The sequence below is a fragment of the Medicago sativa genome, chromosome 6, assembly GCF_051527215.1.
Source record: "Medicago sativa cultivar Bolivia chromosome 6, Bolivia_mono, whole genome shotgun sequence".
Lineage (NCBI taxonomy): Eukaryota > Viridiplantae > Streptophyta > Magnoliopsida > Fabales > Fabaceae > Medicago > Medicago sativa.
The window spans coordinates 98585157-98657245 of record NC_140754.1 but is presented as its reverse complement, the minus strand read 5'-3'; the positions used below and the strand labels follow the sequence as shown (position 1 = coordinate 98657245).

General features: G+C 37.1%; 1 long non-coding RNA gene across 1 annotated transcript; it reads right to left on the bottom strand.

The window, feature by feature from the left end:
• Window positions 1–28827: 28827 nt before the first annotated feature.
• Window positions 28828–30994, bottom strand: LOC146918771 (uncharacterized). The gene is made up of 2 exons (XR_015016371.1): window positions 30871–30994; window positions 28828–29025 (listed from the first exon to the last, which is right to left on the bottom strand). It is a non-coding gene; the product is annotated as an uncharacterized LOC146918771 (long non-coding RNA).
• Between the last annotated feature and the right edge of the window lie 41095 nt (window positions 30995–72089).

Sequence of the window (72089 nt, the reverse complement as noted above, 5' to 3'; positions counted from 1 at the left end):
ATTCTCTAAAAATTTAGCCAAAATGGAGGTTAAGAAAATCCCCTCGTTAATTTAGGACATTACTCGTTTTCGACCCTTTTTTATAAGGAAGGCCATAATGTGGCCGGTTTGTATTGAATCTTAGCATGGGACAATTCGTTGGATAGGTAAACAACATAGCTACGACTTCCATGGGATATTTTTGCATTTTTTAAAAATTCAGCCAAAATGGAGGTTATGAAAATCTCCTTGTTAATTTGGAACATTACTCGTTTTAGATCCTTTTTTACCAGGAAGGCCATAATGTGGCCGATTTGCATTGAATCTTAGCGTGTGACAATTCGTTTGATAGGTAAACAACATAACTACGACTTCCATGGGATATTTTTGCATTCTCTAAAAATTTGGGCAAAATGGAGGTTAAGAAAATCTCCTCGTTAATTTAGGACATTACTCGTTTTCGACCCATTTTTACTAGGAAGGCCTTAAAGTGGCCGATTTGTATTGAATCTTAGCATGTGACAATTCGTTGGATAGGTAAACAACATAACTACGACTTCCATGGGATATTTTTGCATTCTCTAAAAATTCAGCCAAAATGGAGGTTAAGAAAATCTCCTCGTTAATTTGGGACATTACTCGTTTTGGACCCTTTTTACTAAGGAAGGCCATAAAGTGGCCGGTTTGTATTGAATCTTAGCATGGGACAATTCGTTGGATAGGTAAACAACATAGCTACGACTTCCATGGGATATTTTGTATTTTTTAAAAATTCAGCCAAAATGGAGGTTAAGAAAATCTCCTTGTTAATTTGGGACATTACTCGTTTTCGACCCTTTTTTACTAGGAAGGCCATAATGTGGCCGATTTGCATTGAATCTTAGCGTGTGACAATTCGTTGGATAGGTAAACAACATAACTACGACTTTCATGGGATATTTCTGCATTCTCTAAAAATTTGGGCAAAATGGAGGTTAAGAAAATCTCCTCGTTAATTTAGGACATTACTCGTTTTCGACCCATATTTACTAGGAAGGCCTTAAAGTGGCCGATTTGTATTGAATCTTAGCATGTGACAATTCGTTGGATAGATAAACAACATAACTACGACTTCCATGGGATATTTTTGCATTCTCTAAAAATTCAGCCAAAATGGAGGTTAAGAAAATTTCCTCCATTTTGGCTGAATTTTTAAAAAATACAAAATATCCCATGGAAGTCGTAGCTATGTTGTTTACCTATCCAACGAATTGTCCCATGCTAAGATTCAATACAAACCGGCCACTTTATGGCCTTCCTTATTAAAAAGGGTCGAAAACGAGTAATGTCCTAAATTAACGAGGGGATTTTCTTAACCTCCATTTTGGCTAAATTTTTAGAGAATGCAAAAATATCCCATGGAAGTCGTAGTTATGTTGTTTACCTATCCAACGAATTGTCACACGCCAAGATTCAATGCAAATCGGCCACATTATGGCCTTCCTACTAAAAAAGGGTCCAAAACGAGTAATGTCCCAAATTAACGAGGAGATTTTCTTAACCTCCATTTTGGCTGAATTTTTAGAGAATGCAAAAATATCCCATGGAAGTCGTAGTTATGTTGTTTACCTATCCAACGAATTGTCACATGCTAAGATTCAATACAAATCGGCCACTTTAAGGCCTTCCTAGTAAAAATGGGTCGAAAACGAGTAATGTCCTAAATTAACGAGGAGATTTTCTTAACCTCCATTTTGCCCAAATTTTTAGAGAATGCAGAAATATCCCATGAAAGTCGTAGCTATGTTGTTTACCTATCCAACGAATTGTCACACGCTAAGATTCAATGCAAATCGGCCACATTATGGCCTTCCTAGTAAAAAAGGGTCGAAAACGAGTAATGTCCCAAATTAACAAGGAGATTTTCTTAACCTCCATTTTGGCTGAATTTTTAAAAAATACAAAATATCCCATGGAAGTCGTAGCTATGTTGTTTACCTATCCAACGAATTGTCCCATGCTAAGATTCAATACAAACCGGCCACTTTATGGCCTTCCTTATAAAAAAGGGTCGAAAACGAGTAATGTCCTAAATTAACGAGGGGATTTTCTTAACCTCCATTTTGGCTAAATTTTTAGAGAATGCAAAAATATCCCATGGAAGTCGTAGTTATGTTGTTTACCTATCCAACAAATTGTCACACGCCAAGATTCAATGCAAATCGGCCACATTATGGCCTTCTTACTAAAAAAGGGTCCAAAACGAGTAATGTCCCAAATTAACGAGGAGATTTTCTTAACCTCCATTTTGGCTGAATTTTTAGAGAATGCAAAAATATCCCATGGAAGTCGTAGTTATGTTGTTTACCTATCCAACGAATTGTCACAGGCTAAGATTCAATATAAATCGGCCACTTTAAGGCCTTCCTAGTAAAAATGGGTCGAAAACGAGTAATGTCCTAAATTAACGAGGAGATTTTCTTAACCTCCATTTTGCCCAAATTTTTAGAGAATGCAGAAATATCCCATGGAAGTCGTAGTTATGTTGTTTACCTATCCAACGAATTGTCACACGCTAAGATTCAATGCAAATCGGCCACATTAAGGCCTTCCTAGTAAAAAAGGGTCGAAAACGAGTAATGTCCCAAATTAACAAGGAGATTTTCTTAACCTCCATTTTGGCTGAATTTTTAAAAAATGCAAAAATATCCCATGGAAGTCGTAGCTATGTTGTTTACCTATCCAACGAATTGTCCCATGCTAAGATTCAATACAAACCGGCCACTTTATGGCCTTCCTTATAAAAAAAGGGTCGAAAACGAGTAATGTCCTAAATTAACGAGGGGATTTTCATAACCTCCATTTTGGCTGAATTTTTAGAGAATGCAAAAATATCCCATGGAAGTCGTTGTTATGTTGTTTACCTATCCAACGAATTGTCCCATGCTAAGATTCAATACAAACCGGCCACTTTATGGCCTTCCTAGTAAAAATGGGTCGAAAACGAGTAATGTCCTAAATTAACGAGGATATTTTCTTAACCCCCATTTTGGCTAAATTTTTAGAGAATGCAAAAATGTCCCATGGAAGTCGTAGTTATGTTGTTTACCTATCCAACGAAATGTCACACGCTAAGATTCAATGCAAATCGGCTACATTATGGCCTTCCTACTAAAAAAGGGTCGAAAACGAGTAATGTCCCAAATTAACGAGGAGATTTTCTTAGCCTCCATTTTGGCTGAATTTCTAAAAAATGCAAAAATATCCCATGGAAGTCATAGCTATGTTGTTTACCTATCCAACGAATTGTCCCATGCTAAGATTCAATACAAACCGGCCACATTATGGCCTTCCTTATAAAAAAGGGTCGAAAACGAGTAATGTCCTAAATTAACGAGGGGATTTTCTTAACCTCCATTTTGGCTAAATTTTTAGAGAATGCAAAAATATCACATGGAAGTCGTAGTTATATTGTTTACCTATCAAACGAATTGTCACACGCTAAGATTCAATGCAAATCGGCCACATTATGGCCTTCCTGGTAAAAAAGGGTCTAAAACGAGTAATGTTCCAAATTAACAAGGAGATTTTCTTAACCTCCATTTTGGCTGAATTTTTAAAAAATGCAAAAATATCCCATGGAAGTCGTAGCTATGTTGTTTACCTATCCAACGAATTGTCCCATGCTAAGATTCAATACAAACCGGCCACATTATGGCCTTCCTTATAAAAAAGGGTCGAAAACGAGTAATGTCCTAAATTAACGAGGGGATTTTCTTAACCTCCATTTTGGCTAAATTTTTAGAGAATGCAAAAATATCCCATGGAAGTCGTAGTTATGTTGTTTACCTATCCAACGAATTGTCACACGCCAAGATTCAATGCAAATCGGCCACATTATGGCCTTCCTACTAAAAAAGGGTCCAAAACGAGTAATGTCCCAAATTAACGAGGAGATTTTCTTAACCTCCATTTTGGCCGAATTTTTAGAGAATGCAAAAATATCCCATGGAAGTCGTAGTTATGTTGTTTACCTATCCAACGAATTGTCACATGCTAAGATTCAATACAAATCGGCCACTTTAAGGCCTTCCTAGTAAATATGGGTCGAAAACGAGTAATGTCCCAAATTAACAAGGAGATTTTCTTAACCTCCATTTTGGCTGAATTTTTAAAAAATACAAAATATCCCATGGAAGTCGTAGCTATGTTGTTTACCTATCCAACGAATTGTCACACGCTAAGATTCAATGCAAATCGGCCACATTATGGCCTTCCTAGTAAAAAAGGGTCGAAAACGAGTAATGTCCCAAATTAACAAGGAGATTTTCTTAACCTCCATTTTGGCTGAATTTTTAAAAAATACAAAATATCCCATGGAAGTCGTAGCTATGTTGTTTACCTATCCAACGAATTGTCCCATGCTAAGATTCAATACAAACCGGCCACATTATGGCCTTCCTTATAAAAAAGGGTCGAAAACGAGTAATGTCCTAAATTAACGAGGGGATTTTCTTAACCTCCATTTTGGCTAAATTTTTAGAGAATGCAAAAATATCCCATGGAAGTCGTAGTTATGTTGTTTACCTATCCAACGAATTGTCACACGCCAAGATTCAATGCAAATCGGCCACATTATGGCCTTCCTACTAAAAAAGGGTCCAAAACGAGTAATGTCCCAAACTAACGAGGAGATTTTCTTAACCTCCATTTTGGCTGAATTTTTAGAGAATGCAAAAATATCCCATGGAAGTCGTAGTTATGCTGTTTACCTATCCAACGAATCGTCACACGCTAAGATTCAATGCAAATCGGCCACATTATGGCCTTCCTACTAAAAAAGGGTCGAAAACGAGTAATGTCCCAAATTAACGAGGATATTTTCTTAACCCCCATTTTGGCTGAATTTTTAGAGAATGCAAAAATATCCCATGGAAGTCATAGTTATGTTGTTTACATATCCAACGAATTGTCACACGCTAAGATTCAATGCAAATCGGCCACATTATGGCCTTCCTAGTAAAAAAGGGTCGAAAACGAGTAATGTCCCAAATTAACGAGGAGATTTTCTTAACCTCCATTTTGGCTGAATTTTTAAAAGATGCAAAAATATCCCATGGAAGTCGCAGCTATGTTGTTTACCTATCCAACAAATTGTCCCATGCTAAGATTCAATACAAACCGCCCACTTTATGGTCTTACTTATAAAAAAGGGTCGAAAATGAGTAATGTCCTAAATTAACGAGGGGATTTTCTTAACCTCCATTTTGGCTGAATTTTTAGAGAATGTAAAAATATCCCATGGAAGTCGTAGTTATGTTGTTTACCTATCCAACGAATTGTCACACGCTAAGATTCAATGCAAATCGGCCACATTATGGCCTTCCTACTAAAAAAGGGTCGAAAACGAGTAATGTCCCAAATTAACAAGGATATTTTCTTAACCCCCATTTTGGCTGAATTTTTAGAGAATGCAAAAATATCCCATAGAAGTCATAGTTATGTTGTTTACCTATCCAACGAATTGTCCCATGCTAAGATTCAATACAAACCGGCCACTTTATGGCCTTCCTTATAAAAAAGGGTCGAAAACGAGTAATGTCCTAAATTAACGAGGGGATTTTCTTAACCTCCATTTTGGCTGAATTTTTAGAGAATGCAAAAATATCCCATGGAAGTCGTAGTTATGTTGTTTACCTATCCAACGAATTGTCACACGCTAAGATTCAATGCAAATCGGCCACATTATGGCCTTCCTACTAAAAAAGGGTCGAAAACGAGTAATGTCCCAAATTAACGAGGATATTTTCTTAACCCCCATTTTGGCTGAATTTTTAGAGAATGCAAAAATATCCCATGGAAGTCGTAGTTATGTTGTTTACCTATCCAACGAATTGTCACACGCTAAGATTCAATGCAAATCGGCCACATTATGGCCTTCCTACTAAAAAAGGGTCGAAAACGAGTAATGTCCCAAATTAACGAGGATATTTTCTTAACCCCCATTTTGGCTGAATTTTTAGAGAATGCAAAAATATCCCATGGAAGTCGTAGTTATGTTGTTTACCTATCCAACGAATTGTCACACGCTAAGATTCAATGCAAATCGGCCACATTATGGCCTTCCTAGTAAAAAAGGGTCGAAAACGAGTAATGTCCCAAATTAACGAGGAGATTTTCTTAACCTCCATTTTGGCTGAATTTTTAAAAAATGCAAAAATATCCCATGGAAGTCGTAGCTATGTTGTTTACCTATCCAACAAATTGTCCCATGCTAAGATTCAATACAAACCGCCCACTTTATGGCCTTCCTTATAAAAAAGGGTCGAAAACGAGTAATGTCCTAAATTAACGAGGGGATTTTCTTAACCTCCATTTTGGCTGAATTTTTAGAGAATGCAAAAATATCCCATGGAAGTCGTAGTTATGTTGTTTACCTATCCAACGAATTGTCACACGCTAAGATTCAATGCAAATCGGCCACATTATGGCCTTCCTACTAAAAAAGGGTCGAAAACGAGTAATGTCCCAAATTAACAAGGATATTTTCTTAACCCCCATTTTGGCTGAATTTTTAGAGAATGCAAAAATATCCCATGGAAGTCATAGTTATGTTGTTTACCTATCCAACGAATAGTCACACGCTAAGATTCAATGCAAATCGGCCACATTATGGCCTTCCTAGTAAAAATGGGTCGAAAACGAGTAATGTCCCAAATTAACGAGGAGATTTTCTTAACCTCCATTTTGGCTGAATTTTTAAAAAATGCAAAAATATCCCATGGAAGTCGTAGCTATGTTGTTTACCTATCCAACGAATTGTCCCATGCTAAGATTCAATGCAAATCGGCCACATTATGGCCTTCCTACTAAAAAAGGGTCGAAAACGAGTAATGTCCCAAATTAACGAGGATATTTTCTTAACCCCCATTTTGGCTGAATTTTTAGAGAATGCAAAAATATCCCATGGAAGTCGTAGTTATGTTGTTTACCTATCCAACGAATTGTCACACGCTAAGATTCAATGCAAATCGGCCACATTATGGCCTTCCTACTAAAAAAGGGTCGAAAACGAGTAATGTCCCAAATTAACGAGGATATTTTCTTAACCCCCATTTTGGCTGAATTTTTAGAGAATGCAAAAATATCCCATGGAAGTCATAGTTATGTTGTTTACCTATCCAACGAATTGTCACACGCTAAGATTCAATGCAAATCGGCCACATTATGGCCTTCCTACTAAAAAAGGGTCGAAAACGAGTAATGTCAAAAATTAACGAGGATATTTTCTTAACCCCCATTTTGGCTGAATTTTTAGAGAATGCAAAAATATCCCATGGAAGTCGTAGTTATGCTGTTTACCTATCCAACGAATTGTCACACGCTAAGATTCAATGCAAATCGGCCACATTATGGCCTTCCTACTAAAAAAGGGTCGAAAACGAGTAATGTCCCAAATTAACGAGGATATTTTCTTAACCCCCATTTTGGCTGAATTTTTAGAGAATGCAAAAATATCCCATGGAAGTCATAGTTATGTTGTTTACATATCCAACGAATTGTCACACGCTAAGATTCAATGCAAATCGGCCACATTATGGCCTTCCTAGTAAAAAAGGGTCGAAAACGAGTAATGTCCCAAATTAACGAGGAGATTTTCTTAACCTCCATTTTGGCTGAATTTTTAAAAGATGCAAAAATATCCCATGGAAGTCGCAGCTATGTTGTTTACCTATCCAACAAATTGTCCCATGCTAAGATTCAATACAAACCGCCCACTTTATGGTCTTCCTTATAAAAAAGGGTCGAAAATGAGTAATGTCCTAAATTAACGAGGGGATTTTCTTAACCTCCATTTTGGCTGAATTTTTAGAGAATGTAAAAATATCCCATGGAAGTCGTAGTTATGTTGTTTACCTATCCAACGAATTGTCACACGCTAAGATTCAATGCAAATCGGCCACATTATGGCCTTCCTACTAAAAAAGGGTCGAAAACGAGTAATGTCCCAAATTAACAAGGATATTTTCTTAACCCCCATTTTGGCTGAATTTTTAGAGAATGCAAAAATATCCCATGGAAGTCATAGTTATGTTGTTTACCTATCCAACGAATTGTCCCATGCTAAGATTCAATACAAACCGGCCACTTTATGGCCTTCCTTATAAAAAAGGGTCGAAAACGAGTAATGTCCTAAATTAACGAGGGGATTTTCTTAACCTCCATTTTGGCTGAATTTTTAGAGAATGCAAAAATATCCCATGGAAGTCGTAGTTATGTTGTTTACCTATCCAACGAATTGTCACACGCTAAGATTCAATGCAAATCGGCCACATTATGGCCTTCCTAGTAAAAAAGGGTCGAAAACGAGTAATGTCCCAAATTAACGAGGAGATTTTCTTAACCTCCATTTTGGCTGAATTTTTAAAAGATGCAAAAATATCCCATGGAAGTCGCAGCTATGTTGTTTACCTATCCAACAAATTGTCCCATGCTAAGATTCAATACAAACCGCCCACTTTATGGTCTTCCTTATAAAAAAGGGTCGAAAATGAGTAATGTCCTAAATTAACGAGGGGATTTTCTTAACCTCCATTTTGGCTGAATTTTTAGAGAATGTAAAAATATCCCATGGAAGTCGTAGTTATGTTGTTTACCTATCCAACGAATTGTCACACGCTAAGATTCAATGCAAATCGGCCACATTATGGCCTTCCTACTAAAAAAGGGTCGAAAACGAGTAATGTCCCAAATTAACAAGGATATTTTCTTAACCCCCATTTTGGCTGAATTTTTAGAGAATGCAAAAATATCCCATGGAAGTCATAGTTATGTTGTTTACCTATCCAACGAATTGTCCCATGCTAAGATTCAATACAAACCGGCCACTTTATGGCCTTCCTTATAAAAAAGGGTCGAAAACGAGTAATGTCCTAAATTAACGAGGGGATTTTCTTAACCTCCATTTTGGCTGAATTTTTAGAGAATGCAAAAATATCCCATGGAAGTCGTAGTTATGTTGTTTACCTATCCAACGAATTGTCACACGCTAAGATTCAATGCAAATCGGCCACATTATGGCCTTCCTACTAAAAAAGGGTCGAAAACGAGTAATGTCCCAAATTAACGAGGATATTTTCTTAACCCCCATTTTGGCTGAATTGTTAGAGAATGCAAAAATATCCCATGGAAGTCGTAGTTATGTTGTTTACCTATCCAACGAATTGTCACACGCTAAGATTCAATGCAAATCGGCCACATTATGGCCTTCCTACTAAAAAAGGGTCGAAAACGAGTAATGTCCCAAATTAACGAGGATATTTTCTTAACCCCCATTTTGGCTGAATTTTTAGAGAATGCAAAAATATCCCATGGAAGTCATAGTTATGTTGTTTACATATCCAACGAATTGTCACACGCTAAGATTCAATGCAAATCGGCCACATTATGGCCTTCCTAGTAAAAAAGGGTCGAAAACGAGTAATGTCCCAAATTAACGAGGAGATTTTCTTAACCTCCATTTTGGCTGAATTTTTAAAAGATGCAAAAATATCCCATGGAAGTCGCAGCTATGTTGTTTACCTATCCAACAAATTGTCCCATGCTAAGATTCAATACAAACCGCCCACTTTATGGTCTTCCTTATAAAAAAGGGTCGAAAATGAGTAATGTCCTAAATTAACGAGGGGATTTTCTTAACCTCCATTTTGGCTGAATTTTTAGAGAATGTAAAAATATCCCATGGAAGTCGTAGTTATGTTGTTTACCTATCCAACGAATTGTCACACGCTAAGATTCAATGCAAATCGGCCACATTATGGCCTTCCTACTAAAAAAGGGTCGAAAACGAGTAATGTCCCAAATTAACAAGGATATTTTCTTAACCCCCATTTTGGCTGAATTTTTAGAGAATGCAAAAATATCCCATGGAAGTCATAGTTATGTTGTTTACCTATCCAACGAATTGTCCCATGCTAAGATTCAATACAAACCGGCCACTTTATGGCCTTCCTTATAAAAAAGGGTCGAAAACGAGTAATGTCCTAAATTAACGAGGGGATTTTCTTAACCTCCATTTTGGCTGAATTTTTAGAGAATGCAAAAATATCCCATGGAAGTCGTAGTTATGTTGTTTACCTATCCAACGAATTGTCACACGCTAAGATTCAATGCAAATCGGCCACATTATGGCCTTCCTACTAAAAAAGGGTCGAAAACGAGTAATGTCCCAAATTAACGAGGATATTTTCTTAACCCCCATTTTGGCTGAATTGTTAGAGAATGCAAAAATATCCCATGGAAGTCGTAGTTATGTTGTTTACCTATCCAACGAATTGTCACACGCTAAGATTCAATGCAAATCGGCCACATTATGGCCTTCCTACTAAAAAAGGGTCGAAAACGAGTAATGTCCCAAATTAACGAGGATATTTTCTTAACCCCCATTTTGGCTGAATTTTTAGAGAATGCAAAAATATCCCATGGAAGTCGTAGTTATGTTGTTTACCTATCCAACGAATTGTCACACGCTAAGATTCAATGCAAATCGGCCACATTATGGCCTTCCTACCAAAAAAGGGTCAAAAACGAGTAATGTCCCAAATTAACGAGGATATTTTCTTAACCCCCATTTTGGCTGAATTTTTAGAGAATGCAAAAATATCCCATGGAAGTCATAGTTATGTTGTTTACCTATCCAACGAATTGTCACACGCTAAGATTCAATGCAAATCGGCCACATTATGGCCTTCCTAGTAAAAAAGGGTCGAAAACGAGTAATGTCCCAAATTAACGAGGAGATTTTCTTAACCTCCATTTTGGCTGAATTTTTAAAAGATGCAAAAATATCCCATGGAAGTCGCAGCTATGTTGTTTACCTATCCAACAAATTGTCCCATGCTAAGATTCAATACAAACCGCCCACTTTATGGTCTTCCTTATAAAAAAGGGTCGAAAATGAGTAATGTCCTAAATTAACGAGGGGATTTTCTTAACTTCCATTTTGGCTGAATTTTTAGAGAATGTAAAAATATCCTATGGAAGTCGTAGTTATGTTGTTTACCTATCCAACGAATTGTCACACGCTAAGATTCAATGCAAATCGGCCACATTATGGCCTTCCTACTAAAAAAGGGTCGAAAACGAGTAATGTCCCAAATTAACAAGGATATTTTCTTAACCCCCATTTTGGCTGAATTTTTAGAGAATGCAAAAATATCCCATGGAAGTCATAGTTATGTTGTTTACCTATCCAACGAATTGTCCCATGCTAAGATTCAATACAAACCGGCCACTTTATGGCCTTCCTTATAAAAAAGGGTCGAAAACGAGTAATGTCCTAAATTAACGAGGGGATTTTCTTAACCTCCATTTTGGCTGAATTTTTAGAGAATGCAAAAATATCCCATGGAAGTCGTAGTTATGTTGTTTACCTATCCAACGAATTGTCACACGCTAAGATTCAATGCAAATCGGCCACATTATGGCCTTCCTACTAAAAAAGAGTCGAAAACGAGTAATGTCCCAAATTAACGAGGATATTTTCTTAACCCCCATTTTGGCTGAATTTTTAGAGAATGCAAAAATATCCCATGGAAGTCGTAGTTATGTTGTTTACCTATCCAACAAATTGTCACACGCTAAGATTCAATGCAAATCGGCCACATTATGGCCTTCCTACTAAAAAAGGGTCGAAAACGAGTAATGTCCCAAATTAACGAGGTATTTTCTTAACCCCCATTTTGGCTGAATTTTTAGAGAATGCAAAAATATCCCATGGAAGTCATAGTTATGTTGTTTATCTATCCAACGAATTGTCACACGCTAAGATTCAATGCAAATCGGCCACATTATGGCCTTCCTACTAAAAAAGGGTCGAAAACGAGTAATGTCAAAAATTAACGAGGATATTTTCTTAACCCCCATTTTGGCTGAATTTTTAGAGAATGCAAAAATATCCCATGGAAGTCGTAGTTATGTTGTTTACCTATCCAACGAATTGTCACACGCTAAGATTCAATGCAAATCGGCCACATTATGGCCTTCCTACTAAAAAAGGGTCGAAAACGAGTAATGTCCCAAATTAACGAAGATATTTTCTTAACCCCCATTTTGGCTGAATTGTTAGAGAATGCAAAAATATCCCATGGAAGTCGTAGTTATGTTGTTTACCTATCCAACGAATTGTCACACGCTAAGATTCAATGCAAATCGGCCACATTATGGCCTTCCTACTAAAAAAGGGTCGAAAACGAGTAATGTCCCAAATTAACGAGGATATTTTCTTAACCCCCATTTTGGCTGAATTGTTAGAGAATGCAAAAATATCCCATGGAAGTCGTAGTTATGTTGTTTACCTATCCAACGAATTGTCACACGCTAAGATTCAATGCAAATCGGCCACATTATGGCCTTCCTACTAAAAAAGGGTCGAAAACGAGTAATGTCCCAAATTAACGAGGATATTTTCTTAACCCCCATTTTGGCTGAATTTTTAGAGAATGCAAAAATATCCCATGGAAGTCGTAGTTATGTTGTTTACCTATCCAACGAATTGTCACACGCTAAGATTCAATGCAAATCGGCCACATTATGGCCTTCCTACTAAAAAAGGGTCGAAAACGAGTAATGTCCCAAATTAACGAGGATATTTTCTTAACCCCCATTTTGGCTGAATTGTTAGAGAATGCAAAAATATCCCATGGAAGTCGTAGTTATGTTGTTTACCTATCCAACGAATTGTCACACGCTAAGATTCAATGCAAATCGGCCACATTATGGCCTTCCTACTAAAAAAGGGTCGAAAACGAGTAATGTCCCAAATTAACGAGGATATTTTCTTAACCCCCATTTTGGCTGAATTTTTAGAGAATGCAAAAATATCCCATGGAAGTCGTAGTTATGTTGTTTACCTATCCAACGAATTGTCACACGCTAAGATTCAATGCAAATCGGCCACATTATGGCCTTCCTACCAAAAAAGGGTCAAAAACGAGTAATGTCCCAAATTAACGAGGATATTTTCTTAACCCCCATTTTGGCTGAATTTTTAGAGAATGCAAAAATATCCCATGGAAGTCATAGTTATGTTGTTTACCTATCCAACGAATTGTCACACGCTAAGATTCAATGCAAATCGGCCACATTATGGCCTTCCTAGTAAAAAAGGGTCGAAAACGAGTAATGTCCCAAATTAACGAGGAGATTTTCTTAACCTCCATTTTGGCTGAATTTTTAATAGATGCAAAAATATCCCATGGAAGTCGCAGCTATGTTGTTTACCTATCCAACAAATTGTCCCATGCTAAGATTCAATACAAACCGCCCACTTTATGGTCTTCCTTATAAAAAAGGGTCGAAAATGAGTAATGTCCTAAATTAACGAGGGGATTTTCTTAACTTCCATTTTGGCTGAATTTTTAGAGAATGTAAAAATATCCTATGGAAGTCGTAGTTATGTTGTTTACCTATCCAACGAATTGTCACACGCTAAGATTCAATGCAAATCGGCCACATTATGGCCTTCCTACTAAAAAAGGGTCGAAAACGAGTAATGTCCCAAATTAACAAGGATATTTTCTTAACCCCCATTTTGGCTGAATTTTTAGAGAATGCAAAAATATCCCATGGAAGTCATAGTTATGTTGTTTACCTATCCAACGAATTGTCCCATGCTAAGATTCAATACAAACCGGCCACTTTATGGCCTTCCTTATAAAAAAGGGTCGAAAACGAGTAATGTCCTAAATTAACGAGGGGATTTTCTTAACCTCCATTTTGGCTGAATTTTTAGAGAATGCAAAAATATCCCATGGAAGTCGTAGTTATGTTGTTTACCTATCCAACGAATTGTCACACGCTAAGATTCAATGCAAATCGGCCACATTATGGCCTTCCTACTAAAAAAGAGTCGAAAACGAGTAATGTCCCAAATTAACGAGGATATTTTCTTAACCCCCATTTTGGCTGAATTTTTAGAGAATGCAAAAATATCCCATGGAAGTCGTAGTTATGTTGTTTACCTATCCAACAAATTGTCACACGCTAAGATTCAATGCAAATCGGCCACATTATGGCCTTCCTACTAAAAAAGGGTCGAAAACGAGTAATGTCCCAAATTAACGAGGTATTTTCTTAACCCCCATTTTGGCTGAATTTTTAGAGAATGCAAAAATATCCCATGGAAGTCATAGTTATGTTGTTTATCTATCCAACGAATTGTCACACGCTAAGATTCAATGCAAATCGGCCACATTATGGCCTTCCTACTAAAAAAGGGTCGAAAACGAGTAATGTCAAAAATTAACGAGGATATTTTCTTAACCCCCATTTTGGCTGAATTTTTAGAGAATGCAAAAATATCCCATGGAAGTCGTAGTTATGTTGTTTACCTATCCAACGAATTGTCACACGCTAAGATTCAATGCAAATCGGCCACATTATGGCCTTCCTACTAAAAAAGGGTCGAAAACGAGTAATGTCCCAAATTAACGAGGATATTTTCTTAACCCCCATTTTGGCTGAATTGTTAGAGAATGCAAAAATATCCCATGGAAGTCGTAGTTATGTTGTTTACCTATCCAACGAATTGTCACACGCTAAGATTCAATGCAAATCGGCCACATTATGGCCTTCCTACTAAAAAAGGGTCGAAAACGAGTAATGTCCCAAATTAACGAGGATATTTTCTTAACCCCCATTTTGGCTGAATTGTTAGAGAATGCAAAAATATCCCATGGAAGTCGTAGTTATGTTGTTTACCTATCCAACGAATTGTCACACGCTAAGATTCAATGCAAATCGGCCACATTATGGCCTTCCTACTAAAAAAGGGTCGAAAACGAGTAATGTCCCAAATTAACGAGGATATTTTCTTAACCCCCATTTTGGCTGAATTTTTAGAGAATGCAAAAATATCCCATGGAAGTCGTAGTTATGTTGTTTACCTATCCAACGAATTGTCACACGCTAAGATTCAATGCAAATCGGCCACATTATGGCCTTCCTACTAAAAAAGGGTCGAAAACGAGTAATGTCCCAAATTAACGAGGATATTTTCTTAACCCCCATTTTGGCTGAATTGTTAGAGAATGCAAAAATATCCCATGGAAGTCGTAGTTATGTTGTTTACCTATCCAACGAATTGTCACACGCTAAGATTCAATGCAAATCGGCCACATTATGGCCTTCCTACTAAAAAAGGGTCGAAAACGAGTAATGTCCCAAATTAACAAGGATATTTTCTTAACCCCCATTTTGGCTGAATTTTTAGAGAATGCAAAAATATCCCATGGAAGTCATAGTTATGTTGTTTACCTATCCAACGAATTGTCCCATGCTAAGATTCAATACAAACCGGCCACTTTATGGCCTTCCTTATAAAAAAGGGTCGAAAACGAGTAATGTCCTAAATTAACGAGGGGATTTTCTTAACCTCCATTTTGGCTGAATTTTTAGAGAATGCAAAAATATCCCATGGAAGTCGTAGTTATGTTGTTTACCTATCCAACGAATTGTCACACGCTAAGATTCAATGCAAATCGGCCACATTATGGCCTTCCTACTAAAAAAGAGTCGAAAACGAGTAATGTCCCAAATTAACGAGGATATTTTCTTAACCCCCATTTTGGCTGAATTTTTAGAGAATGCAAAAATATCCCATGGAAGTCGTAGTTATGTTGTTTACCTATCCAACAAATTGTCACACGCTAAGATTCAATGCAAATCGGCCACATTATGGCCTTCCTACTAAAAAAGGGTCGAAAACGAGTAATGTCCCAAATTAACGAGGTATTTTCTTAACCCCCATTTTGGCTGAATTTTTAGAGAATGCAAAAATATCCCATGGAAGTCATAGTTATGTTGTTTATCTATCCAACGAATTGTCACACGCTAAGATTCAATGCAAATCGGCCACATTATGGCCTTCCTACTAAAAAAGGGTCGAAAACGAGTAATGTCAAAAATTAACGAGGATATTTTCTTAACCCCCATTTTGGCTGAATTTTTAGAGAATGCAAAAATATCCCATGGAAGTCGTAGTTATGTTGTTTACCTATCCAACGAATTGTCACACGCTAAGATTCAATGCAAATCGGCCACATTATGGCCTTCCTACTAAAAAAGGGTCGAAAACGAGTAATGTCCCAAATTAACGAGGATATTTTCTTAACCCCCATTTTGGCTGAATTGTTAGAGAATGCAAAAATATCCCATGGAAGTCGTAGTTATGTTGTTTACCTATCCAACGAATTGTCACACGCTAAGATTCAATGCAAATCGGCCACATTATGGCCTTCCTACTAAAAAAGGGTCGAAAACGAGTAATGTCCCAAATTAACGAGGATATTTTCTTAACCCCCATTTTGGCTGAATTGTTAGAGAATGCAAAAATATCCCATGGAAGTCGTAGTTATGTTGTTTACCTATCCAACGAATTGTCACACGCTAAGATTCAATGCAAATCGGCCACATTATGGCCTTCCTACTAAAAAAGGGTCGAAAACGAGTAATGTCCCAAATTAACGAGGATATTTTCTTAACCCCCATTTTGGCTGAATTTTTAGAGAATGCAAAAATATCCCATGGAAGTCGTAGTTATGTTGTTTACCTATCCAACGAATTGTCACACGCTAAGATTCAATGCAAATCGGCCACATTATGGCCTTCCTACTAAAAAAGGGTCGAAAACGAGTAATGTCCCAAATTAACGAGGATATTTTCTTAACCCCCATTTTGGCTGAATTGTTAGAGAATGCAAAAATATCCCATGGAAGTCGTAGTTATGTTGTTTACCTATCCAACGAATTGTCACACGCTAAGATTCAATGCAAATCGGCCACATTATGGCCTTCCTACTAAAAAAGGGTCGAAAACGAGTAATGTCCCAAATTAACGAGGATATTTTCTTAACCCCCATTTTGGCTGAATTTTTAGAGAATGCAAAAATATCCCATGGAAGTCGTAGTTATGTTGTTTACCTATCCAACGAATTGTCACACGCTAAGATTCAATGCAAATCGGCCACATTATGGCCTTCCTACCAAAAAAGGGTCAAAAACGAGTAATGTCCCAAATTAACGAGGATATTTTCTTAACCCCCATTTTGGCTGAATTTTTAGAGAATGCAAAAATATCCCATGGAAGTCATAGTTATGTTGTTTACCTATCCAACGAATTGTCACACGCTAAGATTCAATGCAAATCGGCCACATTATGGCCTTCCTAGTAAAAAAGGGTCAAAAACGAGTAATGTCCCAAATTAACGAGGAGATTTTCTTAACCTCCATTTTGGCTGAATTTTTAAAAGATGCAAAAATATCCCATGGAAGTCGCAGCTATGTTGTTTACCTATCCAACAAATTGTCCCATGCTAAGATTCAATACAAACCGCCCACTTTATGGTCTTCCTTATAAAAAAGGGTCGAAAATGAGTAATGTCCTAAATTAACGAGGGGATTTTCTTAACTTCCATTTTGGCTGAATTTTTAGAGAATGTAAAAATATCCTATGGAAGTCGTAGTTATGTTGTTTACCTATCCAACGAATTGTCACACGCTAAGATTCAATGCAAATCGGCCACATTATGGCCTTCCTACTAAAAAAGGGTCGAAAACGAGTAATGTCCCAAATTAACAAGGATATTTTCTTAACCCCCATTTTGGCTGAATTTTTAGAGAATGCAAAAATATCCCATGGAAGTCATAGTTATGTTGTTTACCTATCCAACGAATTGTCCCATGCTAAGATTCAATACAAACCGGCCACTTTATGGCCTTCCTTATAAAAAAGGGTCGAAAACGAGTAATGTCCTAAATTAACGAGGGGATTTTCTTAACCTCCATTTTGGCTGAATTTTTAGAGAATGCAAAAATATCCCATGGAAGTCGTAGTTATGTTGTTTACCTATCCAACGAATTGTCACACGCTAAGATTCAATGCAAATCGGCCACATTATGGCCTTCCTACTAAAAAAGAGTCGAAAACGAGTAATGTCCCAAATTAACGAGGATATTTTCTTAACCCCCATTTTGGCTGAATTTTTAGAGAATGCAAAAATATCCCATGGAAGTCGTAGTTATGTTGTTTACCTATCCAACAAATTGTCACACGCTAAGATTCAATGCAAATCGGCCACATTATGGCCTTCCTACTAAAAAAGGGTCGAAAACGAGTAATGTCCCAAATTAACGAGGTATTTTCTTAACCCCCATTTTGGCTGAATTTTTAGAGAATGCAAAAATATCCCATGGAAGTCATAGTTATGTTGTTTATCTATCCAACGAATTGTCACACGCTAAGATTCAATGCAAATCGGCCACATTATGGCCTTCCTACTAAAAAAGGGTCGAAAACGAGTAATGTCAAAAATTAACGAGGATATTTTCTTAACCCCCATTTTGGCTGAATTTTTAGAGAATGCAAAAATATCCCATGGAAGTCGTAGTTATGTTGTTTACCTATCCAACGAATTGTCACACGCTAAGATTCAATGCAAATCGGCCACATTATGGCCTTCCTACCAAAAAAGGGTCGAAAACGAGTAATGTCCCAAATTAACGAGGATATTTTCTTAACCCCCATTTTGGCTGAATTTTTAGAGAATGCAAAAATATCCCATGGAAGTCATAGTTATGTTGTTTACATATCCAACGAATTGTCACACGCTAAGATTCAATGCAAATCGGCCACATTATGGCCTTCCTAGTAAAAAAGGGTCGAAAACGAGTAATGTCCCAAATTAACGAGGAGATTTTCTTAACCTCCATTTTGGCTGAATTTTTAAAAGATGCAAAAATATCCCATGGAAGTCGCAGCTATGTTGTTTACCTATCCAACAAATTGTCCCATGCTAAGATTCAATACAAACCGCCCACTTTATGGTCTTCCTTATAAAAAAGGGTCGAAAATGAGTAATGTCCTAAATTAACGAGGGGATTTTCTTAACCTCCATTTTGGCTGAATTTTTAGAGAATGTAAAAATATCCTATGGAAGTCGTAGTTATGTTGTTTACCTATCCAACGAATTGTCACACGCTAAGATTCAATGCAAATCGGCCACATTATGGCCTTCCTACTAAAAAAGGGTCGAAAACGAGTAATGTCCCAAATTAACAAGGATATTTTCTTAACCCCCATTTTGGCTGAATTTTTAGAGAATGCAAAAATATCCCATGGAAGTCATAGTTATGTTGTTTACCTATCCAACGAATTGTCCCATGCTAAGATTCAATACAAACCGGCCACTTTATGGCCTTCCTTATAAAAAAGGGTCGAAAACGAGTAATGTCCTAAATTAACGAGGGGATTTTCTTAACCTCCATTTTGGCTGAATTTTTAGAGAATGCAAAAATATCCCATGGAAGTCGTAGTTATGTTGTTTACCTATCCAACGAATTGTCACATGCTAAGATTCAATGCAAATCGGCCACATTATGGCCTTCCTACTAAAAAAGGGTCGAAAACGAGTAATGTCCCAAATTAACGAGGATATTTTCTTAACCCCCATTTTGGCTGAATTTTTAGAGAATGCAAAAATATCCCATGGAAGTCGTAGTTATGTTGTTTACCTATCCAACGAATTGTCACACGCTAAGATTCAATGCAAATCGGCCACATTATGGCCTTCCTACTAAAAAAGGGTCGAAAACGAGTAATGTCCCAAATTAACGAGGATATTTTCTTAACCCCCATTTTGGCTGAATTTTTTGAGAATGCAAAAATATCCCATGGAAGTCATAGTTATGTTGTTTATCTATCCAACGAATTGTCACACGCTAAGATTCAATGCAAATCGGCCACATTATGGCCTTCCTACTAAAAAAGGGTCGAAAACGAGTAATGTCAAAAATTAACGAGGATATTTTCTTAACCCCCATTTTGGCTGAATTTTTAGAGAATGCAAAAATATCCCATGGAAGTCGTAGTTATGCTGTTTACCTATCCAACGAATTGTCACACGCTAAGATTCAATGCAAATCGGCCACATTATGGCCTTCCTACTAAAAAAGGGTCGAAAACGAGTAATGTCCCAAATTAACGAGGATATTTTCTTAACCCCCATTTTGGCTGAATTTTTAGAGAATGCAAAAATATCCCATGGAAGTCATAGTTATGTTGTTTACATATCCAACGAATTGTCACACGCTAAGATTCAATGCAAATCGGCCACATTATGGCCTTCCTAGTAAAAAAGGGTCGAAAACGAGTAATGTCCCAAATTAACGAGGAGATTTTCTTAACCTCCATTTTGGCTGAATTTTTAAAAAATGCAAAAATATCCCATGGAAGTCGTAGCTATGTTGTTTACCTATCCAACAAATTGTCCCATGCTAAGATTCAATACAAACCGCCCACTTTATGGCCTTCCTTATAAAAAAGGGTCGAAAACGAGTAATGTCCTAAATTAACGAGGGGATTTTCTTAACCTCCATTTTGGCTGAATTTTTAGAGAATGCAAAAATATCCCATGGAAGTCGTAGTTATGTTGTTTACCTATCCAACGAATTGTCACACGCTAAGATTCAATGCAAATCGGCCACATTATGGCCTTCCTACTAAAAAAGGGTCGAAAACGAGTAATGTCCCAAATTAACAAGGATATTTTCTTAACCCCCATTTTGGCTGAATTTTTAGAGAATGCAAAAATATCCCATGGAAGTCATAGTTATGTTGTTTACCTATCCAACGAATAGTCACACGCTAAGATTCAATGCAAATCGGCCACATTATGGCCTTCCTAGTAAAAATGGGTCGAAAACGAGTAATGTCCCAAATTAACGAGGAGATTTTCTTAACCTCCATTTTGGCTGAATTTTTAAAAAATGCAAAAATATCCCATGGAAGTCGTAGCTATGTTGTTTACCTATCCAACGAATTGTCCCATGCTAAGATTCAATGCAAATCGGCCACATTATGGCCTTCCTACTAAAAAAGGGTCGAAAACGAGTAATGTCCCAAATTAACGAGGATATTTTCTTAACCCCCATTTTGGCTGAATTTTTAGAGAATGCAAAAATATCCCATGGAAGTCGTAGTTATGTTGTTTACCTATCCAACGAATTGTCACACGCTAAGATTCAATGCAAATCGGCCACATTATGGCCTTCCTACTAAAAAAGGGTCGAAAACGAGTAATGTCCCAAATTAACGAGGATATTTTCTTAACCCCCATTTTGGCTGAATTTTTAGAGAATGCAAAAATATCCCATGGAAGTCATAGTTATGTTGTTTACCTATCCAACGAATTGTCACACGCTAAGATTCAATGCAAATCGGCCACATTATGGCCTTCCTACTAAAAAAGGGTCGAAAACGAGTAATGTCAAAAATTAACGAGGATATTTTCTTAACCCCCATTTTGGCTGAATTTTTAGAGAATGCAAAAATATCCCATGGAAGTCGTAGTTATGCTGTTTACCTATCCAACGAATTGTCACACGCTAAGATTCAATGCAAATCGGCCACATTATGGCCTTCCTACTAAAAAAGGGTCGAAAACGAGTAATGTCCCAAATTAACGAGGATATTTTCTTAACCCCCATTTTGGCTGAATTTTTAGAGAATGCAAAAATATCCCATGGAAGTCATAGTTATGTTGTTTACATATCCAACAAATTGTCACACGCTAAGATTCAATGCAAATCGGCCACATTATGGCCTTCCTAGTAAAAAAGGGTCGAAAACGAGTAATGTCCCAAATTAACGAGGAGATTTTCTTAACCTCCATTTTGGCTGAATTTTTAAAAAATGCAAAAATATCCCATGGAAGTCGTAGCTATGTTGTTTACCTATCCAACAAATTGTCCCATGCTAAGATTCAATACAAACCGCCCACTTTATGGCCTTCCTTATAAAAAAGGGTCGAAAACGAGTAATGTCCTAAATTAACGAGGGGATTTTCTTAACCTCCATTTTGGCTGAATTTTTAGAGAATGCAAAAATATCCCATGGAAGTCGTAGTTATGTTGTTTACCTATCCAACGAATTGTCACACGCTAAGATTCAATGCAAATCGGCCACATTATGGCCTTCCTACTAAAAAAGGGTCGAAAACGAGTAATGTCCCAAATTAACAAGGATATTTTCTTAACCCCCATTTTGGCTGAATTTTTAGAGAATGCAAAAATATCCCATGGAAGTCATAGTTATGTTGTTTACCTATCCAACGAATAGTCACACGCTAAGATTCAATGCAAATCGGCCACATTATGGCCTTCCTAGTAAAAATGGGTCGAAAACGAGTAATGTCCCAAATTAACGAGGAGATTTTCTTAACCTCCATTTTGGCTGAATTTTTAAAAAATGCAAAAATATCCCATGGAAGTCGTAGCTATGTTGTTTACCTATCCAACGAATTGTCCCATGCTAAGATTCAATGCAAATCGGCCACATTATGGCCTTCCTACTAAAAAAGGGTCGAAAACGAGTAATGTCCCAAATTAACGAGGATATTTTCTTAACCCCCATTTTGGCTGAATTTTTAGAGAATGCAAAAATATCCCATGGAAGTCGTAGTTATGTTGTTTACCTATCCAACGAATTGTCACACGCTAAGATTCAATGCAAATCGGCCACATTATGGCCTTCCTACTAAAAAAGGGTCGAAAACGAGTAATGTCCCAAATTAACGAGGATATTTTCTTAACCCCCATTTTGGCTGAATTTTTAGAGAATGCAAAAATATCCCATGGAAGTCATAGTTATGTTGTTTACCTATCCAACGAATTGTCACACGCTAAGATTCAATGCAAATCGGCCACATTATGGCCTTCCTACTAAAAAAGGGTCGAAAACGAGTAATGTCCCAAATTAACGAGGATATTTTCTTAACCCCCATTTTGGCTGAATTTTTAGAGAATGCAAAAATATCCCATGGAAGTCATAGTTATGTTGTTTACCTATCCAACGAATTGTCACACGCTAAGATTCAATGCAAATCGGCCACATTATGGCCTTCCTACTAAAAAAGGGTCGAAAACGAGTAATGTCAAAAATTAACGAGGATATTTTCTTAACCCCCATTTTGGCTGAATTTTTAGAGAATGCAAAAATATCCCATGGAAGTCGTAGTTATGCTGTTTACCTATCCAACGAATTGTCACACGCTAAGATTCAATGCAAATCGGCCACATTATGGCCTTCCTACTAAAAAAGGGTCGAAAACGAGTAATGTCCCAAATTAACGAGGATATTTTCTTAACCCCCATTTTGGCTGAATTTTTAGAGAATGCAAAAATATCCCATGGAAGTCATAGTTATGTTGTTTACATATCCAACAAATTGTCACACGCTAAGATTCAATGCAAATCGGCCACATAATGGCCTTCCTAGTAAAAAAGGGTCGAAAACGAGTAATGTCCCAAATTAACGAGGAGATTTTCTTAACCTCCATTTTGGCTGAATTTTTAAAAAATGCAAAAATATCCCATGGAAGTCGTAGCTATGTTGTTTACCTATCCAACAAATTGTCCCATGCTAAGATTCAATACAAACCGCCCACTTTATGGCCTTCCTTATAAAAAAGGGTCGAAAACGAGTAATGTCCTAAATTAACGAGGGGATTTTCTTAACCTCCATTTTGGCTGAATTTTTAGAGAATGCAAAAATATCCCATGGAAGTCGTAGTTATGTTGTTTACCTATCCAACGAATTGTCACACGCTAAGATTCAATGCAAATCGGCCACATTATGGCCTTCCTACTAAAAAAGGGTCGAAAACGAGTAATGTCCCAAATTAACAAGGATATTTTCTTAACCCCCATTTTGGCTGAATTTTTAGAGAATGCAAAAATATCCCATGGAAGTCATAGTTATGTTGTTTACCTATCCAACGAATAGTCACACGCTAAGATTCAATGCAAATCGGCCACATTATGGCCTTCCTAGTAAAAATGGGTCGAAAACGAGTAATGTCCCAAATTAACGAGGAGATTTTCTTAACCTCCATTTTGGCTGAATTTTTAAAAAATGCAAAAATATCCCATGGAAGTCGTAGCTATGTTGTTTACCTATCCAACGAATTGTCCCATGCTAAGATTCAATGCAAATCGGCCACATTATGGCCTTCCTACTAAAAAAGGGTCGAAAACGAGTAATGTCCCAAATTAACGAGAATATTTTCTTAACCCCCATTTTGGCTGAATTTTTAGAGAATGCAAAAATATCCCATGGAAGTCGTAGTTATGTTGTTTACCTATCCAACGAATTGTCACACGCTAAGATTCAATGCAAATCGGCCACATTATGGCCTTCCTACTAAAAAAGGGTCGAAAACGAGTAATGTCCCAAATTAACGAGGATATTTTCTTAACCCCCATTTTGGCTGAATTTTTAGAGAATGCAAAAATATCCCATGGAAGTCATAGTTATGTTGTTTACCTATCCAACGAATTGTCACACGCTAAGATTCAATGCAAATCGGCCACATTATGGCCTTCCTACTAAAAAAGGGTCGAAAACGAGTAATGTCCCAAATTAACGAGGATATTTTCTTAACCCCCATTTTGGCTGAATTTTTAGAGAATGCAAAAATATCCCATGGAAGTCATAGTTATGTTGTTTACCTATCCAACGAATTGTCACACGCTAAGATTCAATGCAAATCGGCCACATTATGGCCTTCCTACTAAAAAAGGGTCGAAAACGAGTAATGTCAAAAATTAACGAGGATATTTTCTTAACCCCCATTTTGGCTGAATTTTTAGAGAATGCAAAAATATCCCATGGAAGTCGTAGTTATGCTGTTTACCTATCCAACGAATTGTCACACGCTAAGATTCAATGCAAATCGGCCACATTATGGCCTTCCTACTAAAAAAGGGTCGAAAACGAGTAATGTCCCAAATTAACAAGGATATTTTCTTAACCCCCATTTTGGCTGAATTTTTAGAGAATGCAAAAATATCCCATGGAAGTCATAGTTATGTTGTTTACCTATCCAACGAATAGTCACACGCTAAGATTCAATGCAAATCGGCCACATTATGGCCTTCCTAGTAAAAATGGGTCGAAAACGAGTAATGTCCCAAATTAACGAGGAGATTTTCTTAACCTCCATTTTGGCTGAATTTTTAAAAAATGCAAAAATATCCCATGGAAGTCGTAGCTATGTTGTTTACCTATCCAACGAATTGTCCCATGCTAAGATTCAATGCAAATCGGCCACATTATGGCCTTCCTACTAAAAAAGGGTCGAAAACGAGTAATGTCCCAAATTAACGAGAATATTTTCTTAACCCCCATTTTGGCTGAATTTTTAGAGAATGCAAAAATATCCCATGGAAGTCGTAGTTATGTTGTTTACCTATCCAACGAATTGTCACACGCTAAGATTCAATGCAAATCGGCCACATTATGGCCTTCCTACTAAAAAAGGGTCGAAAACGAGTAATGTCCCAAATTAACGAGGATATTTTCTTAACCCCCATTTTGGCTGAATTTTTAGAGAATGCAAAAATATCCCATGGAAGTCATAGTTATGTTGTTTACCTATCCAACGAATTGTCACACGCTAAGATTCAATGCAAATCGGCCACATTATGGCCTTCCTACTAAAAAAGGGTCGAAAACGAGTAATGTCCCAAATTAACGAGGATATTTTCTTAACCCCCATTTTGGCTGAATTTTTAGAGAATGCAAAAATATCCCATGGAAGTCATAGTTATGTTGTTTACCTATCCAACGAATTGTCACACGCTAAGATTCAATGCAAATCGGCCACATTATGGCCTTCCTACTAAAAAAGGGTCGAAAACGAGTAATGTCAAAAATTAACGAGGATATTTTCTTAACCCCCATTTTGGCTGAATTTTTAGAGAATGCAAAAATATCCCATGGAAGTCGTAGTTATGCTGTTTACCTATCCAACGAATTGTCACACGCTAAGATTCAATGCAAATCGGCCACATTATGGCCTTCCTACTAAAAAAGGGTCGAAAACGAGTAATGTCCCAAATTAACGAGGATATTTTCTTAACCCCCATTTTGGCTGAATTTTTAAAAGATGCAAAAATATCCCATGGAAGTCGCAGCTATGTTGTTTACCTATCCAACAAATTGTCCCATGCTAAGATTCAATACAAACCGCCCACTTTATGGTCTTCCTTATAAAAAAGGGTCGAAAATGAGTAATGTCCTAAATTAACGAGGGGATTTTCTTAACCTCCATTTTGGCTGAATTTTTAGAGAATGTAAAAATATCCCATGGAAGTCGTAGTTATGTTGTTTACCTATCCAACGAATTGTCACACGCTAAGATTCAATGCAAATCGGCCACATTATGGCCTTCCTACTAAAAAAGGGTCGAAAACGAGTAATGTCCCAAATTAACAAGGATATTTTCTTAACCCCCATTTTGGCTGAATTTTTAGAGAATGCAAAAATATCCCATGGAAGTCATAGTTATGTTGTTTACCTATCCAACGAATTGTCCCATGCTAAGATTCAATACAAACCGGCCACTTTATGGCCTTCCTTATAAAAAAGGGTCGAAAACGAGTAATGTCCCAAATTAACAAGGAGATTTTCTTAACCTCCATTTTGGCTGAATTTTTAAAAAATGCAAAAATATCCCATGGAAGTCGTAGCTATGTTGTTTACCTATCCAACGAATTGTCCCATGCTAAGATTCAATACAAACCGGCCACTTTATGGCCTTCCTTATAAAAAAGGGTCGAAAACGAGTAATGTCCTAAATTAACGAGGGGATTTTCTTAACCTCCATTTTGGCTAAATTTTTAGAGAATGCAAAAATATCCCATGGAAGTCGTAGTTATGTTGTTTACCTATCCAACGAATTGTCACATGCTAAGATTCAATACAAATCGGCCACTTTATGGTCTTCCTAGTAAAAATGGGTCGAAAACGAGTAATGCCCTAAATTAACGAGGAGATTTTCTTAACCTCCATTTTGGCCGAATTTTTAGAGAATGCAAAAATATCCCATGGAAGTCGTAGTTATGTTGTTTACCTATCCAACGAATTGTCACACGCTAAGATTCAATGCAAATCAGCCACATTATGGCCTTCCTAGTAAAAAAGGGTCGAAAACGAGTAATGTCCCAAATTAACGAGGAGATTTTCTTAACCTCCATTTTGGCTGAATTTTTAATAAATGCAAAAATATCCCATGGAAGTCGTAGCTATGTTGTTTACCTATCCAACGAATTGTCCCATGCTAAGATTCAATACAAACCGGCCACTTTATGGCCTTCCTTATAAAAAAGGGTCGAAAACGAGTAATGTCCTGAATTAACGAGGGGATTTTCTTAACCTCGATTTTGGCTAAATTTTTAGAGAATGCAAAAATATCCCATGGAAGTCGTAGTTATGTTGTTTACCTATCCAACGAATTGTCACATGCTAAGATTCAATACAAATCGGCCACTTTATGGCCTTCCTAGTAAAAATGGGTCGAAAATGAGTAATGTCCTAAATTAACGAGGAGATTTTCTTAAACTCCATTTTGGCCGTATTTTTAGAGAATGCAAAAATATCCCATGGAAGTCGTAGTTATGTTGTTTACCTATCCAACGAATTGTCACATGCTAAGATTCAATACAAATCGGCCACTTTAAGGCCTTCCTAGTAAAAATGGGTCGAAAACGAGTAATGTCCTAAATTAATGAGGAGATTTTCTTAACCTCCATTTTGGCCAAATTTTTAGAGAATGCAAAAATATCCCATGGACGTCATAGTTATGTTGTTTACCTATCCAACGAATTGTCACACGCTAAGATTCAATGCAAATCGGCCACATTATGGCCTTCCTAGTAAAAAAGGGTCGAAAACGAGTAATGTCCCAAATTAACAAGGAGATTTTCTTAACCTCCATTTTGGCTGAATTTTTAAAAAATGCAAAAATATCCCATGGAAGTCGTAGCTATGTTGTTTACCTATCCAACGAATTGTCCTGTAACATCCCAGACTGCTTACAGGATTGCCGACTAACCCCACAAACCAACACGAGTCTTTTCAGCATGCTTTGTCCTCACTCACATGCTTACCGGGAAACTTCCCGGTAGGTCACCCATCCTAGTACTACTCCAAGCCAAGCACGCTTAACCGTGGAGTTCCTATGGATTGAGCTCCCGAAAAGAAGATGCATCTTGTTGATATGGGTAGTACCTAACATTTCTTATAAGCCTTCCTTCAACCATGTAGTCCCATACCTACACGGCCTCCGGATCCCTCTCATTCCGATGTGTTTCGGTTCCTACTATTGTCGTGGGGGTCCCTTGCGGCTTAAACCGTTCCCCTTAGGTCGGGAACCTTTCGTATCCACCTAGCGGGATATCGAAAGCCACGACGTGGGTGTTACATGCCCACCAGCTTCCGCCTGGTTCGTCCCCGAACCACACCGTACTGGGAGAGGTCTGCTCTGATACCAAGTGTAACATCCCAGACTGCTTACAGGATTGCCGACTAACCCCACAAACCAACACGAGTCTTTTCAGCATGCTTTGTCCTCACTCACATGCTTACCGGGAAACTTCCCGGTAGGTCACCCATCCTAGTACTACTCCAAGCCAAGCACGCTTAACCGTGGAGTTCCTATGGATTGAGCTCCCGAAAAGAAGATGCATCTTGTTGATATGGGTAGTACCTAACAATTCTTATAAGCCTTCCTTCAACCATGTAGTCCCATACCTACACGGCCTCCGGATCCCTCTCATTCCGATGTGTTTCGGTTCCTACTATTGTCGTGGGGGTCCCTTGCGGCTTAAACCGTTCCCCTTAGGTCGGGAACCTTTCGTATCCACCTAGCGGGATATCGAAAGCCACGACGTGGGTGTTACATGCCCACCACGCTACCCATACTAGACGTATCTAGAATGTCTAGCACGTGCGTTAAGTTTAGTATTGGATACATTAAAAATTTACAACAATAAACTACGAATGAATATATATGTACAACCAAATGCGTTCGTACAAAGAACATAACTCAACTTCTCTAAAAAAAATATAATAGATGCATCCTTGAATATCCATCTCATCCTGCGGCGGGTACGAACGAACACTTGTCGCATCATCCATTCGGCTACTAGCTTGCTAATCCAACCTGTTTATCTGAAACAAAAAGGATTGGGATGAGACATAATGTCTCAGTGAGTTCCCCTAAATCCTAGGCTATAGGCAACCTCAGGGAAAACCTACGGTCACCACGTGTCTAAAATACAACCTGCCGGTTGATTATACGTGTGTGGGGACATTGCATACTTAGACGGTGTGCATACTAGGGCCGTCATAGCCTTATCTCACTTGTTATAGGCTTCACTTCCTATACGTGTCATGGCGGTCGAAGGGAATCTAAAACCGCAACGCCAAGAATACGCTCTACGTATCGAGGCCTAAACATACTATAATCATGACACAATTCTAAACCGGACGATTAGGGGAAATCTAAGATCGTCATCGGCATATCTTTCTCTATACTTGCTCTATGCATAGCTATGTTGTATCTAACAACATATTCTATCTTGCTATCATACTAGTCATTGACGATCTACGTCTATGTTCTACTATTCTTGACGATCTACGTCAAGGCACTGCTATTCTTGACGATCTACGTCAAGGCTCTATGACATAACATAAATATATCTAATAAATATGCATAGTCAAGTTTATTCATAAAGTTAGCGTTTAACAAACAATTATTATCTGAGTTCATTTTACGGAAAGCCCCGAGTGGAGTAACCCCGAGCGCAATCCCTATCTATCCGATGGAAACCTATCTAAGGTATAAACCAACGGTACTCCTGCAGTGACGTGCGGGATCCTTACGGCTAACCCCATTTCACCTAATGGAAACCTCTTGAACCAACCTAGTGTGGACACAAGAGACACGACCACCACATCTTACTTACTAAGTGACATGCGGGTTCCTTACGGCTAACCCCGTTTCACCTAATGGAAACCCCCTGAGCCAACCTAGTGTGGACACAAGAGACATGACACCTTTAACTTTAAAGTTTGGGTCTATAAATGCATGAGTATTAAATCTATGCTAGCTATCTCTTTTACCTCGGATGCCTATACGATCCGACTAGAGGTAAATTATATGCTTGCTTAACTTGCTATGTGAAGAGATATCTAATCAATTATGGCACTCTAGTTTCTATTCGAAGAGATTACTCTATGCCACTTCGCAACTAGTCAAGCATACTACTCATGCCTAACATTCTATTCTCTACTAACTATTCTAGTTCTTGACAAGCTATGTCAAGGCTCTACTTTCATCCCATGCCTAGTTCTTTGCTACCCGAATAATTCGGCTAAAACTCTCTTGAGCGATCCTTGTAATACATGCTAAGATTGCCATGATTAATGGTGCAAGGATCAATTGACGATGTGTGCAAATTTTCAATACTTTCTGAAGACCGAAAATGCCATAAACCCAAGTTACGAGCCGTTTATAAATTTCATGATTTGATAAAGCTAAGCTTGTACCAGTAGAAAGATAAGTAAAAACAGTACAAGAATACACCGAAACGATCGCTACGGACCCCCACGCGACTGCCCCCAAGCACCCGAGCGCAGAACAACGCGATCGTTGTCCTGTCTGGGGCGCCTGGCGCCAGAGGGAGGGCGCCTAGCGCTGGCTCCCTGACTTGTGGGCGCCTAGCGCCCTTGTACAGGCGCAGCGCTGCGAATTTTTGCGTTTTCGGTGCTTTCGGCTACGGGTTTTCGCCATTTTCGACCCAAAACTCGACCAATTGGACCCTGTAATGCACCAATACATCCAACAACATATATAGCTTCATTTAAACATATCTCATGGCAATTTTTAGCATGTAAACAACAAGAATTACCTTGGGGTTACTTAAATTTCATAAAAGCAAAACTAACATAAAACATGATTTTTCTACAAGATTACACAAACCCAAAGGTGGGTATTCTATCTATGGAACTCACCTAACATGATCCTTGCATATTCTTCAAGTTCCAAGCTCAAACCCTAGCTTTTGATCCTTAGCCCTTTTTCACCAAACCATACTTTAATCTCTTCCTCTACGTGTTTCTTGCTTGTTAAGCCATGCTTGATCATGTATTGAAGAAGTTTGGATGACTTAGAGAGGAGAGGGAGGCGCAATTCTTAGAGAGAAGGGGGAGAGAAAGGTTTTCCAAAACCTAGAGAGAGAAGTGAAATGGGAAAATGAATATTTTGGCCCCAAAAACACTTATATACTCCCTTGTGCGAGTTTACTTAAATGCCCTTCGTCTTGATCGCGCTTAACCTGACACTGATACATAAACCCCTGCTTGACTGATATTTCATAAAAACATTCTTCCGTCGTACTTGACGTTCTGTAACACTTAATCTCTGATATCTAGTTCATACATGACTTATGCCATTAATAGACATTTCCATGAATATTTGTCCTCTGACACGTCTGATGGGTAATATTCCGTTACTGATAAGCGGGATATTACATGTCCCATGCTAAGATTCAATACAAACCGGCCACTTTATGGCCTTCCTTATAAAAAAGGGTCGAAAACGAGTAATGTCCTAAATTAACGAGGGGATTTTCTTAACCTCCATATTGGCTAAATTTTTAGAGAATGCAAAAATATCCCATGGAAGTCGTAGTTATGTTGTTTACCTATCTAACGAATTGTCACATGCTAAGATTCAATACAAATCGGCCACTTTAAGGCCTTCCTAGTAAAAATGGGTCGAAAACGAGTAATGTCCTAAATTAATGAGGAGATTTTCTTAACCTCCATTTTGGCCAAATTTTTAGAGAATGCAAAAATATCCCATGGAAGTCATAGTTATGTTGTTTACCTATCCAACGAATTGTCACACGCTAAGATTCAATGCAAATCGGCCACATTATGGCCTTCCTAGTAAAAATGGGTCGAAAACGAGTAATGTCCCAAATTAACAAGGAGATTTTCTTAACCTCCATTTTGGCTGAATTTTTAAAAAATGCAAAAATATCCCATGGAAGTCGTAGCTATGTTGTTTACCTATCCAACGAATTGTCCCATGCTAAGATTCAATACAAACCGGCCACTTTATGGCCTTCCTTATAAAAAAGGGTCGAAAACGAGTAATGTCCTGAATTAACGAGGGGATTTTCTTAACCTCGATTTTGGCTAAATTTTTAGAGAATGCAAAAATATCCCATGGAAGTCGTAGTTATGTTGTTTACCTATAAAACGAATTGTCACATGCTAAGATTCAATACAAATCGGCCACTTTATGGCCTTCCTAGTAAAAATGGGTCGAAAATGAGTAATGTCCTAAATTAACGAGGAGATTTTCTTAAACTCCATTTTGGCCGTATTTTTAGAGAATGCAAAAATATCCCATGGAAGCCGTAGTTATGTTGTTTACCTATCCAACGAATTGTCACATGCTAAGATTCAATACAAATCGGCCACTTTAAGGCCTTCCTAGTAAAAATGGGTCGAAAACGAGTAATGTCCTAAATTAATGAGGAGATTTTGTTAACCTCCATTTTGGCCAAATTTTTAGAGAATGCAAAAATATCCCATGGACGTCATAGTTATGTTGTTTACCTATCCAACGAATTGTCACACGCTAAGATTCAATGCAAATCGGCCACATTATGGCCTTCCTAGTAAAAAAGGGTCGAAAACGCGTAATGTCCCAAATTAACAAGGAGATTTTCTTAACCTCCATTTTGGCTGAATTTTTAAAAAATGCAAAAATATCCCATGGAAGTCGTAGCTATGTTGTTTACCTATCCAACGAATTGTCCCATGCTAAGATTCAATACAAACCGGCCACTTTATGGCCTTCCTTATAAAAAAGGGTCGAAAACGAGTAATGTCCTAAATTAACGAGGGGATTTTCTTAACTTCCATTTTGGCTAAATTTTTAGAGAATGCAAAAATATCCCATGGAAGTCGTAGTTATGTTGTTTACCTATCCAACGAATTGTCACATGCTAAGATTCAATACAAATCGGCCACTTTATGGTCTTCCTAGTAAAAATGGGTCGAAAACGAGTAATGTCCCAAATTAACAAGGAGATTTTCTTAACCTCCATTTTGGCTGAATTTTTAAAAAATGCAAAAATATTCCATGGAAGTCGTAGCTATGTTGTTTACCTATCCAACGAATTGTCCCATGCTAAGATTCAATACAAACCGGCCACTTTATGGCCTTCCTAGTAAAAATGGGTCGAAAACGAGTAATGTCCTAAATTAACGAGGAGATTTTCTTAACCTCCATTTTGGCCGAATTTTTAGAGAATGCAAAAATATCCCATGGAAGTCGTAGTTATGTTGTTTACCTATCCAATGAATTGTCACACGCTAAGATTCAATGCAAATCAGCCACATTATGGCCTTCCTAATAAAAAAGGGTCGAAAACGAGTAATGTCCCAAATTAACGAGGAGATTTTCTTAACCTCCATTTTGGCTGAATTTTTAAAAAATGCAAAAATATCCCATGGAAGTCGTAGCTATGTTGTTTACCTATCCAACGAATTGTCCCATGCTAAGATTCAATACAAACCGGCCACTTTATGGCCTTCCTAGTAAAAATGGGTCGAAAACGAGTAATGTCCTAAATTAACGAGGGGATTTTCTTAACCTCCATTTTGGCTAAATTTTTAGATAATGCAAAAATATCCCATGGAAGTCGTAGTTATGTTGTTTACCTATCCAACAAATTGTCACATGCTAAGATTCAATAAAAATCGGCCACTTTATGGCCTTCCTAGTAAAAATGGGTCGAAAACGAGTAATGTCCTAAATTAACGAGGAGATTTTCTTAACCTCCATTTTGGCCGAATTTTTAGAGAATGCAAAAATATCCCATGGAAGTCGTAGTTATGTTGTTTACCTATCCAATGAATTGTCACACGCTAAGATTCAATGCAAATCAGCCACATTATGGCCTTCCTAATAAAAAAGGGCCGAAAACGAGTAATGTCCCAAATTAACGAGGAGATTTTCTTAACCTCCATTTTGGCTGAATTTTTAAAAAATGCAAAAATATCCCATGGAAGTCGTAGCTATGTTGTTTACCTATCCAACGAATTGTCCCATGCTAAGATTCAATACAAACCGGCCACTTTATGGCCTTCCTAGTAAAAAAGGGTCGAAAACGAGCAATGTCCTAAATTAACGAGGAGATTTTCTTAACCTCCATTTTGGCTGAATTTTTAAAAAATGCAAAAATATCCCATGGAAGTCGTAGTTATGTTGTTTACCTATCCAACGAATTGTCACATGCTAAGATTCAATACAAATCGGCCACTTTATGGCCTTCCTAGTAAAAATGGGTCGAAAACGAGTAATGTCCTAAATTAACGAGGGGATTTTCTTAAACTCCATTTTGGCCGTATTTTTAGAGAATGCAAAAATATCCCATGGAAGTCGTAGTTATGTTGTTTACCTATCCAACGAATTGTCACATGCTAAGATTCAATACAAATCGGCCACTTTATGGCCTTCCTAGTAAAAATGGGTCGAAAACGAGTAATGTCCTAAATTAACGAGGAGATTTTCTTAACCTCCATTTTGGCCGAATTTTTAGAGAATGCAAAAATATCCCCTGGAAGTCGTAGTTATGTTGTTTACCTATCCAACGAATTGTCACATGCTAAGATTCAATGCAAATCAGCCACATTATGGCCTTCCTAGTAAAAAAGGGTCGAAAACGAGTAATGTCCCAAATTAACAAGGAGATTTTCTTAACCTCCATTTTGGCTGAATTTTTAAAAAATGCAAAAATATCCCATGGAAGTCGTAGCTATGTTGTTTACCTATCCAACGAATTGTCCCATGCTAAGATTCAATACAAACCGGCCACTTTATGGCCTTCCTTATAAAAAAGGGTCGAAAACGAGTAATGTCCTAAATTAACGAGGGGATTTTCTTAACCTCCATTTTGGCTAAATTTTTAGAGAATGCAAAAATATCCCGTGGAAGTCGTAGTTATGTTGTTTACCTATCCAACGAATTGTCACATGCTAAGATTCAATACAAATCGGCCACTTTATGGCCTTCCTAGTAAAAATGGGTCGAAAACGAGTAATGTCCTAAATTAATGAGGAGATTTTCTTAACCTCCATATTGGCTAAATTTTTAGAGAATGCAAAAATATCCCATGGAAGTCGTAGTTATGTTGTTTACCTATCCAACGAATTGTCACATGCTAAGATTCAATACAAATCGGCCACTTTATGGCCTTCCTAGTAAAAATGGGTCGAAAACGAGTAATGTCCTAAATTAACGAGGAGATTTTCTTAAACTCCATTTTGGCCGTATTTTTAGAGAATGCAAAAATATCCCATGGAAGTCGTAGTTATGTAGTTTACCTATCCAACGAATTGTCACATGCTAAGATTCAATACAAATCGGCCACTTTAAGGCCTTCCTAGTAAAAATGGGTCGAAAACGAGTAATGTCCTAAATTAATGAGGAGATTTTCTTAACCTCCATTTTGGCCAAATTTTTAGAGAATGCAAAAATATCCCTTGGAAGTCATAGTTATGTTGTTTATCTATCCAACGAATTGTCACACGCTAAGATTCAATGCAAATCGGCCACATTATGGCCTTCCTAGTAAAAAAGGGTCGAAAACGAGTAATGTCCCAAATTAACAAGGAGATTTTCTTAACCTCCATTTTGGCTGAATTTTTAAAAAATGCAAAAATATCCCATGGAAGTCGTAGCTATGTTGTTTACCTATCCAACGAATTGTCCCATGCTAAGATTCAATACAAACCGGCCACTTTATGGCCTTCCTTATAAAAAAGGGTCGAAAACGAGTAATTTCCTAAATTAACGAGGAGATTTTCTTAAACTCCATTTTGGCCGTATTTTTAGAGAATGCAAAAATATCCCATCGAAGTCGTAGTTATGTTGTTTACCTATCCAACGAATTGTCACATGCTAAGATTCAATACAAATCGGCCACTTTAAGGCCTTCCTAGTAAAAATGGGTCGAAAACGAGTAATGTCCTAAATTAATGAGGAGATTTTCTTAACCTCCATTTTGGCCAAATTTTTAGAGAATGCAAAAATATCCCTTGGAAGTCATAGTTATGTTGTTTACCTATCCAACGAATTGTCACACGCTAAGATTCAATGCAAATCGGCCACATTATGGCCTTCCTAGTAAAAAAGGGTCGAAAACGAGTAATGTCCCAAATTAACAAGGAGATTTTCTTAACCTCCATTTTGGCTGAATTTTTAAAAAATGCAAAAATATCCCATGGAAGTCGTAGCTATGTTGTTTACCTATCCAACGAATTGTCCCATGCTAAGATTCAATACAAACCGGCCACTTTATGGCCTTCCTTATAAAAAAGGGTCGAAAACGAGTAATGTCCTAAATTAACGAGGGGATTTTCTTAACCTCCATTTTGGCTAAATTTTTAGAGAATGCAAAAATATCCCATGGAAGTCGTAGTTATGTTGTTTACCTATCCAACAAATTGTCACATGCTATGATTCAATAAAAATCGGCCACTTTATGGCCTTCCTAGTAAAAATGGGTCGAAAACGAGTAATGTCCTAAATTAACGAGGAGATTTTCTTAACCTCCATTTTGGCCGAATTTTTAGAGAATGCAAAAATATCCCATGGAAGTCGTAGTTATGTTGTTTACCTATCCAATGAATTGTCACACGCTAAGATTCAATGCAAATCAGCCACATTATGGCCTTCCTAATAAAAAAGGGTCGAAAACAAGTAATGTCCCAAATTAACGAGGAGATTTTCTTAACCTCCATTTTGGCTGAATTTTTAAAAAATGCAAAAATATCCCATGGAAGTCGTAGCTATGTTGTTTACCTATCCAACGAATTGTCCCATGCTAAGATTCAATACAAACCGGCCACTTTATGGCCTTCCTTATAAAAAAGGGTCGAAAACGAGTAATGTCCTAAATTAACGAGGGGATTTTCTTAACCTCCATATTGGCTAAATTTTTAGAGAATGCAAAAATATCCCATGGAAGTCGTAGTTATGTTGTTTACCTATCCAACGAATTGTCACATGCTAAGATTCAATACAAATCGGCCACTTTATGGCCTTCCTAGTAAAAATGGGTCGAAAACGAGTAATGTCCTAAATTAACGAGGAGATTTTCTTAAACTCCATTTTGGCCGTATTTTTAGAGAATGCAAAAATATCCCATGGAAGTCGTAGTTATGTTGTTTACCTATCCAACGAATTGTCACATGCTAAGATTCAATACAAATCGGCCACTTTAAGGCCTTCCTAGTAAAAATGGGTCGAAAACGAGTAATGTCCTAAATTAATGAGGAGATTTTCTTAACCTCCATTTTGGCCAAATTTTTAGAGAATGCAAAAATATCCCTTGGAAGTCATAGTTATGTTGTTTACCTATCCAACGAATTGTCACACGCTAAGATTCAATGCAAATCGGCCACATTATGGCCTTCCTAGTAAAAAAGGGTCGAAAACGAGTAATGTCCCAAATTAACAAGGAGATTTTCTTAACCTCCATTTTGGCTGAATTTTTAAAAAATGCAAAAATATCCCATGGAAGTCGTAGCTATGTTGTTTACCTATCCAACGAATTGTCCCATGCTAAGATTCAATACAAACCGGCCACTTTATGGCCTTCCTTATAAAAAAGGGTCGAAAACGAGTAATGTCCTAAATTAACGAGGGGATTTTCTTAACCTCCATTTTGGCTAAATTTTTAGAGAATGCAAAAATATCCCATGGAAGTCGTAGTTATGTTGTTTACCTATCCAACGAATTGTCACATGCTAAGATTCAATACAAATCGGCCACTTTATGGCCTTCCTAGTAAAAATGGGTCGAAAACGAGTAATGTCCTAAATTAACGAGGAGATTTTCTTAACCTCCATTTTGGCCGAATTTTTAGAGAATGCAAAAATATCCCCTGGAAGTCGTAGTTATGTTGTTTACCTATCCAACGAATTGTCACACGCTAAGATTCAATGCAAATCAGCCACATTATGGCCTTCCTAGTAAAAAAGGGTCGAAAACGAGTAATGTCCCAAATTAACGAGGAGATTTTCTTAACCTCCATTTTGGCTGAATTTTTAAAAAATGCAAAAATATCCCATGGAAGTCGTAGCTATGTTGTTTACCTATCCAACGAATTGTCCCATGCTAAGATTCAATACAAACCGGCCACTTTATGGCCTTCCTTATAAAAAAGGGTCGAAAACGAGTAATGTCCTAAATTAACGAGGGGATTTTCTTAACCTCGATTTTGGCTAAATTTTTAGAGAATGAAAAAATATCCCATGGAAGTCGTAGTTATGTTGTTTACCTATCCAACGATTTGTCACATGCTAAGATTCAATACAAATCGGCCACTTTATGGCCTTCCTAGTAAAAATGGGTCGAAAATGAGTAATGTCCTAAATTAACGAGGAGATTTTCTTCAACTCCATTTTGGCCGTATTTTTAGAGAATGCAAAAATATCCCATGGAAGTCGTAGTTATGTTGTTTACCTATCCAACGAATTGTCACATGCTAAGATTCAATACAAATAGGCCACTTTAAGGCATTCCTAGTAAAAATGGATCGAAAACGAGTAATGTCCTAAATTAATGAGGAGATTTTCTTAACCTCCATTTTGGCCAAATTTTTAGAGAATGCAAAAATATCCCATGGAAGTCATAGTTATGTTGTTTACCTATCCAACGAATTGTCACACGCTAAGATTCAAAGCAAATCGGCCACATTATGGCCTTCCTAGTAAAAAAGGGTCGAAAACGAGTAATGTCCAAAATTAACGAGGAGATTTTCTTAACCTCCATTTTGGCTGAATTTTTAATAAATGCAAAAATATCCCATGGAAGTCGTAGTTATGTTGTTTACCTATCCAACGAATTGTCACACGCTAAGATTCAATGCAAATCGGCCACATTATGGCCTTCCTAGTAAAAAAGGGTCGAAAACGAGTAATGTCCCAAATTAACGAGGAGATTTTCTTAACCTCCATTTTGGCTGAATTTTTAATAAATGCAAAAATATCCCATGGAAGTCGTAGTTATGTTGTTTACCTATCCAACGAATTGTCACATGCTAAGATTCAATACAAATCGGCCACTTTATGGCCTTCCTAGTAAAAATGGGTCGAAAACGAGTAATGTCCTAAATTAACGAGGAGATTTTCTTAAACTCCATTTTGGCCGTATTTTTAGAGAATGCAAAAATATCCCATGGAAGTCGTAGTTATGTTGTTTACCTATCCAACGAATTGTCACATGCTAAGATTCAATACAAATCGGCCACTTTAAGGCCTTCCTAGTAAAAATGGGTCGAAAACGAGTAATGTCCTAAATTAATGAGGAGATTTTCTTAACCTCCATTTTGGCCAAATTTTTAGAGAATGCAAAAATATCCCTTGGAAGTCATAGTTATGTTGTTTACCTATCCAACGAATTGTCACACGCTAAGATTCAATGCAAATCGGCCACATTATGGCCTTCCTAGTAAAAAAGGGTCGAAAACGAGTAATGTCCCAAATTAACAAGGAGATTTTCTTAACCTCCATTTTGGCTGAATTTTTAAAAAATGCAAAAATATCCCATGGAAGTCGTAGCTATGTTGTTTACCTATCCAACGAATTGTCCCATGCTAAGATTCAATACAAACCGGCCACTTTATGGCCTTCCTTATAAAAAAGGGTCGAAAACGAGTAATGTCCTAAATTAACGAGGGGATTTTCTTAACCTCCATTTTGGCTAAATTTTTAGAGAATGCAAAAATATCCCATGGAAGTCGTAGTTATGTTGTTTACCTATCCAACGAATTGTCACATGCTAAGATTCAATACAAATCGGCCACTTTATGGCCTTCCTAGTAAAAATGGGTCGAAAACGAGTAATGTCCTAAATTAACGAGGAGATTTTCTTAACCTCCATTTTGGCCGAATTTTTAGAGAATGCAAAAATATCCCCTGGAAGTCGTAGTTATGTTGTTTACCTATCCAACGAATTGTCACACGCTAAGATTCAATGCAAATCAGCCACATTATAGCCTTCCTAGTAAAAAAGGGTCGAAAACGAGTAATGTCCCAAATTAACGAGGAGATTTTCTTAACCTCCATTTTGGCTGAATTTTTAAAAAATGCAAAAATATCCCATGGAAGTCGTAGCTATGTTGTTTACCTATCCAACGAATTGTCCCATGCTAAGATTCAATACAAACCGGCCACTTTATGGCCTTCCTTATAAAAAAGGGTCGAAAACGAGTAATGTCCTAAATTAACGAGGGGATTTTCTTAACCTCGATTTTGGCTAAATTTTTAGAGAATGCAAAAATATCCCATGGAAGTCGTAGTTATGTTGTTTACCTATCCAACGATTTGTCACATGCTAAGATTCAATACAAATCGGCCACTTTATGGCCTTCCTAGTAAAAATGGGTCGAAAATGAGTAATGTCCTAAATTAACGAGGAGATTTTCTTCAACTCCATTTTGGCCGTATTTTTAGAGAATGCAAAAATATCCCATGGAAGTCGTAGTTATGTTGTTTACCTATCCAACGAATTGTCACATGCTAAGATTCAATACAAATAGGCCACTTTAAGGCCTTCCTAGTAAAAATGGGTCGAAAACGAGTAATGTCCTAAATTAATGAGGAGATTTTCTTAACCTCCATTTTGGCCAAATTTTTAGAGAATGCAAAAATATCCCATGGAAGTCATAGTTATGTTGTTTACCTATCCAACGAATTGTCACACGCTAAGATTCAAAGCAAATCGGCCACATTATGGCCTTCCTAGTAAAAAAGGGTCGAAAACGAGTAATGTCCCAAATTAACGAGGAGATTTTCTTAACCTCCATTTTGGCTGAATTTTTAATAAATGCAAAAATATCCCATGGAAGTCGTAGTTATGTTGTTTACCTATCCAACGAATTGTCACACGCTAAGATTCAATGCAAATCGGCCACATTATGGCCTTCCTAGTAAAAAAGGGTCGAAAACGAGTAATGTCCCAAATTAACGAGGAGATTTTCTTAACCTCCATTTTGGCTGAATTTTTAATAAATGCAAAAATATCCCATGGAAGTCGTAGCTATGTTGTTTACCTATCCAACGAATTGTTCCATGCTAAGATTCAATACAAACCGGCCACTTTATGGCCTTCCTTATAAAAAAGGGTCGAAAACGAGTAATGTCCTAAATTAACGAGGGGATTTTCTTAACCTCCATATTGGCTAAATTTTTAGAGAATGCAAAAATATCCCATGGAAGTCGTAGTTATGTTGTTTACCTATCTAACGAATTGTCACATGCTAAGATTCAATACAAATCGGCCACTTTAAGGCCTTCCTAGTAAAAATGGGTCGAAAACGAGTAATGTCCTAAATTAATGAGGAGATTTTCTTAACCTCCATTTTGGCCAAATTTTTAGAGAATGCAAAAATATCCCATGGAAGTCATAGTTATGTTGTTTACCTATCCAACGAATTGTCACACGCTAAGATTCAATGCAAATTGGCCACATTATGGCCTTCCTAGTAAAAAAGGGTCGAAAACGAGTAATGTCCCAAATTAACAAGGAGATTTTCTTAACCTCCATTTTGGCTGAATTTTTAAAAAATGCAAAAATATCCCATGGAAGTCGTAGCTATGTTGTTTACCTATCCAACGAATTGTCCCATGCTAAGATTCAATACAAACCGGCCACTTTATGGCCTTCCTTATAAAAAAGGGTCGAAAACGAGTAATGTCCTAAATTAACGAGGGGATTTTCTTAACCTCCATTTTGGCTAAATTTTTAGAGAATGCAAAAATATCCCATGGAAGTCGTAGTTATGTTGTTTACCTATCCAACAAATTGTCACATGCTATGATTCAATAAAAATCGGCCACTTTATGGCCTTCCTAGTAAAAATGGGTCGAAAACGAGCAATGTCCGAAATTAACGAGGAGATTTTCTTAACCTCCATTTTGGCCGTATTTTTAGAGAATGCAAAAATATCGCATGGAAGTCGTAGTTATGTTGTTTACCTATCCAACGAATTGTCACACGCTCAGATTCAATGCAAATCGGCCACATTATGGCCTTCCTAGTAAAAAAGGGTCGAAAACGAGTAATGTCCCAAATTAACGAGGAGATTTTCTTAACCTCCATTTTGGCTGAATTTTTAATAAATGCAAAAATATCCCATGGAAGTCGTAGTTATGTTGTTTACCTATCCAACGAATTGTCACACGCTAAGATTCAATGCAAATCGGCCACATTATGGCCTTCCTAGTAAAAAAGGGTCGAAAACGAGTAATGTCCCAAATTAACGAGGAGATTTTCTTAACCTCCATTTTGGCTGAATTTTTAATAAATGCAAAAATATCCCATGGAAGTCGTAGCTATGTTGTTTACCTATCCAACGAATTGTCCCATGCTAAGATTCAATACAAACCGGCCACTTTATGGCCTTCCTTATAAAAAAGGGTCGAAAACGAGTAATGTCCTAAATTAACGAGGGGATTTTCTTAACCTCCATATTGGCTAAATTTTTAGAGAATGCAAAAATATCCCATGGAAGTCGTAGTTATGTTGTTTACCTATCTAACGAATTGTCACATGCTAAGATTCAATACAAATCGGCCACTTTAAGGCCTTCCTAGTAAAAATGGGTCGAAAACGAGTAATGTCCTAAATTAATGAGGAGATTTTCTTAACCTCCATTTTGGCCAAATTTTTAGAGAATGCAAAAATATCCCATGGAAGTCATAGTTATGTTGTTTACCTATCCAACGAATTGTCACACGCTAAGATTCAATGCAAATCGGCCACATTATGGCCTTCCTAGTAAAAAAGGGTCGAAAACGAGTAATGTCCCAAATTAACAAGGAGATTTTCTTAACCTCCATTTTGGCTGAATTTTTAAAAAATGCAAAAATATCCCATGGAAGTCGTAGCTATGTTGTTTACCTATCCAACGAATTGTCCCATGCTAAGATTCAATACAAACCGGCCACTTTATGGCCTTCCTTATAAAAAAGGGTCGAAAACGAGTAATGTCCTAAATTAACGAGGGGATTTTCTTAACCTCCATTTTGGCTAAATTTTTAGAGAATGCAAAAATATCCCATGGAAGTCGTAGTTATGTTGTTTACCTATCCAACAAATTGTCACATGCTATGATTCAATAAAAATCGGCCACTTTATGGCCTTCCTAGTAAAAATGGGTCGAAAACGAGCAATGTCCGAAATTAACGAGGAGATTTTCTTAACCTCCATTTTGGCCGTATTTTTAGAGAATGCAAAAATATCCCATGGAAGTCGTAGTTATGTTGTTTACCTATCCAACGAATTGTCACACGCTCAGATTCAATGCAAATCGGCCACATTATGGCCTTCCTAGTAAAAAAGGGTCGAAAACGAGTAATGTCCCAAATTAACGAGGAGATTTTCTTAACCTCCATTTTGGCTGAATTTTTAAAAAATGCAAAAATATCCTCTGGAAATCGTAGCTATGTTGTTTACCTATCCAACGAATTGTCCCATGCTAAGATTCAATACAAACCGGCCACTTTATGGCCTTCCTTATAAAAAAGGGTCGAAAACGAGTAATGTCCTAAATTAACGAGGGGATTTTCTTAACCTCCATTTTGGCTAAATTTTTAGAGAATGCAAAAATATCCCATGGAAGTCGTAGTTATGTTGTTTACCTATCCAACGAATTGTCACATGCTAAGATTCAATACAAATCGGCCACTTTATGACCTTCCTAGTAAAAATGGGTCGAAAACGAGTAATGTCCTAAATTAACGAGGAGATTTTCTTAACCTCCATTTTGGCCGAATTTTTAGAGAATGCAAAAATATCCCATGGAAGTCGTAGTTATATTGTTTACCTATCCAACAAATTGTCACACGCTAAGATTCAATGAAAATCGGCCACATTATGGCTTCCTAGTAAAAAAGGTCGAAAACGAGTAATGTCTCAAATTAACGAGGAGATTTTCTTAACCTCCATTTTGGCTAAATTTTTAGAGAATGCAAAAATATGCCATGGAAGTCGTAGTTATGTTGTTTACCTATCCAACGAATTGTCACATGCTAAGATTCAATACAAATCGGCCACTTTATGGCCTTCCTAGTAAAAATGGGTCGAAAACGAGCAATGTCCGAAATTAACGAGGAGATTTTCTTAACCTCCATTTTGGCCGTATTTTTAGAGAATGCAAAAATATCCCATGGAAGTCGTAGTTATGTTGTTTACCTATCCAACGAATTGTCACACGCTAAGATTCAATGCAAATCGGCCACATTATGGCCTTCCTAGTAAAAAAGGGTCGAAAACGAGTAATGTCCCAAATTAACGAGGAGATTTTCTTAACCTCCATTTTGGCTGAATTTTTAAAAAATGCAAAAATATCCTATGGAAATCGTAGCTATGTTGTTTACCTATCCAACGAATTGTCCCATGCTAAGATTCAATACAAACCGGCCACTTTATGGCCTTCCTTATAAAAAAGGGTCGAAAACGAGTAATGTCCTAAATTAACGAGGGGATTTTCTTAACCTCCATTTTGGCTAAATTTTTAGAGAATGCAAAAATATCCCATTGAAGTCATAGTTATGTTGTTTACCTATCCAACGAATTGTCACATGCTAAGATTCAATACAAATCGGCCACTTTATGACCGTCCTAGTAAAAATGGGTCGAAAACGAGTAATGTCCTAGATTAACGAGGAGATTTTCTTAACCTCCATTTTGGCCGAATTTTTAGAGAATGCAAAAATATCCCAAGGAAGTCGTAGTTATGTTGTTTACCTATCCAACGAATTGTCACATGCTAAGATTCAATACAAATCGGCCACTTTATGACCTTCCTAGTAAAAATGGGTCGAAAACGAGTAATGTCCTAGATTAACGAGGAGATTTTCTTAACCTCCATTTTGGCCGAATTTTTAGAGAATGCAAAAATATCCCAAGGAAGTCGTAGTTATGTTGTTTACCTATCCAACGAATTGTCACACGCTAAGATTCAATGCAAATCGGCCACATTATTGCCTTCCTAGTAAAAAAGGTCGAAAACGAGTAATGTCCCAAATTAACGAGGAGATTTTCTTAACCTCCATTTTGGCTGAATTTTTAGAGAATGCAAAAATATCCCATGGAAGTCGTAGTTATGTTGTTTACCTATCCAACGAATTGTCACATGCTAAGATTCAATACAAATCGGCCACTTTATGGCCTTCCTAGTAAAAATGGGTCGAAAACGAGCAATGTCCGAAATTAACGAGGAGATTTTCTTAACCTCCATTTTGGCCGTATTTTTAGAGAATGCAAAAATATCCCATGGAAGTCGTAGTTATGTTGTTTACCTATCTAACGAATTGTCACATGCTAAGATTCAATGCAAATCGGCCACATTATGGCCTTCCTACTAAAAAAGGGTCGAAAACGAGTAATGTCCCAAATTAACGAGGAGATTTTCTTAACCTCCATTTTGGCTGAATTTTTAGAGAATGCAAAAATATCCCATGGAAGTCGTAATTATGTTGTTTACCTATCCAACGAATTGTCACACGCTAAGATTCAATGCAAATCGGCCACATTATGGCCTTCCTACTAAAAAGGGTCCAAAACGAGTAATGTCCCAAATTAACGAGGAGATTTTCTTAACCTCCATTTTGGCTGAATTTTTAGAGAATGCAAAAATATCCCATGGAAGTCGTAGTTATGTTGTTTACCTATCCAATGAATTGTCACATGCTAAGATTCAATGCAAATCGGCCACATTATGGCCTTCCTACTAATAAAGGGTCGAAAACGAGTAATGTCCCAAATTAACGAGGAGATTTTCTTAACCTCCATTTTGGCTGAATTTTTAGAGAATGCAAAAATATCCCATGGAAGTCGTAGCTATGTTGTTTACCTATCCAACGAATTGTCACATGCTAAGATTCAATACAAATCGGCCACTTTAAGGCCTTCCTAGTAAAAATGGGTCGAAAACGAGTAATGTCCTAAATTAACGACGAGATTTTCTTAACCTCCATTTTGGCCAAATTTTTAGAGAATGCAAAAATATCACATGGAAGTCGTAGTTATGTTGTTTACCTATCCAACGAATTGTCACACGCTAAGATTCAATGCAAATCGGCCACATTATGGCCTTCCTAGTAAAAAAGGGTCGAAAACGAGTAATGTCCCAAATTAACAAGGAGATTTTCTTAACCTCCATTTTGGCTGAATTTTTAAAAAATGCAAAAATATCCCATGGAAGTCGTAGCTATGTTGTTTACCTATCCAACGAATTGTCCCATGCTAAGATTCAATACAAACCGGCCACTTTATGGCCTTCCTTATAAAAAAGGGTCGAAAACGAGTAATGTCCTAAATTAACGAGGGGATTTTCTTAACCTCCATTTTGGCTAAATTTTTAGAGAATGCAAAAATATCCCATGGAAGTCGTAGTTATGTTGTTTACCTATCTAACAAATTGTCACATGCTATGATTCAATAAAAATCGGCCACTTTATGGCCTTCCTAGTAAAAATGGGTCGAAAACGAGCAATGTCCGAAATTAACGAGGAGATTTTCTTAACCTCCATTTTGGCCGTATTTTTAGAGAATGCAAAAATATCCCATGGAAGTCGTAGTTATGTTGTTTACCTATCCAACGAATTGTCACACGCTCAGATTCAATGCAAATCGGCCACATTATGGCCTTCCTAGTAAAAAAGGGTCGAAAACGAGTAATGTCCCAAATTAACGAGGAGATTTTCTTAACCTCCATTTTGGCTGAATTTTTAAAAAATGCAAAAATATCCTATGGAAATCGTAGCTATGTTGTTTACCTATAAAACGAATTGTCCCATGCTAAGATTCAATACAAACCGGCCACTTTATGGCCTTCCTTATAAAAAAGGGTCGTAAACGAGTAATGTCCTAAATTAACGAGGGGATTTTCTTAACCTCCATTTTGGCTAAATTTTTAGAGAATGCAAAAATATCCCATTGAAGTCGTAGTTATGTTGTTTACCTATCCAACGAATTGTCACATGCTAAGATTCAATACAAATCGGCCACTTTATGACCTTCCTAGTAAAAATGGGTCGAAAACGAGTAATGTCCTAGATTAACGAGGAGATTTTCTTAACCTCCATTTTGGCCGAATTTTTAGAGAATGCAAAAATATCCCAAGGAAGTCGTAGTTATGTTGTTTACCTATCCAACGAATTGTCACACGCTAAGATTCAATGCAAATCGGCCACATTATGGCCTTCCTAGTAAAAAAGGTCGAAAACGAGTAATGTCCCAAATTAACGAGGAGATTTTCTTAACCTCCATTTTGGCTGAATTTTTAGAGAATGCAAAAATATCCCATGGAAGTCGTAGTTATGTTGTTTACCTATCCAACGAATTGTCACATGCTAAGATTCAATACAAATCGGCCACTTTATGGCCTTCCTAGTAAAAATGGGTCGAAAACGAGCAATGTCCGAAATTAACGAGGAGATTTTCTTAACCTCCATTTTGGCCGTATTTTTAGAGAATGCAAAAATATCCCATGGAAGTCGTAGTTATGTTGTTTACCTATCCAACGAATTGTCACATGCTAAGATTCAATGCAAATCGGCCACATTATGGCCTTCCTACTAAAAAAGGGTCGAAAACGAGTAATGTCCCAAATTAACGAGGAGATTTTCTTAACCTCCATTTTGGCTGAATATTTAGAGAATGCAAAAATATCCCATGGAAGTCGTAATTATGTTGTTTACCTATCCAACGAATTGTCACACGCTAAGATTCAATGCAAATCGGCCACATTATGGCCTTCCTACTAAAAAGGGTCCAAAACGAGTAATGTCCCAAATTAACGAGGAGATTTTCTTAACCTCCATTTTGGCTGAATTTTTAGAGAATGCAAAAATATCCCATGGAAGTCGTAGTTATGTTGTTTACCTATCCAATGAATTGTCACATGCTAAGATTCAATGCAAATCGGCCACATTATGGCCTTCCTACTAAAAAAGGGTCGAAAACGAGTAATGTCCCAAATTAACGAGGAGATTTTCTTAACCTCCATTTTGGTGGAATTTTTAGAGAATGCAAAAATATCCCATGGAAGTTGTAGCTATGTTGTTTACCTATCCAACGAATTGTCACATGCTAAGATTCAATACAAATCGGCCACTTTAAGGCCTTCCTAGTAAAAATGGGTCGAAAACGAGTAATGTCCTAAATTAACGACGAGATTTTCTTAACCTCCATTTTGGCCAAATTTTTAGAGAATGCAAAAATATCCCATGGAAGTCGTAGTTATGTTGTTTACCTATCCAACGAATTTTCACACGCTAAGATTCAATGCAAATCGGCCACATTATGGCCTTCCTAGTAAAAAAGGGTCGAAAACGAGTAATGTCCCAAATTAACAAGGAGATTTTCTTAACCTCCATTTTGGCTGAATTTTTAAACAATGCAAAAATATCCCATGGAAGTCGTAGCTATGTTGTTTACCTATCCAACGAATTGTCCCATGCTAAGATTCAATACAAACCGGCCACTTTATGGCCTTCCTTATAAAAAAGGGTCGAAAACGAGTAATGTCCTAAATTAACGAGGGGATTTTCTTAACCTCCATTTTGGCTGAATTTTTAGAGAATGCAAAAATATCCGATGGAAGTCGTAGTTATGTTGTTTACCTATCCAACAAATTGTCACATGCTAAGATTCAATGCAAATCGGCCACATTATGGCCTTCCTACTAAAAAAGGGTCGAAAACGAGTAATGTCCAAAATTTACGACGATATTTTCTTAACCCCCATTTTGGCTGAATTTTTAGAGAATGCAAAAATGTCTCATGGAAGTCGTAGTTATGTTGTTTACCTATCCAACGAATTGTCACACGCTAAGATTCAATGCAAATCGGCCACATTATGGCCTTCCTAGTAAAAAAGGGTCGAAAACGAGTAATGTCCCAAATTAACAAGGAGATTTTCTTAACCTCCATTTTGGCTGAATTTTTAAAAAATGCAAAAATATCCCATGGAAGTCGTAGCTATGTTGTTTACCTATCCAACGAATTGTCCCATGCTAAGATTCAATACAAACCGGCCACTTTATGGCCTTCCTTATAAAAAAGGGTCGAAAACGAGTAATGTCCTAAATTAACGAGGGGATTTTCTTAACCTCCATTTTGGCTAAATTTTTAGAGAATGCAAAAATATCCCATGGAAGTCGTAGTTATGTTGTTTACCTATCTAACAAATTGTCACATGCTATGATTCAATAAAAATCGGCCACTTTATGGCCTTCCTAGTAAAAATGGGTCGAAAACGAGCAATGTCCGAAATTAACGAGGAGATTTTCTTAACCTCCATTTTGGCCGTATTTTTAGAGAATGCAAAAATATCCCATGGAAGTCGTAGTTATGTTGTTTACCTATCCAACGAATTGTCACACGCTCAGATTCAATGCAAATCGGCCACATTATGGCCTTCCTAGTAAAAAAGGGTCGAAAACGAGTAATGTCCCAAATTAACGAGGAGATTTTCTTAACCTCCATTTTGGCTGAATTTTTAAAAAATGCAAAATTATCCTATGGAAATCGTAGCTATGTTGTTTACCTATAAAACGAATTGTCCCATGCTAAGATTCAATACAAACCGGCCACTTTATGGCCTTCCTTATAAAAAAGGGTCGTAAACGAGTAATGTCCTAAATTAACGAGGGGATTTTCTTAACCTCCATTTTGGCTAAATTTTTAGAGAATGCAAAAATATCCCATTGAAGTCGTAGTTATGTTGTTTACCTATCCAACGAATTGTCACATGCTAAGATTCAATACAAATCGGCCACTTTATGACCTTCCTAGTAAAAATGGGTCGAAAACGAGTAATGTCCTAGATTAACGAGGAGATTTTCTTAACCTCCATTTTGGCCGAATTTTTAGAGAATGCAAAAATATCCCAAGGAAGTCGTAGTTATGTTGTTTACCTATCCAACGAATTGTCACATGCTAAGATTCAATACAAATCGGCCACTTTATGGCCTTCCTAGTAAAAATGGGTCGAAAACGAGCAATGTCCGAAATTAACGAGGAGATTTTCTTAACCTCCATTTTGGCCGTATTTTTAGAGAATGCAAAAATATCCCATGGAAGTCGTAGTTATGTTGTTTACCTATCCAACGAATTGTCACATGCTAAGATTCAATGCAAATCGGCCACATTATGGCCTTCCTACTAAAAAAGGGTCGAAAACGAGTAATGTCCCAAATTAACGAGGAGATTTTCTTAACCTCCATTTTGGCTGAATATTTAGAGAATGCAAAAATATCCCATGGAAGTCGTAATTATGTTGTTTACCTATCCAACGAATTGTCACACGCTAAGATTCAATGCAAATCGGCCACATTATGGCCTTCCTACTAAAAAGGGTCCAAAACGAGTAATGTCCCAAATTAACGAGGAGATTTTCTTAACCTCCATTTTGGCTGAATTTTTAGAGAATGCAAAAATATCCCATGGAAGTCGTAGTTATGTTGTTTACCTATCCAATGAATTGTCACATGCTAAGATTCAATGCAAATCGGCCACATTATGGCCTTCCTACTAAAAAAGGGTCGAAAACGAGTAATGTCCCAAATTAACGAGGAGATTTTCTTAACCTCCATTTTGGTGGAATTTTTAGAGAATGCAAAAATATCCCATGGAAGTTGTAGCTATGTTGTTTACCTATCCAACGAATTGTCACATGCTAAGATTCAATACAAATCGGCCACTTTAAGGCCTTCCTAGTAAAAATGGGTCGAAAACGAGTAATGTCCTAAATTAACGACGAGATTTTCTTAACCTCCATTTTGGCCAAATTTTTAGAGAATGCAAAAATATCCCATGGAAGTCGTAGTTATGTTGTTTACCTATCCAACGAATTTTCACACGCTAAGATTCAATGCAAATCGGCCACATTATGGCCTTCCTAGTAAAAAAGGGTCGAAAACGAGTAATGTCCCAAATTAACAAGGAGATTTTCTTAACCTCCATTTTGGCTGAATTTTTAAACAATGCAAAAATATCCCATGGAAGTCGTAGCTATGTTGTTTACCTATCCAACGAATTGTCCCATGCTAAGATTCAATACAAACCGGCCACTTTATGGCCTTCCTTATAAAAAAGGGTCGAAAACGAGTAATGTCCTAAATTAACGAGGGGATTTTCTTAACCTCCATTTTGGCTGAATTTTTAGAGAATGCAAAAATATCCGATGGAAGTCGTAGTTATGTTGTTTACCTATCCAACAAATTGTCACATGCTAAGATTCAATGCAAATCGGCCACATTATGGCCTTCCTACTAAAAAAGGGTCGAAAACGAGTAATGTCCAAAATTTACGACGATATTTTCTTAACCCCCATTTTGGCTGAATTTTTAGAGAATGCAAAAATGTCTCATGGAAGTCGTAGTTATGTTGTTTACCTATCCAACGAATTGTCACACGCTAAGATTCAATGCAAATCGGCCACATTATGGCCTTCCTAGTAAAAAAGGGTCGAAAACGAGTAATGTCCCAAATTAACAAGGAGATTTTCTTAACCTCCATTTTGGCTGAATTTTTAAAAAATGCAAAAATATCCCATGGAAGTCGTAGCTATGTTGTTTACCTATCCAACGAATTGTCCCATGCTAAGATTCAATACAAACCGGCCACTTTATGGCCTTCCTTATAAAAAAGGGTCGAAAACGAGTAATGTCCTAAATTAACGAGGGGATTTTCTTAACCTCCATTTTGGCTAAATTTTTAGAGAATGCAAAAATATCCCATGGAAGTCGTAGTTATGTTGTTTACCTATCTAACAAATTGTCACATGCTATGATTCAATAAAAATCGGCCACTTTATGGCCTTCCTAGTAAAAATGGGTCGAAAACGAGCAATGTCCGAAATTAACGAGGAGATTTTCTTAACCTCCATTTTGGCCGTATTTTTAGAGAATGCAAAAATATCCCATGGAAGTCGTAGTTATGTTGTTTACCTATCCAACGAATTGTCACACGCTCAGATTCAATGCAAATCGGCCACATTATGGCCTTCCTAGTAAAAAAGGGTCGAAAACGAGTAATGTCCCAAATTAACGAGGAGATTTTCTTAACCTCCATTTTGGCTGAATTTTTAAAAAATGCAAAAATATCCTATGGAAATCGTAGCTATGTTGTTTACCTATAAAACGAATTGTCCCATGCTAAGATTCAATACAAACCGGCCACTTTATGGCCTTCCTTATAAAAAAGGGTCGTAAACGAGTAATGTCCTAAATTAACGAGGGGATTTTCTTAACCTCCATTTTGGCTAAATTTTTAGAGAATGCAAAAATATCCCATTGAAGTCGTAGTTATGTTGTTTACCTATCCAACGAATTGTCACATGCTAAGATTCAATACAAATCGGCCACTTTATGACCTTCCTAGTAAAAATGGGTCGAAAACGAGTAATGTCCTAGATTAACGAGGAGATTTTCTTAACCTCCATTTTGGCCGAATTTTTAGAGAATGCAAAAATATCCCAAGGAAGTCGTAGTTATGTTGTTTACCTATCCAACGAATTGTCACACGCTAAGATTCAATGCAAATCGGCCACATTATGGCCTTCCTAGTAAAAAAGGTCGAAAACGAGTAATGTCCCAAATTAACGAGGAGATTTTCTTAACCTCCATTTTGGCTGAATTTTTAGAGAATGCAAAAATATCCCATGGAAGTCGTAGTTATGTTGTTTACCTATCCAACGAATTGTCACATGCTAAGATTCAATACAAATCGGCCACTTTATGGCCTTCCTAGTAAAAATGGGTCGAAAACGAGCAATGTCCGAAATTAACGAGGAGATTTTCTTAACCTCCATTTTGGCCGTATTTTTAGAGAATGCAAAAATATCCCATGGAAGTCGTAGTTATGTTTTTTACCTATCCAACGAATTGTCACATGCTAAGATTCAATGCAAATCGGCCACATTATGGCCTTCCTACTAAAAAAGGGTCGAAAACGAGTAATGTCCCAAATTAACGAGGAGATTTTCTTAACCTCCATTTTGGCTGAATATTTAGAGAATGCAAAAATATCCCATGGAAGTCGTAATTATGTTGTTTACCTATCCAACGAATTGTCACATGCTAAGATTCAATGCAAATCGGCCACATTATGGCCTTCCTACTAAAAAAGGGTCGAAAACGAGTAATGTCCAAAATTTACGACGATATTTTCTTAACCCCCATTTTGGCTGAATTTTTAGAGAATGCAAAAATGTCTCATGGAAGTCGTAGTTATGTTGTTTACCTATCCAACGAATTGTCACACGCTAAGATTCAATGCAAATCGGCCACATTATGGCCTTCCTAGTAAAAAAGGGTCGAAAACGAGTAATGTCCCAAATTAACAAGGAGATTTTCTTAACCTCCATTTTGGCTGAATTTTTAAAAAATGCAAAAATATCCCATGGAAGTCGTAGCTATGTTGTTTACCTATCCAACGAATTGTCCCATGCTAAGATTCAATACAAACCGGCCACTTTATGGCCTTCCTTATAAAAAAGGGTCGAAAACGAGTAATGTCCTAAATTAACGAGGGGATTTTCTTAACCTCCATTTTGGCTAAATTTTTAGAGAATGCAAAAATATCCCATGGAAGTCGTAGTTATGTTGTTTACCTATCTAACAAATTGTCACATGCTATGATTCAATAAAAATCGGCCACTTTATGGCCTTCCTAGTAAAAATGGGTCGAAAACGAGCAATGTCCGAAATTAACGAGGAGATTTTCTTAACCTCCATTTTGGCCGTATTTTTAGAGAATGCAAAAATATCCCATGGAAGTCGTAGTTATGTTGTTTACCTATCCAACGAATTGTCACACGCTCAGATTCAATGCAAATCGGCCACATTATGGCCTTCCTAGTAAAAAAGGGTCGAAAACGAGTAATGTCCCAAATTAACGAGGAGATTTTCTTAACCTCCATTTTGGCTGAATTTTTAAAAAATGCAAAAATATCCTATGGAAATCGTAGCTATGTTGTTTACCTATAAAACGAATTGTCCCATGCTAAGATTCAATACAAACCGGCCACTTTATGGCCTTCCTTATAAAAAAGGGTCGTAAACGAGTAATGTCCTAAATTAACGAGGGGATTTTCTTAACCTCCATTTTGGCTAAATTTTTAGAGAATGCAAAAATATCCCATTGAAGTCGTAGTTATGTTGTTTACCTATCCAACGAATTGTCACATGCTAAGATTCAATACAAATCGGCCACTTTATGACCTTCCTAGTAAAAATGGGTCGAAAACGAGTAATGTCCTAGATTAACGAGGAGATTTTCTTAACCTCCATTTTGGCCGAATTTTTAGAGAATGCAAAAATATCCCAAGGAAGTCGTAGTTATGTTGTTTACCTATCCAACGAATTGTCACACGCTAAGATTCAATGCAAATCGGCCACATTATGGCCTTCCTAGTAAAAAAGGTCGAAAACGAGTAATGTCCCAAATTAACGAGGAGATTTTCTTAACCTCCATTTTGGCTGAATTTTTAGAGAATGCAAAAATATCCCATGGAAGTCGTAGTTATGTTGTTTACCTATCCAACGAATTGTCACATGCTAAGATTCAATACAAATCGGCCACTTTATGGCCTTCCTAGTAAAAATGGGTCGAAAACGAGCAATGTCCGAAATTAACGAGGAGATTTTCTTAACCTCCATTTTGGCCGTATTTTTAGAGAATGCAAAAATATCCCATGGAAGTCGTAGTTATGTTTTTTACCTATCCAACGAATTGTCACATGCTAAGATTCAATGCAAATCGGCCACATTATGGCCTTCCTACTAAAAAAGGGTCGAAAACGAGTAATGTCCCAAATTAACGAGGAGATTTTCTTAACCTCCATTTTGGCTGAATATTTAGAGAATGCAAAAATATCCCATGGAAGTCGTAATTATGTTGTTTACCTATCCAACGAATTGTCACACGCTAAGATTCAATGCAAATCGGCCACATTATGGCCTTCCTACTAAAAAGGGTCCAAAACGAGTAATGTCCCAAATTAACGAGGAGATTTTCTTAACCTCCATTTTGGCTGAATTTTTAGAGAATGCAAAAATATCCCATGGAAGTCGTAGTTATGTTGTTTACCTATCCAATGAATTGTCACATGCTAAGATTCAATGCAAATCGGCCACATTATGGCCTTCCTACTAAAAAAGGGTCGAAAACGAGTAATGTCCCAAATTAACGAGGAGATTTTCTTAACCTCCATTTTGGTGGAATTTTTAGAGAATGCAAAAATATCCCATGGAAGTTGTAGCTATGTTGTTTACCTATCCAACGAATTGTCACATGCTAAGATTCAATACAAATCGGCCACTTTAAGGCCTTCCTAGTAAAAATGGGTCGAAAACGAGTAATGTCCTAAATTAACGACGAGATTTTCTTAACCTCCATTTTGGCCAAATTTTTAGAGAATGCAAAAATATCCCATGGAAGTCGTAGTTATGTTGTTTACCTATCCAACGAATTTTCACACGCTAAGATTCAATGCAAATCGGCCACATTATGGCCTTCCTAGTAAAAAAGGGTCGAAAACGAGTAATGTCCCAAATTAACAAGGAGATTTTCTTAACCTCCATTTTGGCTGAATTTTTAAACAATGCAAAAATATCCCATGGAAGTCGTAGCTATGTTGTTTACCTATCCAACGAATTGTCCCATGCTAAGATTCATTACAAACCGGCCACATTATGGCCTTCCTTATAAAAAAGGGTCGAAAACGAGTAATGTCCCAAATTAACGAGGAGATTTTCTTAACCTCCATTTTGGCTGAATTTTTAAATAATGCAAAAATATCCCATGGAAATCGTAGCTATGTTGTTTACCTATCCAACAAATTGTCACATGCTAAGATTCAATGCAAATCGGCCACATTATGGCCTTCCTACTAAAAAAGGGTCGAAAACGAGTAATGTCCAAAATTTACGACGATATTTTCTTAACCCCCATTTTGGCTGAATTTTTAGAGAATGCAAAAATGTCTCATGGAAGTCGTAGTTATGTTGTTTACCTATCCAACGAATTGTCACACGCTAAGATTCAATACAAATCGGCCACTTTATGACCTTCCTAGTAAAAATGGGTCGAAAACGAGTAATGTCCTAAATTAACGAGGAGATTTTCTTAACCTCCATTTTGGCCGAATTTTTAGAGAATGCAAAAATATCCCATGGAAGTCGTAGTTATGTTGTTTACCTATCCAACGAATTGTCACACGCTAAGATTCAATGCAAATCGGCCACATTATGGCCTTCCTAGTAAAAAAGGTCGAAAACGAGTAATGTCCCAAATTAACGAGGAGATTTTCTTAACCTCCATTTTGGCTGAATTTTTAGAGAATGCAAAAATATCCCATGGAAGTCGTAGTTATGTTGTTTACCTATCCAACGAATTGTCACATGCTAAGATTCAATACAAATTGGCCACTTTATGGCCTTCCTACTAAAAATGGGTCGAAAACGAGCAATGTCCGAAATTAATGAGGAGATTTTCTTAACCTCCATTTTGGCCGTATTTTTAGAGAATGCAAAAATATCCCATGGAAGTCGTAGTTATGTTGTTTACCTATCCAACGAATTGTCACATGCTAAGATTCAATACAAATCGGCCACTTTATGGCCTTCCTAGTAAAAATGGGTCGAAAACGAGTAATGTCCTAAATTAACGAGGAGATTTTCTTAACCTCCATTTTGGCCGAATTTTTAGAGAATGCAAAAATATCCCATGGAAGTCGTAGTGATGTTGTTTACCTATCCAACGAATTGTCACACGCTAAGATTCAATGCAAATCGGCCACATTATGGCCTTCCTAGTAAAAATGGGTCGAAAACGAGTGATGTCCCAAATTAACGAGGAGATTTTCTTAACCTCCATTTTGGCTGAATTTTTAGAGAATGCAAAATTGTCCCAAGGAAGTCGTAGTTATGTTGTTTACCTATCCAACGAATTGTCACATGCTAAGATTCAATACAAATTGGCCACTTTATGGCCTTCCTAGTAAAAATGGGTCGAAAACGAGCAATGTCCGAAATTAATGAGGAGATTTTCTTAACCTCCATTTTGGCCGTATTTTTAGAGAATGCAAAAATATCCCATGGAAGTCGTAGTTATGTTGTTTACCTATCCAACGAATTGTCACATGCTAAGATTCAATACAAATCGGCCACTTTATGGCCTTCCTAGTAAAAATGGGTCGAAAACGAGTAATGTCCTAAATTAACGAGGAGATTTTCTTAACCTCCATTTTGGCCGAATTTTTAGAGAATGCAAAAAGATCCCATGGAAGTCGTAGTTATGTTGTTTACCTATCCAACGAATTGTCACACGCTAAGATTCAATGCAAATCGGCCACATTATGGCCTTCCTAGTAAAAAAGGTCGAAAACGAGTAATGTCCCAAATTAACGAGGAGATTTTCTTAACCTCCATTTTGGCTAAATTTTTAGAGAATGCAAAAATATCCCATGGAAGTCGTAGTTATGTTGTTTACCTATCCAACGAATTGTCACATGCTAAGATTCAATACAAATTGGCCACTTTATGGCCTTCCTAGTAAAAATGGGTCGAAAACGAGCAATGTCCGAAATTAATGAGGAGATTTTCTTAACCTCCATTTTGGCCGTATTTTTAGAGAATGCAAAAATATCCCATGGAAGTCGTAGTTATGTTGTTTACCTATCCAACGAATTGTCACATGCTAAGATTCAATACAAATCGGCCACTTTATGGCCTTCCTAGTAAAAATGGGTCGAAAACGAGTAATGTCCTAAATTAACGAGGAGATTTTCTTAACCTCCATTTTGGCCGAATTTTTAGAGAATGCAAAAATATCCCATGGAAGTCGTAGTGATGTTGTTTACCTATCCAACGAATTGTCACACGCTAAGATTCAATGCAAATCGGCCACATTATGGCCTTCCTAGTAAAAATGGGTCGAAAACGAGTGATGTCCCAAATTAACTAGGAGATTTTCTTAACCTCCATTTTGGCTGAATTTTTAGAGAATGCAAAATTGTCCCAAGGAAGTCGTAGTTATGTTGTTTACCTATCCAACGAATTGTCACACGCTAAGATTCAATGCAAATCGGCCACATTATGGCCTTCCTAGTAAAAAAGGTCGAAAACGAGTAATGTCCCAAATTAACGAGGAGATTTTCTTAACCTCCATTTTGGCTGAATTTTTAGAGAATGCAAAAATATCCCATGGAAGTCGTAGTTATGTTGTTTACCTAACCAACGAATTGTCACATGCTAAGATTCAATACAAATCGGCCACTTTATGGCCTTCCTAGTAAAAATGGGTCGAAAACGAGCAATGTCCGAAATTAACGAGGAGATTTTCTTAACCTCCATTTTGGCCGTATTTTTAGAGAATGCAAAAATATCCCATGGAAGTCGTAGTTATGTTGTTTACCTATCCAACGAATTGTCACATGCTAAGATTCAATACAAATCGGCCACTTTATGGCCTTCCTAGTAAAAATGGGTCGAAAACGAGTAATGTCCTAAATTAACGAGGAGATTTTCTTAACCTCCATTTTGGCAGAATTTTTAGAGAATGCAAAAATATCCCATGGAAGTCGTAGTGATGTTGTTTACCTATCCAACGAATTGTCACACGCTAAGATTCAATGCAAATCGGCCACATTATGGCCTTCCTAGTAAAAAAGGTCGAAAACGAGTAATGTCCAAAATTAACGAGGAGATTTTCTTAACCTCCATTTTGGCCGAATTTTTAGAGAATGCAAAAATATCCCATGGAAGTCGTAGTGATGTTGTTTACCTATCCAACGAATTGTCACACGCTCAGATTCAATGCAAATCGGCCACATTATGGCCTTCCTAGTAAAAAAGGTCGAAAACGAGTAATGTCCCAAATTAACGAGGAGATTTTCTTAACCTCCATTTTGGCTGAATTTTTAGAGAATGCAAAAATATCCCATGGAAGTCGTAGTTATGTTGTTTACCTATCCAACGAATTGTCACATGCTAAGATTCAATACAAATCGGCCACTTTATGGCCTTCCTAGTAAAAATTGGTCGAAAACGAGCAATGTCCGAAATTAACGAGGAGATTTTCTTAACCTGCATTTTGGCTGAATTTTTAGAGAATGCAAAAAAATCCCATGGAAGTCCCAGCTATGTTGTTTACCTATCCAACGAATTGTCCCATGCTAAGATTCAATACACACCGGCCACTTTATGGCCTTCCTTCTAAAAAAGGGTCGAAAACGAGTAATGTCCTAAATTAACGAGGGGATTTTCTTAACCTCCATTTTGGCTGAATTTTTAAAAAATGCAAAAATATCCCATGGAAGTCGTAGTTATGTTGTTTACCTATCCAACGAATTGTCACATGCTAAGATTCAATACAAATCGGCCCCTTTAAGGCCTTCCTAGTAAAAATGGGTCGAAAACGAGTAATGTCCTAAATTAACGAGGAGATTTTCTTAACCTCCATTTTGGCCTAATTTTTAGAGAATGCAAAAATATCCCCTGGAAGTCGTAGTTATGTTGTTTACCTATCCAACGAATTGTCACACGCTAAGATTCAATGCAAATCAGCCACATTATGGCCTTCCTAGTAAAAAAGGGTCGAAAACGAGTAATGTCCCAAATTAACGAGGAGATTTTCTTAACCTCCATTTTGGCTGAATTTTTAAAAAATGCAAAAATATCCCATGGAAGTCGTAGCTATGTTGTTTACCTATCCAACGAATTGTCCCATGCTAAGATTCAATACAAACCGGCCACTTTATGGCCTTCCTTATAAAAAAGGGTCGAAAACGAGTAATGTCCTAAATTAACGAGGGGATTTTCTTAACCTCGATTTTGGCTAAATTTTTAGAGAATGCAAAAATATCCCATGGAAGTCGTAGTTATGTTGTTTACCTATCCAACGATTTGTCACATGCTAAGATTCAATACAAATCGGCCACTTTATGGCCTTCCTAGTAAAAATGGGTCGAAAATGAGTAATGTCCTAAATTAACGAGGAGATTTTCTTCAACTCCATTTTGGCCGTATTTTTAGAGAATGCAAAAATATCCCATGGAAGTCGTATTTATGTTGTTTACCTATCCAACGAATTGTCACATGCTAAGATTCAATACAAATAGGCCACTTTAAGGCCTTCCTAGTAAAAATGGGTCGAAAACGAGTAATGTCCTAAATTAATGAGGAGATTTTCTTAACCTCCATTTTGGCCAAATTTTTAGAGAATGCAAAAATATCCCTTGGAAGTCATAGTTATGTTGTTTACCTATCCAACGAATTGTCACACGCTAAGATTCAAAGCAAATCGGCCACATTATGGCCTTCCTAGTAAAAAAGGGTCGAAAACGAGTAATGTCCCAAATTAACGAGGAGATTTTCTTAACCTCCATTTTGGCTGAATTTTTAATAAATGCAAAAATATCCCATGGAAGTCGTAGTTATGTTGTTTACCTATCCAACGAATTGTCACACGCTAAGATTCAATGCAAATCGGCCACATTATGGCCTTCCTAGTAAAAAAGGGTCGAAAACGAGTAATGTCCCATATTAACGAGGAGATTTTCTTAACCTCCATTTTGCCTGAATTTTTAATAAATGCAAAAATATCCCATGGAAGTCGTAGCTATGTTGTTTACCTATCCAACGAATTGTCCCATGCTAAGATTCAATACAAACCGGCCACTTTATGGCCTTCCTTATAAAAAAGGGTCGAAAACGAGTAATGTCCTAAATTAACGAGGGGATTTTCTTAACCTCCATATTGGCTAAATTTTTAGAGAATGCAAAAATATCCCATGGAAGTCGTAGTTATGTTGTTTACCTATCTAACGAATTGTCACATGCTAAGATTCAATACAAATCGGCCACTTTAAGGCCTTCCTAGTAAAAATGGGTCGAAAACGAGTAATGTCCTAAATTAATGAGGAGATTTTCTTAACCTCCATTTTGGCCAAATTTTTAGAGAATGCAAAAATATCCCATGGAAGTCATAGTTATGTTGTTTACCTATCCAACGATTTGTCACACGCTAAGATTCAATGCAAATCGGCCACATTATGGCCTTCCTAGTAAAAAAGGGTCGAAAACGAGTAATGTCCCAAATTAACAAGGAGATTTTCTTAACCTCCATTTTGGCTGAATTTTTAGAGAATGCAAAAATATCCCATGGAAGTCGTAGCTATGTTGTTTACCTATCCAACGAATTGTCCCATGCTAAGATTCAATACAAACCGGCCACTTTATGGCCTTCCTTATAAAAAAGGGTCGAAAACGAGTAATGTCCTAAATTAACGAGGGGATTTTCTTAACCTCCATTTTGGCTAAATTTTTAGAGAATGCAAAAATATCCCATGGAAGTCGTAGTTATGTTGTTTACCTATCCAACAAATTGTCACATGCTATGATTCAATAAAAATCGGCCACTTTATGGCCTTCCTAGTAAAAATGGGTCGAAAACGAGCAATGTCCGAAATTAACGAGGAGATTTTCTTAACCTCCATTTTGGCCGTATTTTTAGAGAATGCAAAAATATCCCATGGAAGTCGTAGTTATGTTGTTTACCTATCCAACGAATTGTCACACGCTCAGATTCAATGCAAATCGGCCACATTATGGCCTTCCTAGTAAAAAAGGGTCGAAAACGAGTAATGTCCTAAATTAATGAGGAGATTTTCTTAACCTCCATTTTGGCCAAATTTTTAGAGAATGCAAAAATATCCCATGGAAGTCATAGTTATGTTGTTTACCTATCCAACGAATTGTCACACGCTAAGATTCAAAGCAAATCGGCCACATTATGGCCTTCCTAGTAAAAAAGGGTCGAAAACGAGTAATGTCCCAAATTAACGAGGAGATTTTCTTAACCTCCATTTTGGCTGAATTTTTAATAAATGCAAAAATATCCCATGGAAGTCGTAGTTATGTTGTTTACCTATCCAACGAATTGTCACACGCTAAGATTCAATGCAAATCGGCCACATTATGGCCTTCCTAGTAAAAAAGGGTCGAAAACGAGTAATGTCCCAAATTAACGAGGAGATTTTCTTAACCTCCATTTTGCCTGAATTTTTAATAAATGCAAAAATATCCCATGGAAGTCGTAGCTATGTTGTTTACCTATCCAACGAATTGTCCCATGCTAAGATTCAATACAAACCGGCCACTTTATGGCCTTCCTTATAAAAAAGGGTCGAAAACGAGTAATGTCCTAAATTAACGAGGGGATTTTCTTAACCTCCATATTGGCTAAATTTTTAGAGAATGCAAAAATATCCCATGGAAGTCGTAGTTATGTTGTTTACCTATCTAACGAATTGTCACATGCTAAGATTCAATACAAATCGGCCACTTTAAGGCCTTCCTAGTAAAAATGGGTCGAAAACGAGTAATGTCCTAAATTAATGAGGAGATTTTCTTAACCTCCATTTTGGCCAAATTTTTAGAGAATGCAAAAATATCCCATGGAAGTCATAGTTATGTTGTTTACCTATCCAACGAATTGTCACACGCTAAGATTCAATGCAAATCGGCCACATTATGGCCTTCCTAGTAAAAAAGGGTCGAAAACGAGTAATGTCCCAAATTAACAAGGAGATTTTCTTAACCTCCATTTTGGCTGAATTTTTAGAGAATGCAAAAATATCCCATGGAAGTCGTAGCTATGTTGTTTACCTATCCAACGAATTGTCCCATGCTAAGATTCAATACAAACCGGCCACTTTATGGCCTTCCTTATAAAAAAGGGTCGAAAACGAGTAATGTCCTAAATTAACGAGGGGATTTTCTTAACCTCCATTTTGGCTAAATTTTTAGAGAATGCAAAAATATCCCATGGAAGTCGTAGTTATGTTGTTTACCTATCCAACAAATTGTCACATGCTATGATTCAATAAAAATCGGCCACTTTATGGCCTTCCTAGTAAAAATGGGTCGAAAACGAGCAATGTCCGAAATTAACGAGGAGATTTTCTTAACCTCCATTTTGGCCGTATTTTTAGAGAATGCAAAAATATCCCATGGAAGTCGTAGTTATGTTGTTTACCTATCCAACGAATTGTCACACGCTCAGATTCAATGCAAATCGGCCACATTATGGCCTTCCTAGTAAAAAAGGGTCGAAAACGAGTAATGTCCCAAATTAACGAAGAGATTTTCTTAACCTCCATTTTGGCTGAATTTTTAAAAAATGCAAAAATATCCTCTGGAAATCGTAGCTATGTTGTTTACCTATCCAACGAATTGTCCCATGCTAAGATTCAATACAAACCGGCCACTTTATGGCCTTCCTTATAAAAAAGGGTCGAAAACGAGTAATGTCCTAAATTAACGAGGGGATTTTCTTAACCTCCATTTTGGCTAAATTTTTAGAGAATGCAAAAAATCCCATGGAAGTCGTAGTTATGTTGTTTACCTATCCAACGAATTGTCACATGCTAAGATTCAATACAAATCGGCCACTTTATGACCTTCCTAGTAAAAATGGGTCGAAAACGAGTAATGTCCTAAATTAACGAGGAGATTTTCTTAACCTCCATTTTGGCCGAATTTTTAGAGAATGCAAAAATATCCCATGGAAGTCGTAGTTATATTGTTTACCTATCCAACAAATTGTCACACGCTAAGATTCAATGAAAATCGGCCACATTATGGCTTCCTAGTAAAAAAGGTCGAAAACGAGTAATGTCTCAAATTAACGAGGAGATTTTCTTAACCTCCATTTTGGCTGAATTTTTAGAGAATGCAAAAATATGCCATGGAAGTCGTAGTTATGTTGTTTACCTATCCAACGAATTGTCACATGCTAAGATTCAATACAAATCGGCCACTTTATGGCCTTCCTAGTAAAAATGGGTCGAAAACGAGCAATGTCCGAAATTAACGAGGAGATTTTCTTAACCTCCATTTTGGCCGTATTTTTAGAGAATGCAAAAATATCCCATGGAAGTCGTAGTTATGTTGTTTACCTATCCAACGAATTGTCACACGCTAAGATTCAATGCAAATCGGCCACATTATGGCCTTCCTAGTAAAAAAGGGTCGAAAACGAGTAATGTCCCAAATTAACGAGGAGATTTTCTTAACCTCCATTTTGGCTGAATTTTTAAAAAATGCAAAAATATCCTATGGAAATCGTAGCTATGTTGTTTACCTATCCAACGAATTGTCCCATGCTAAGATTCAATACAAACCGGCCACTTTATGGCCTTCCTTATAAAAAAGGGTCGAAAACGAGTAATGTCCTAAATTAACGAGGGGATTTTCTTAACCTCCATTTTGGCTAAATTTTTAGAGAATGCAAAAATATCCCATTGAAGTCGTAGTTATGTTGTTTACCTATCCAACGAATTGTCACATGCTAAGATTCAATACAAATCGGCCACTTTATGACCTTCCTAGTAAAAATGGGTCGAAAACGAGTAATGTCCTAGATTAACGAGGAGATTTTCTTAACCTCCATTTTGGCCGAATTTTTAGAGAATGCAAAAATATCCCAAGGAAGTCGTAGTTATGTTGTTTACCTATCCAACGAATTGTCACACGCTAAGATTCAATGCAAGTCGGCCACATTATTGCCTTCCTAGTAAAAAAGGTCGAAAACGAGTAATGTCCCAAATTAACGAGGAGATTTTCTTAACCTCCATTTTGGCTGAATTTTTAGAGAATGCAAAAATATCCCATGGAAGTCGTAGTTATGTTGTTTACCTATCCAACGAATTGTCACATGCTAAGATTCAATACAAATCGGCCACTTTATGGCCTTCCTAGTAAAAATGGGTCGAAAACGAGCAATGTCCGAAATTAACGAGGAGATTTTCTTAACCTCCATTTTGGCCGTATTTTTAGAGAATGCAAAAATATCCCATGGAAGTCGTAGTTATGTTGTTTACCTATCTAACGAATTGTCACATGCTAAGATTCAATGCAAATCGGCCACATTATGGCCTTCCTACTAAAAAAGGGTCGAAAACGAGTAATGTCCCAAATTAACGAGGAGATTTTCTTAACCTCCATTTTGGCTGAATTTTTAGAGAATGCAAAAATATCCCATGGAAGTCGTAATTATGTTGTTTACCTATCCAACGAATTGTCACACGCTAAGATTCAATGCAAATCGGCCACATTATGGCCTTCCTACTAAAAAGGGTCCAAAACGAGTAATGTCCCAAATTAACGACGAGATTTTCTTAACCTCCATTTTGGCTGAATTTTTAGAGAATGCAAAAATATCCCATGGAAGTCGTAGTTATGTTGTTTACCTATCCAATGAATTGTCACATGCTAAGATTCAATGCAAATCGGCCACATTATGGCCTTCCTACTAAAAAAGGGTCGAAAACGAGTAATGTCCCAAATTAACGAGGAGATTTTCTTAACCTCCATTTTGGCTGAATTTTTAGAGAATGCAAAAATATCCCATGGAAGTCGTAGCTATGTTGTTTACCTATCCAACGAATTGTCACATGCTAAGATTCAATACAAATCGGCCACTTTAAGGCCTTCCTAGTAAAAATGGGTCGAAAACGAGTAATGTCCTAAATTAACGACGAGATTTTCTTAACCTCCATTTTGGCCAAATTTTTAGAGAATGCAAAAATATCCCATGGAAGTCGTAGTTATGTTGTTTACCTATCCAACGAATTGTCACACGCTAAGATTCAATGCAAATCGGCCACATTATGGCCTTCCTAGTAAAAAAGGGTCGAAAACGAGTAATGTCCCAAATTAACAAGGAGATTTTCTTAACCTCCATTTTGGCTGAATTTTTAAAAAATGCAAAAATATCCCATGGAAGTCGTAGCTATGTTGTTTACCTATCCAACGAATTGTCCCATGCTAAGATTCAATACAAACCGGCCACTTTATGGCCTTCCTTATAAAAAAGGGTCGAAAACGAGTAATGTCCTAAATTAACGAGGGGATTTTCTTAACCTCCATTTTGGCTAAATTTTTAGAGAATGCAAAAATATCCCATGGAAGTCGTAGTTATGTTGTTTACCTATCTAACAAATTGTCACATGCTATGATTCAATAAAAATCGGCCACTTTATGGCCTTCCTAGTAAAAATGGGTCGAAAACGAGCAATGTCCGAAATTAACGAGGAGATTTTCTTAACCTCCATTTTGGCCGTATTTTTAGAGAATGCAAAAATATCCCATGGAAGTCGTAGTTATGTTGTTTACCTATCCAACGAATTGTCACACGCTAAGATTCAATGCAAATCGGCCACATTATGGCCTTCCTAGTAAAAAAGGGTCGAAAACGAGTAATGTCCCAAATTAACGAGGAGATTTTCTTAACCTCCATTTTGGCTGAATTTTTAAAAAATGCAAAAATATCCTATGGAAATCGTAGCTATGTTGTTTACCTATCCAACGAATTGTCCCATGCTAAGATTCAATACAAACCGGCCACTTTATGGCCTTCCTTATAAAAAAGGGTCGAAAACGAGTAATGTCCTAAATTAACGAGGGGATTTTCTTAACCTCCATTTTGGCTAAATTTTTAGAGAATGCAAAAATATCCCATTGAAGTCGTAGTTATGTTGTTTACCTATCCAACGAATTGTCACATGCTAAGATTCAATACAAATCGGCCACTTTATGACCTTCCTAGTAAAAATGGGTCGAAAACGAGTAATGTCCTAGATTAACGAGGAGATTTTCTTAACCTCCATTTTGGCCGAATTTTTAGAGAATGCAAAAATATCCCAAGGAAGTCGTAGTTATGTTGTTTACCTATCCAACGAATTGTCACACGCTAAGATTCAATGCAAATCGGCCACATTATTGCCTTCCTAGTAAAAAAGGTCGAAAACGAGTAATGTCCCAAATTAACGAGGAGATTTTCTTAACCTCCATTTTGGCTGAATTTTTAGAGAATGCAAAAATATCCCATGGAAGTCGTAGTTATGTTGTTTACCTATCCAACGAATTGTCACATGCTAAGATTCAATACAAATCGGCCACTTTATGGCCTTCCTAGTAAAAATGGGTCGAAAACGAGCAATGTCCGAAATTAACGAGGAGATTTTCTTAACCTCCATTTTGGCCGTATTTTTAGAGAATGCAAAAATATCCCATGGAAGTCGTAGTTATGTTGTTTACCTATCTAACGAATTGTCACATGCTAAGATTCAATGCAAATCGGCCACATTATGGCCTTCCTACTAAAAAAGGGTCGAAAACGAGTAATGTCCCAAATTAACGAGGAGATTTTCTTAACCTCCATTTTGGCTGAATTTTTAGAGAATGCAAAAATATCCCATGGAAGTCGTAATTATGTTGTTTACCTATCCAACGAATTGTCACACGCTAAGATTCAATGCAAATCGGCCACATTATGGCCTTCCTACTAAAAAGGGTCCAAAACGAGTAATGTCCCAAATTAACGACGAGATTTTCTTAACCTCCATTTTGGCTGAATTTTTAGAGAATGCAAAAATATCCCATGGAAGTCGTAGTTATGTTGTTTACCTATCCAATGAATTGTCACATGCTAAGATTCAATGCAAATCGGCCACATTATGGCCTTCCTACTAAAAAAGGGTCGAAAACGAGTAATGTCCCAAATTAACGAGGAGATTTTCTTAACCTCCATTTTGGCTGAATTTTTAGAGAATGCAAAAATATCCCATGGAAGTCGTAGCTATGTTGTTTACCTATCCAACGAATTGTCACATGCTAAGATTCAATACAAATCGGCCACTTTAAGGCCTTCCTAGTAAAAATGGGTCGAAAACGAGTAATGTCCTAAATTAACGACGAGATTTTCTTAACCTCCATTTTGGCCAAATTTTTAGAGAATGCAAAAATATCCCATGGAAGTCGTAGTTATGTTGTTTACCTATCCAACGAATTGTCACACGCTAAGATTCAATGCAAATCGGCCACATTATGGCCTTCCTAGTAAAAAAGGGTCGAAAACGAGTAATGTCCCAAATTAACAAGGAGATTTTCTTAACCTCCATTTTGGCTGAATTTTTAAAAAATGCAAAAATATCCCATGGAAGTCGTAGCTATGTTGTTTACCTATCCAACGAATTGTCCCATGCTAAGATTCAATACAAACCGGCCACTTTATGGCCTTCCTTATAAAAAAGGGTCGAAAACGAGTAATGTCCTAAATTAACGAGGGGATTTTCTTAACCTCCATTTTGGCTAAATTTTTAGAGAATGCAAAAATATCCCATGGAAGTCGTAGTTATGTTGTTTACCTATCTAACAAATTGTCACATGCTATGATTCAATAAAAATCGGCCACTTTATGGCCTTCCTAGTAAAAATGGGTCGAAAACGAGCAATGTCCGAAATTAACGAGGAGATTTTCTTAACCTCCATTTTGGCCGTATTTTTAGAGAATGCAAAAATATCCCATGGAAGTCGTAGTTATGTTGTTTACCTATCCAACGAATTGTCACACGCTAAGATTCAATGCAAATCGGCCACATTATGGCCTTCCTAGTAAAAAAGGGTCGAAAACGAGTAATGTCCCAAATTAACGAGGAGATTTTCTTAACCTCCATTTTGGCTGAATTTTTAAAAAATGCAAAAATATCCTATGGAAATCGCAGCTATGTTGTTTACCTATCCAACGAATTGTCCCATGCTAAGATTCAATACAAACCGGCCACTTTATGGCCTTCCTTATAAAAAAGGGTCGAAAACGAGTAATGTCCTAAATTAACGAGGGGATTTTCTTAACCTCCATTTTGGCTAAATTTTTAGAGAATGCAAAAATATCCCATTGAAGTCGTAGTTATGTTGTTTACCTATCCAACGAATTGTCACATGCTAAGATTCAATACAAATCGGCCACTTTATGACCTTCCTAGTAAAAATGGGTCGAAAACGAGTAATGTCCTAGATTAACGAGGAGATTTTCTTAACCTCCATTTTGGCCGAATTTTTAGAGAATGCAAAAATATCCCAAGGAAGTCGTAGTTATGTTGTTTACCTATCCAACGAATTGTCACACGCTAAGATTCAATGCAAATCGGCCACATTATTGCCTTCCTAGTAAAAAAGGTCGAAAACGAGTAATGTCCCAAATTAACGAGGAGATTTTCTTAACCTCCATTTTGGCTGAATTTTTAGAGAATGCAAAAATATCCCATGGAAGTCGTAGTTATGTTGTTTACCTATCCAACGAATTGTCACATGCTAAGATTCAATACAAATCGGCCACTTTATGGCCTTCCTAGTAAAAATGGGTCGAAAACGAGCAATGTCCGAAATTAACGAGGAGATTTTCTTAACCTCCATTTTGGCCGTATTTTTAGAGAATGCAAAAATATCCCATGGAAGTCGTAGTTATGTTGTTTACCTATCTAACGAATTGTCACATGCTAAGATTCAATGCAAATCGGCCACATTATGGCCTTCCTACTAAAAAAGGGTCGAAAACGAGTAATGTCCCAAATTAACGAGGAGATTTTCTTAACCTCCATTTTGGCTGAATTTTTAGAGAATGCAAAAATATCCCATGGAAGTCGTAATTATGTTGTTTACCTATCCAACGAATTGTCACACGCTAAGATTCAATGCAAATCGGCCACATTATGGCCTTCCTACTAAAAAGGGTCCAAAACGAGTAATGTCCCAAATTAACGACGAGATTTTCTTAACCTCCATTTTGGCTGAATTTTTAGAGAATGCAAAAATATCCCATGGAAGTCGTAGTTATGTTGTTTACCTATCCAATGAATTGTCACATGCTAAGATTCAATGCAAATCGGCCACATTATGGCCTTCCTACTAAAAAAGGGTCGAAAACGAGTAATGTCCCAAATTAACGAGGAGATTTTCTTAACCTCCATTTTGGCTGAATTTTTAGAGAATGCAAAAATATCCCATGGAAGTCGTAGCTATGTTGTTTACCTATCCAACGAATTGTCACATGCTAAGATTCAATACAAATCGGCCACTTTAAGGCCTTCCTAGTAAAAATGGGTCGAAAACGAGTAATGTCCTAAATTAACGACGAGATTTTCTTAACCTCCATTTTGGCCAAATTTTTAGAGAATGCAAAAATATCCCAAGGAAGTCGTAGTTATGTTGTTTACCTATCCAACGAATTGTCACACGCTAAGATTCAATGCAAATCGGCCACATTATGGCCTTCCTAGTAAAAAAGGGTCGAAAACGAGTAATGTCCCAAATTAACAAGGAGATTTTCTTAACCTCCATTTTGGCTGAATTTTTAAAAAATGCAAAAATATCCCATGGAAGTCGTAGCTATGTTGTTTACCTATCCAACGAATTGTCCCATGCTAAGATTCAATACAAACCGGCCACTTTATGGCCTTCCTTATAAAAAAGGGTCGAAAACGAGTAATGTCCTAAATTAACGAGGGGATTTTCTTAACCTCCATTTTGGCTAAATTTTTAGAGAATGCAAAAATATCCCATGGAAGTCGTAGTTATGTTGTTTACCTATCTAACAAATTGTCACATGCTATGATTCAATAAAAATCGGCCACTTTATGGCCTTCCTAGTAAAAATGGGTCGAAAACGAGCAATGTCCGAAATTAACGAGGAGATTTTCTTAACCTCCATTTTGGCCGTATTTTTAGAGAATGCAAAAATATCCCATGGAAGTCGTAGTTATGTTGTTTACCTATCCAACGAATTGTCACACGCTCAGATTCAATGCAAATCGGCCACATTATGGCCTTCCTAGTAAAAAAGGGTCGAAAACGAGTAATGTCCCAAATTAACGAGGAGATTTTCTTAACCTCCATTTTGGCTGAATTTTTAAAAAATGCAAAAATATCCTATGGAAATCGTAGCTATGTTGTTTACCTATCCAACGAATTGTCCCATGCTAAGATTCAATACAAACCGGCCACTTTATATGGCCTTCCTTATAAAAAAGGGTCGAAAACGAGTAATGTCCTAAATTAACGAGGGTTTTTTCTTAACCTCCATTTTGGCTAAATTTTTAGAGAATGCAAAAATATCCCATTGAAGTCGTAGTTATGTTGTTTACCTATCCAACGAATTGTCACATGCTAAGATTCAATACAAATCGGCCACTTTATGACCTTCCTAGTAAAAATGGGTCGAAAACGAGTAATGTCCTAGATTAACTAGGAGATTTTCTTAACCTCCATTTTGGCCGAATTTTTAGAGAATGCAAAAATATCCCAAGGAAGTCGTAGTTATGTTGTTTACCTATCCAACTAATTGTCACACGCTAAGATTCAATGCAAATCGGCCACATTATTGCCTTCCTAGTAAAAAAGGTCGAAAACGAGTAATGTCCCAAATTAACGAGGAGATTTTCTTAACCTCCATTTTGGCTGAATTTTTAGAGAATGCAAAAATATCCCATGGAAGTCGTAGTTATGTTGTTTACCTATCCAACGAATTGTCACATGCTAAGATTCAATACAAATCGGCCACTTTATGGCCTTCCTAGTAAAAATGGGTCGAAAACGAGCAATGTCCGAAATTAACGAGGAGATTTTCTTAACCTCCATTTTGGCCGTATTTTTAGAGAATGCAAAAATATCCCATGGAAGTCGTAGTTATGTTGTTTACCTATCTAACGAATTGTCACATGCTAAGATTCAATGCAAATCGGCCACATTATGGCCTTCCTACTAAAAAAGGGTCGAAAACGAGTAATGTCCCAAATTAACGAGGAGATTTTCTTAACCTCCATTTTGGCTGAATTTTTAGAGAATGCAAAAATATCCCATGGAAGTCGTAATTATGTTGTTTACCTATCCAACGAATTGTCACACGCTAAGATTCAATGCAAATCGGCCACATTATGGCCTTCCTACTAAAAAGGGTCCAAAACGAGTAATGTCCCAAATTAACGACGAGATTTTCTTAACCTCCATTTTGGCTGAATTTTTAGAGAATGCAAAAATATCCCATGGAAGTCGTAGTTATGTTGTTTACCTATCCAATGAATTGTCACATGCTAAGATTCAATGCAAATCGGCCACATTATGGCCTTCCTACTAAAAAAGGGTCGAAAACGAGTAATGTCCCAAATTAACGAGGAGATTTTCTTAACCTCCATTTTGGCTGAATTTTTAGAGAATGCAAAAATATCCCATGGAAGTCGTAGCTATGTTGTTTACCTATCCAACGAATTGTCACATGCTAAGATTCAATAC